A 60948-nucleotide genomic window follows, 5' to 3' on the forward strand; every position below is an offset into this window, starting at 1 on the left:
TTTAGGGCTCCAAAGCTCTAACAGTGGATGGTAAAGACGAAAAGAATAGGGTGATAATTTCTGAATTGAACGCACCCTCCTTCTCTCTCCGAATCGTCTCTTATCCGTCACTGATGCATGTACAGCATGGCTGCTTGAGTGCTTACTGTATGTCAAGCTATTAGCCATACAGTCTTTGTTAGCTGTGGCTTGAAAAATGTGCATTTTCACCCCTGTGATTGCATTCACTTTTAATAATTCAATGCAACTTTGACAACGATCCCTTATAATCAACACACTGTAGCTATGTTTGTTTGTTATTCTTTCTAATGTTGTCAGGGGAATGTCCTTAAACATTAATCAAAGAAATATCATACCTTCTGCTTTTTTTTTCTTTTTTTTTAAAGAACGTCAAAAGATGAGCTTGCCTTTAACAATTCCCTTGGCCATTTTGAACTGCACAAAAAATGACGAAAACTGATTGGTCGATTGCTGTCATTTGAAGTTCATAGAGAATTTTGATATTTCATTTGCATGATAAGTTTTATATAACAACTACTCGACCCTATTAATCTAATAAGGATGGTAAGAGGGGGCGGGGGCATTGGTGGTTTTACAGAGGTGATGCTTTTTTTTTTTTTCAACAAATCGAGCCCTGTGGATATCTACAGGTCTCTGAGCCCTGCTATCTCCTGATTTTACCAAATCAAGCCTGGAGGTGTCATAAAGATGAACACACTCAACCAGAATTATTCAACCCAGGGGCCTTACCAGTGAATCCTATCTTTGTTCATTGAATTTTTATCTCTATGTGAATTTCTTAAGGGAACATGCATTAGGTTGCAGTTGTAGTGAATCATAATCACATGACACTAACAGTAGTTAAAATCAAGATACTGTATAATTGAAAGTGTCATAGAGCCGTATTTCTAGAGTTCATGTGCAGAAACTCCATAATTGTTAGACTCAACAGTTCAATCATACTATTTTTGCTGTATGCAGAGTGTTTTTTGTAAATTTGTTATATAGTTTCTCTGGTCATTGTGATATGGTGGAGAAGTGTCTGACTCACAGTCACTCCAGACACAAGGCACCCACTGGCATTTGCAAGCACGCAAGAAGTTTGTCAGAGTGTTTTGTTTTGCAATCTACATCTGTAATTTATCACTTTTAATAAAAGCATCTTCCATTTCTATTTCCATTTCACTCCAATTTCCCCAGCAATTTTTTTTTCTCAGGAACACATGGGATGGAAAAGCTGCTTCCCATAGTTTGTTTTTGCAGTATTCTAATATTTGGCATAAATTAAATTAGCATCTTTGATGGAAAGAAGTGTCATACTATGATTTGAAATGTTTATTGTAGCATATTTGGCTCTGCTTCATTTGAAAGAAAAAAAAGGCTGTATACCGTATATACTGCTTCCATTTCAAAACATAGCCAAGTTCTTAGTAAGCCAAAAGCCCACACTTCTTTTCAGTCGGCAATCTTCAGTCTTTTCAGTAACATCAATGTAGCCTATACTGTATATAATTAGCAGCACTTACTGTAACTGAAAGGCAATTACAACAAATATTGCTCCCACACATTGCCTGTAAGAACAGTTCATATTTCATCCATAAATACTCAGAGGTACCCCAGCAAGTGTTTGTGTGTTTGTTAGTGGACAGTGAGTTCTCCTTGTCTCCACACACCACTGAACCGAAACTGTCATTTGGCTGGTTGGAAATAAGCTTTTTTCTACCATGCCCTCAGTCTTTTTTATATGATCTCTAACTAAAAGTTGTTTTTTCTTATTTATAATCCTACACTGGAATTTAGCTGGATATTTTGGTTTCAGTGCAGAAAATATACTTAAAGTGAATTTTGGTTTGCATTGGAGTTCAGTCAGTGATTTTCCATAAATAACAAATTTCAGTTCATGGAAAGTGTTCATTGGTTCATACTGAAGCGGAAGCTACATCGCCTATAGACACTGCCTAAAGAGGTTGTCCTTAGGATTATTTGACACAAACAAAAGGAAGCTACACTTTTAAAAAGATATGTTCTTTACTGGCATAATTGTTTGTTTTTTTGTTTGTTTTGGGGGGTCTTCTATTGCATTGTTTTTGTCATATGACATACTTAAGAAAAATATTTTGTGTTTAGATAAGACAAAGTGGTTGTCATCCCAAATGTAAAGCAATTTGTGTGATGATAAATCTACATCCAGTTTTTATAAACTGTGGGATGTCATAGCTAAATTAACCATGATCTCCGAACAATTGGGGCATCTAATGAAGCATTTAATGGGGTGGTGTGTTGCAGTGGTTAACACTCAAGGCTGGAAACTGGAAGGTTTGAACGATGCCCCCAAGAAGTGAGCCATAAGTCAACACCACTGTGCCTTTGAGCAGGGCACTCAAACCCGGGTTATTCTAGGGGGCCTATCCTTGTAATAAGCTCATGGCGAAACAGCAGAAACAACAGCAGCCCTGGTTGTGTGGAAATGCATTATATTACAAAAGTATACATATAATTTATATTATTCATTTGGGGCAAGTATATAATAATTAGTGGTGGGCATAGATTATTTTTTTTAATCTATATTAATCTCACTGTAATCTTGGAATTAATCTAGATTAATCTAGATTAAAATGGCTCATTTGAATTCTGCCAAAGGCATTCAGAATATGTGTGCTACCCAAGTAATGGTCTTTGAGAACGGGTTTTTCAAGCCAGGCCTGCGTTCAGCCCCGACAAAACGTTGCAAAATGTTTTTTAAACGGAAACGGTGGCGCGTTGAACACCCTGTTGTGATGACGCAAGCGTTGCAACTATGGCAACTGAGAAGGACATTCTTTGTGTTCTTTTTGAAGAATTTTCGGAGCCTGATGAAGTCGGTATAAATAGGTGTTTAATACTGCAACATACGCTCGATGTTACAGTCACTGCCCTTGCCGTTCAGAATAAAAGAGAACATCCCAATCCAGTGAAAGGATTTGTGGAAACTTCTCATTATTGTTATACAACACTTGCCTTGCATTTCAGGATGAAAAGACAAACATTTCAGGTGAAGGATAATCCACTTCTTACCACCTAGACTGTGTTATGATCTATATTATTTTATTGTTTAATAGGCATTAATGCTGATCACTGTTGTTGTGCTTTGATATTGTAATATTTACCATTATATAATCAGAGTATAGAAAAGTTTATATTAAAGTGTAACTGTTACCTTCATAATACAACACCAAAATATATAAGTAAAGTATTTTTATGTTACATTAATACCCAGTGTGCGAGAGCTCTTTAATACCGCGTGGTTTATATACATCTTGGCGCTGATTGGGCTGACATTTCTAACACGCCCACCAAACAAGAGAAAACGCATCTCAAACCCGTTGCACACCGTTACACACCGTTTCCAGGAAACGTGTCGTTCAACCCGGAAAACGTAGCAAAACGTTGCGCACCGGTGTGAGCTTGAACGTGCCCCAGGTGGCACATTAGCCCAGGGGCTCATCTCCTGTTTCCAAAATGCATCACAAACTGTTCTACTATGATAATTGGTGATGAAAATAAATTATGTTCAGTAAGATGCACTTGTGTTTACTAACTGTTTATTCAGTTAAACATGAATTTTGAACTGTAGGCCTACATAAGAGGTCGTGATGAACTGTTTACAGTCAGTAGAGTAACAGCTTTACCTTAGTCTTGTTGAGGTTTCCATTTGGAGGCTTCTTAAAAATAAATTTTCCCTGAAGCAAACCTGGCGGCTTCATAGCTGCATCCATGTTAGCACGTCATGTTCGATGTGGTAATTTCACAGTAGGCATACCAAAGACTATAGAATAACACAAGACGCGTCACTCATATTGTTTTGAATGGGAGAAAGTGTAACGCGCAATATGGCGAAATAAGTCCCGCCTTCTAAAGCCAAGAGCCAATTGCCGACTGGTAAAGTCATCGCGTCACTTCAGCGGCCGTTAGAATTACCGGTTTCTATAAAAACAGTCAGACGCACGCCTCCGAAGAGACACGCATTTAGGTCTGCGCATGCGCATTAGCTTGATCCAGCCTGAAAAAAATAGTTTTTTTGTCATGATTCGAGCATTTAGAAGCTAAATTTATGAGTCAGTTGTTGTTAGATTTCATTGGTGATTTCAAATATTAAATTTAATCGTAAGGTTGACGAACAGTTTTGGAGAATCTGATGTTTCCCCATTCAAAGAGATAGGAGCTGCATGATGCCCAGGATGCCCGAGAGGCGTTTCAAAGATGGCCGCTGAGTGAAATGACTTGTCTTAAAGGGACTTTGGGCATACACACAGGTTCGAAGACTCGTTCTCGCCCCCTACAGTGCAATTGACCCTTCGCCGGGAGTTTGATTGACAAGCGATCTAACCAATCAAGGCCGAATCCGTATTTTGTCGGACAAAGCAGTCAGGAGTTAAGGCCCTTCCCCACAGGACGCGGTATGCGCTGCGCTCGCCGCTGGGTTCAGCTCAGCCCTTCAGATACAAAGCAATTTGCGCTGCGCTGGCCAGAGCACAGTAGGTGGAATTTTCCAAACTTGTATTGGGAGTTCTTTACGTAGTCATCTGATATTGTTGTTCCATGCATTCAGTCAGCCAGCAGCAATGTATATGTCCCGTGCTAAGAAGTGAGCGATAGCAATAGCCCTGCTTGTAAGAAGAAGAAAGAGCAGCTCTTGACAGCTTTTCTCCCGAAGTCTCTACGACCAACAAACTTGTATTGTATAGCTCTGCAAAATTCCAACACAGTAAATAGCTGTTCATCCATTTTGCTTTCCGATTGTGTGGATGCCCTGTTTCTATTGGCTGCACGGGTAATCGTCACAGAGCGCAGCGGCAAAAGTTGAAATATTTTGAACTTTGACCACGCCGCTGCGCCTGCGCTTTGGTCGACGCAGTCCTCGCGTGGCACAAGCCAATGAAACAAATAGGTTTTGTAGTGCAGCGCAGTGCATACCGCGTCCTGTGTGAAAGGGCCATTAGAAGATTAACCTCGGTGGAGGTAAACTTGAAAAATTGTGTATATTGACATCTTTCCGCGTTTGAAACAACATTGATTCTCATGTTCATTCATGTTTATTTGATGCTATAAATGGACTAGTAGCAAGAGATGATCAGTTTAGGAGCCTCTTGAGCTGAGGCGCTGTCACGACCATGGTCCCGACACAATAAAGAGCAACAAAACAGTTTTTATTGTTTGAATTTCTTAAAAAACTACACAGTTTTAAAGCTGGGACTTTGTTTAATATCATAAGTAACCTGCTCTGTCTTGTCTCTCGACGTGTTGACAGTGTCCTCTTTGCTCCGTGATGTATTTTTCACTGTCGGACAAAGCAACAGTAACTAAGGGGGGCGGGTCTTTGCGAATGGTCAATTCGGCTAGGTATACATCCGCGCTAAAATATCAAGGTGAAAGTCATCATAGCTTGCATAGTATAGACCCAGCTCCCAACCTAACTTTGAGAATAGATTAACGGCGATATTTTTTTTATCGCCCGATAAGAGTCTCACGTTAACGCAGCACGTTAACGCCGATAACGGCCCACCACCAATAATAATATTACAAAATATACATTATAACATTACATAAGATTTCTGTTTCAAATATGTTCTTTTGAAGTTTCTGTACTTCAAAGAATCCTGAAAAAAAAAATGTACTATGGTTTCCATAAAAATTGTTAAAGGGGTGATGAACTGATAAATCAAATTTTCCTTGAGCTTTTGACATATAAGAGGTCATCATACAATAAGAATATTCTATAAGTTTTAGAGCTGAAAACTTCCTTGTTAGTCCAATAAAAACTTTTATTGACACCAGACCCAGAAAATGACAGGATTTACAAAGTGGGGATCTATGACGTCAAAGGGCAGCAAGCACCAACCCTGCAGAAGAAGATCAACGCCTACTTCATCACTGACTGTTTAGCCCCGCCCACCGATTCGTGCGTGACATGCAATAGAATAGGTAACATAGGCCTATGTGGTACTAAACCAGATCAAGCTCCCAAGCAATAAATATGCCATTGAGGATTACAAAATATTGTGCAGTGCCTGGACTCGACAGTAATGACTGACAGCGCAAAACTCCCGTTTTATTCAACAAATCTCTTAGTTAAATCACGTTTGCACTGTTGGTGAAAGATGAAAGCATTCGTTAGTGTACAGAAAATGAGTTGCAATGACAAGATCACTGCTTTCATTGGCTCAACAACATGTCTGTGATCGGCTACACAGTGTACACCTCTGCAACCTTTCATGCCACAATCTAAATATGCCATAGATCTAAATGTAATGCAACACTTTTCACGATTAGTTAACCTTGAGAGCTGTAATAGTAAAAATGCGCTAAAAGAGAGAGTAATACTATTTCAAATGGAAAGATGTATCACAGTAGTGGGCGTTTACACTGAAGTCTCACAGCAGACATGCCCCTTAAAACAGAGCGTTCAAACCAGAGGGCTAAAATCAGGGTAGGAAAAATGCCTTTTATTTATAAATTATGACAATTTTGGATGTAAAAAGCATACTAACATTATAAGTGCATCCCAGGAAACATTATAAAACAATAAAACAACACAGTTCATGACCCCTTTAAGCAGGAAAACATCTAGGTTACTATTGTAACCTCCAAAAAACTGACTCTAGGGGTTGCACTTGGGAGCCCCAAACACCTCTGATACTTCAGAAAAGGCAGATGAGAATTGGTGAGTGGAATTTGAATGCGGCACTCCCCCAGACATACGGGTATTAAAGATGCTGGGGTGCATTCACTCATTCCGGTTTGTGCTAAGAGTGTGTCCCAGCCATCCAGTTGGTAGTTCAGCATTGCTCTTCCTTCCAGATTGGAAAAAGAACACTACGGAGACCACATCCTGCCCTTAGGGAGATTCACATGTGGAAATACATCACGTGGACTTACCTCCCTGGAAGTATCACACGTGGGAAGAAGTTCCTGCCGTAGGTCCAACCTAAAAGGGGGGAACTACTACGAACGCAGCGACTGCCGGCAGTTGAGGCTCTGCCTAGGGGAAGACACAGATTTACTAACAGGAAAAACGTATCATGGACAACACATCATATGGGATTACCAACAGGGAATCACTACATACGGAGCACCTAGCCTCAGTATACGGGCTGACCTGAAGGGGCATGCATCACAAGTACTGGACCTGGCGTCAAATTCCTCTGCCGAATTGGACTGCCGCAGAGAGCTAAAAGTCAAGATACATCCAAGGTTTTTCTGTCTAGGGAACTTGAATAGACAAAAAAAAGTGCACGTACAGACTTCCCCTTCTGCTGTTCCCCAAAACAGATAAAGAGCTGCTCTGTGCTCCTGAAACTCTGTGTGCCATCCAGATAAATGACAGGGCTCGTACTGGACATGGCAACAATAAGGCTGGGTCTGCCTCATTTTGAGGCAGAGCTTGCAAGTTCACCAATTGGTCCCTAAAAGGGGTTATTGGGAACGTGGTGCACGTAGCCCAGTTGTTGTCTCTGGGTTTCGTGATAACTTAAGGGAGGTGAGCGCGGTCAGGAGCACCATCTGCAATGAAATGGTATCTAGCTCAGCTGATTCTAGCGGCTCAAAGGGGGCTCTCTGTAGGCTCAGCAAGACCACCAGGAGATCCCATGAGGGAATAAGGTGTGGCCTAGGAGGATTCAACCTCCTGGAGCCTTTCAGGAACCTGATGATCAGGTTGTGCTTCCCTAATGATTTACCATCCACTGCATCGTGATGTACAACTTTGTCAGCTACATACACTTTTAGGGTGGAAGGGGACAGCTGAACCTCCAGCCTCTCCTGCAGGAAGGAAAGTACTGACCAACTGCACATCTCTATGGGTCTTCCACTCAGGAAGCACACTAGTTAATGAACAAACCCCCACTTCTATTGTGATTTAAGAATTCTGGACAGTTGATAATACCTAGAATATCAAAATCAACTGCAGGTGGCAGATCCTTTTACTATTTAGCACCTAAACTTTGGAACAGTCTTCCTATCACTGTTCGGGAAGCAGACACATTCTGTCAGTTTAAATATAGATTAAAAAAACACATCTGTTTAAACTTGCATACACATAACACATTATCTACTTCTATACTTCAAATCATGTAAATTGTTAGTCTGCATAGATTAGGTCAGCCGGAACCGGGAACACTTCCCATAACACCTGATGTTCTCGCTACATCATCAGAAGAATGGCATCTACACTAATATTAGTCTCTCTCTGTTTATCCCGAGGTTTGCCGCAGTCTGTCAGATCCAGGCTGTATCCAGATGAGATGAAGGACCTGCATCTAGACATGATGATAACACAGCCCTGACGTTTCAACTAAACTATCCCCTGCTAAGGCCTCCTTCCTTTTCCTTTCCCTATGTATAGATAAAACAAAAATCAAAATTATTCCAGTTCACATAGATCCGCGGACACAACTAATTTTCTGTATTATGCGGACCAGACAAGTCATTTGGCAATAACACTTTTTAAAAATAGACCAAGCTTCTGCGCACATACACACTCAAACACGCAAACCTATAGACTAAACACGTAAATGAATTTCAAGAATGCATTAAAGGTATTCGGTTTTCAGTAGGAAAGGTGTCATTTAAGCGGCCCCTAAAGTAATAATTAAGCATTTTAACAGGTAACCTTATTTTTACTTTAGCTCGATAATAATTTTTGTTAGAGCTGCTGTAAATCCAAAACAATCTCTGTCAATTAATTTTCCTATTGTCACTGTGAAGCTGCTTTGAAACAATATGTATTGTTAAAAGTGCTATATAAATGAAGGTGACTTGACTGACTTCAAGGTATAAGCCCGCCTCATAGAGTGATATTCCTTTTGGTGATATTCCACTGAAGTCTTCTGCATCCCGTCCAGGGGCCAGACTTGGAGGTCTGTTGGAAGGGAACCTGTGCCCTGCCAAATTGACTACAGATCAGTTAACCACCTGGGGTGGAGTGACAATTGTCGTGACAGCGTGTCCGTTGTGCGGTTGATTTCACCTGGAATGTGAGTGGCTCGCAGTGACTTAAGTCATTGCTGACTCTAGTGGAGGAGAGGGTGGGTAAATTGCATGAGCGTAAACTGCCTTGATGGATTATTTATGTTACAGTCACTGTGTTATCCATCTGGACCAACACATGCTTGCCCTGAATCAATGGCCAAAACCTCTGCAGTGTATGCAGTACTGCTAGCAACTCGAGACATTTGATGTGCCAGTGCAGTTGGGGTTCCATCCAGAAGCCTGAAGCACACCCGTTGCATACAGCATCCAAGCCCAACTTGGAGATATCTGTTGTGACAACAACATGCCTGGACACTTGTTCTAAGGGAATAAATGCAAGGTCTGACCAAAGGCTGAATGTATGGTGACAGATCTGCATGATGACCATGCAATATGTGCCGCAGCACCATGCCAATCTCGGGACTTGAGTATGAAGCCAGTCCTGAAGTGGTCTCATATGCATCAGTCTGAGTGGTGAAACTGCCGCAGAGGATGTCATATGCCCCAGGAGCCTCTTCAGTGGAACCTCTGTTTTCTCCCTTTAATGTCCTCAGGCGATTTAGCATTGACTGGGAGCTTTTGTTCATGAGATGCACTGTCATGTTTACTGAGTCCATTCCGAGAAAAGAAATGCTCTGCATTGGAAAGAGCTTAAGGCCCCGGTATACTTCAAACGAAGTTCTTTTTCGTTCTTCGTTTAGGGGTAAAAAGAAGTTTGAAATGCGTGACCAGCGATATACTGTAAACGAACATCTGATGCTACCCAAACTGCTGAGAGCGACTGTTAGATGAATATGTAAATATGTGCCATGCACTTATATGCACTCAGTAACAAAATAAACACAACAAAAATGAGAAAACAGCAAGCATTTATTATTAAGCATAAGAAAAGCGTCTGATCATAACAGCATGGGTATGTTAACACGAACTCTGCAAAGTAGCACTCCAGTTACGTCACATATTCATATAGCACTTTATTCAATAGATTGCATAAAATCAAGCAGCTTTACAGTATCAAACATGAAAAACAATGTTAGTGCCTCATTTTATTAGGAGCACAACTTCATTTTGTACTATTAAGCGGCTATCCAGTGTGTTCATGTTTTCACCCGTGGAGATCTGACCTTAACAAACTCAAACACACAAAATGAGTCAAAGATGCGTTCCATGCGAGTGAAGGCGGAGCCTCAGTGCACACCTCCTATTACGTTATCATCAAGGACCAATGGTGGCATGAAGGTGTTTTGGAGATGAAAGTTCCTGAAAAGTTTCCTGAAAGTTAGCTTTGGCAAGCCGTTTCGAACTGACGTCACACCAGTTCGTTCTTCGATTTCATTTGAAGTATAACGGGGCCTTTACTCTTTTTCCAGTTAAAATGAAAGCCCAATCGGCTGAGGTGTCTGAGCTCCAGGTCCCTGTGTGAACAAAATAAATCTCAAGAGTGAGATAGAATCTGCCAGTTGTTGAGATAATTGAGAATACGGAGACCCACTTCCCTCAATGGGTCAATGGCAGCCTCTGCAACTTTCGTGAATATGCAAGACATAGGGACAGCCTGAAAGGGAGGACTTTGTACTGATATATCCAGGTACAGAAGCCTGTGCAGGGCACCGTTTAGAACACGCAGGACAGGGGAGTCTTTCTTTACCACCAAGGTAAATTGGATGCCACTGATCTTGGGTGGGCATCTGGTGAACTAAATCACATAGCCGAGTCTAACTGTCTTTTTTAGAGTTATATATTTTTTGGCCTTTTTATGCCTTTATTGGACAGGACAGTACAGTACAGATCAGACAGGAAAGCGTGGGGTGGAGAGAGGGAAACAGGTTCGGGGAAAGGACCTCGAGCTGGGAATCACAGTTGCCCTATATGTCGGCATGCTGCCCACAAGGCTATTGGTGCAGACAGAGTCTGACTGTCGCAATGAACCAGCACGATGGGTTGGGAAAAGTGCCAACCATGCAGCTAGACTCCTGATGAGTGGTACTAATGAGACAACCGTTACTGACATACCTGCGGTAGGGTGGCAAAGCGGAGCGTAAGTGCATGTAGACACCTGCCTCTCTCCTTGTATCCAAACTGGAACTTGATCTGAAACAGGTGAGGAAGCTGTGCGTCCTCGTGACATGTCATACCTGCCGGAGTGGGAATTTGTGTGAGTCACAGAGGCAAGATACTTGCATCCAGTAAGAACTGCTGGGCAAAGTCCTCGACAGTGTCACAGAAGAGGCCATCTTGTGAGATGGGAGCATCAAGAAAGCAAACTTTGTCAGCGTCCCTCATCTCAGCAAGGTTTCCTGGACTACCATGGTGGAAATCGCCTGGCTGAGAGCCCATGCCGTGACTTAGTTGCTACGAAAGCTGTCTTAGCTTACACATGAGACAAAGGTCATGGCTGTCCGAGGTAGATAAGTATCTCCCGCAACCAGAAACACATAAGTGGAAAGGCATCTTTAAAAAGATGCTCTCTGCTAACGTTTTGCTCTTTTAGAGGAAAACTGCTCTTTTGCTGAAGCGCCCAGGAAAAACTCTCACTACACTTATCTGTACGTGGGGTGGAGAGACTGCTGCAATGCACCGAAGATTTCCCGGCAACTGTAGAGGTGATTATACTGTCTGTTGACATCCACTCGGCTCCAAAGAACAAGTGGTTGCGTGCTCCCTCCTTTATACCCATATGTCCGCGGGAGTGGCGTATACAAATACCACCCACCAATTCTCTTTGGCTCTGAAGTATCAGAGGTGTTTGGGGCTCCTAAGTGTGACCTCTAGTGTCATCACATCGAAGACAGGTAGGAAACAACATACTTACATTATGTGAAAATAATTGCTTTTGCTTTTTCAAACTGCATATTTATACATTTTTGAAATAATTCTTAAAAATATTTTGTAAAAAAAAAATATCATGTTACAGTAATTAATTTGGGGTTTAAGTGCTTTTAAAAAATCTATAATTGACAACAAAATTTAAAATGTAGGATTTGTATTTCAGTAAAATTAGATTATTTAAAAGCCTATATTGTATACTCGTATGAACACTCACATGTTGCTTATATTTCAAAACAAGTCTCTGTTGCAACGTTGCCTATGGAAGACATTCGATTCCAGAAGAGCTAATCCAGCAAATTACTTTCTTTTGACAAAAGAGATTTGCTTTGCTTATAACCGCCATCTTCACACTCAATAACATTTAGATCAGGATATAAGTAGGGTTTTGTACTCTGAAAAACTGTTGGCTAAATATAAAGCCCTCAAAGTATATTGGTATAGGAGATGGTGACGCACATCAGGAAGCAGTTTGCTATCATTCTTTGTCAAAACGTTCAGGCTAGATGCCAAAATGTCCATTCGTCTGAAGGAGCATGTCATGTGGAAGTCATTGCACAAAAAAAACCAAAAAAACAACAACAACAAAAAAAAACGAGACAAGCTGCAAAATTTGTCTAGGAAATTAAGCACAACCTAGATGCTTTGCGATGCCTTTTTATCAACAACTTTCTAAAATCATTATTTTAAGTGCATTTTTAAAGCTCAGAGCAAAGCCAAAATGATTAGGCTTTACACAGTAGCAATTAATTTAGAAATATTCATATATATTTTAAATCACTTGAACACACTCTGTATATATTTATATTGCTTTCTCTGTACCATACAATAACACTGAAGACTGGAGCAATGGAATAAATGACATTTAGAAATATTAAAATAAAAAAATGGTTATTTTATATTGTAATAATATTACAGTTTTAACTCTTTAATATATTAAAGAGTTATTTAAATATAAAGAGAATTTAAATATATTCAATATTCAGTGCAACAATTCAAGCTCTTACAATTTTTTTTTTTTTTTTTTTTTTTTTGCACATAAAACAAATAAAGTAGTCAAATTGCATCAGGGAAACTCTAGAAGGCTGTGGAAGTGTCCAGCCCTCCAATGCATCCCAGAAGAACTTTGAGTGGAAAAGCCTTTGATTTCAATAAAACAAGCATAAGATAAAACATTCCCACATGCCCGCTCTTCTGACACTCCAGGTTTTGCTTACCTTCCAGGGAGAGACTGGATTTCCTCAGTTGCACTCATGGAGGCCAAAGGTGATCCAGGGCAAAGCAGCAGCGAGAGGGCAGAAGATGTGTCGGTCCTCAGACTGAGGCAGAAAGAGCGCTAGACTGGAGCTCGGAGAGACTCTGCGCAGAGCAAGCCAGCATCTGACACGCATACAGACACACTGATGGAGAAATGTGTGTCCACACTCACACACACACACACACACACACACACATCCACACAGGAGTAAGGACAGTTCGGACAGACAGTTGCAGAGATGTGATTCAGGCTGCACACACAAACACACACACTGACTCTCAAATGTTTTTCCTGTATGGTATGAAGAGTGGCTCAGTCCAGAACGTTGACAGTCCAAGCATGGCAAGAGAGACACTGAGCCTTGTTGTCTATACCTAACAGCATGTTCTCTCTCACTTTCAATCTTACTCTCTCGCTCACTGTTTTCCCTCCCCCTCTGCATCTTTCATCCTAGATATATCATACATTTCTCTCAGCCGGGTCCACCCCCTTTTTTCTACCATTCTGCTTTCATATGTGTCTCCTTTCGCTCCTGTCTCTCTGATTCACTCTCTTTCTACTGGGTTTAGAGACACTTTCCCTGTACTTAGCACAAATCTTCTTTGCTGCCACACTATGTTTAACATGAGTATAGGATATAAACATGTGAACGTATTCCATATATAAATATATTGTAGATGTGTAAATTACATCATAATAAAAATTATTTTGTGGTTAAATTATTGAATAGAGAATTCCAAAACTGAGATTTTATATTGGTATATAGTAAGTTTTTAAAGGAGGTAGGTTTTTTGGATTGTTGCATTATTGTGTTTATTGAATACTATGGTATGTATTATATGTTACATGTTGCCAAAGACAAATTTCACAGAAATAGGACAAAGTCTATTCTATTCTATTCTATTCTATTCTATTCTATTCTATTCTATTCTATTCTATTCTATTCTATTCTATTCTATTCTATTCTATATGTTGGGGGTTGGTTTGTTTAATGTTTTTAAAATAATTCTCACCAAGGCTGCATTTACTTGATCAAAAATACAGTAAAATATTGTGAAATATTATTACAATAAAAAACTGCTTTCTATTTTAATATATTTTAAACTATAATTTATTCCTGTGATCAAAGCTTAATTTTCAGCATCATTACTCCAGTCTTCAGTGTCACAGGAGCCTTCAGAAGTCATTCTGATTTGCTGTACAAGAAACATTTGTTATTATCATCATTGTTGAAAACAGTTGTGTATATTTATATTTTTGAGGATACATTATTTTTTCAGGATTGTCTGATAAATAGAAATGGCATTTATTTGAAAGAAATGTTCTTTTTTTTTAGTCACTTTTGATTCATTTAATGCAAAAAAATGGTTAAAACAAACTTTTAAAAACCTTTTTAAATGGTAGTATATATAAATAGTTATTTTTTAATCGTTAATTTGGGACATTATTTAATGACAATTATCCCATCACAATCATTTTTACCATTAAAATTAGCACAAATTAAGCAAATACCATCATTAATATTTTACTAATCGATTTATAATTTCAATAATATATAATTGTTTTATTTACATTAAAGTAATGAGAATGAACATTTTTGCATTACTGCAGACTACTATTAATTTATTGTTTCTTTTGATTTTTTTGCATTTTGTAATATATTGTGTACATGTTTTTGACAGTTTTTGTGAGATTCACCAGCCTCTGATGTAATACTAAAATGAGTATGATGCCCTGGTTTCAGGTTCAGTGATGCATCCTAGAATGCTCTTAGATAACGGTCAAAATGTTAGGTTGTTTCATTACTATAAGTTGTTAATCTTAAGATAATATATGCATTAAAACATGCAAAGGTGGACAGAACCATGGCACATGGAACCAATAGCACAATGACACCCTCTATGATATTTTATTCAATATGCATTTCTGTAGGAATGATGCATGAAATAAAACAGCAGACTCTTCATTTTTTCATTTTCCTACATCAAAACATTGTCAGATCTGAGCTGTCCACTTTATGCTACAGCAGTGAGATGTCAACACATTCATAAAAATCACATGTTTTTTTTCTTACAGCTTAAGAATCCTGTATGTTTGTTCATGACCAAGAGAGACCCAGAGTGATTTGATTTGAGTTTGTGCAGAATTTTCTATGGTTTCAGTGCAGAGATGCACAAAAGTACAACAGAGATTGCACAGATTAAATCATTATTATTAAATCTAACAGTTGAGGTATTTGCAGATGTCATTCAGAGATGTGGTGTGTGTTGCTTAGTTTTCTCCATCTGTGCTTGTCATTTTCTGTCCGTGTTGTAGGTGCATGACACTGCTCGATATGAGAGTCATTTAGGGGAGGTTGCTCAAGGGCCCTTATTTTCGATAATCTGTAAACAGAGCACAATGTTTAACTTATTTCATGCCATCAATTATGAACTCATATTGTTACTATTTTGTAAAATGATTTGACCGGATACCCACATACATATGCTTAATTAATTCTCAAACATAGCTAAATTTGGCAGGCAGCGAAATTGGTGGGGATTGTTTGTCTTAAATATTTTGCCTCCATCTAGTGTTTCAAGCATTAAACTGCATGGCACAAACAGTTTTCACAGTACATCACCAGGGTTTTACCTTGCATAAAGAGCTGACTGGTGTAGTTCTGTGAACATTGTGAAGATGGTGCATGTTGTTGAAAACAGAGATCTCTTGAGCACTTCTTCATTTACACAGTTGCATATGATGTTTCTGTCATCTTCAAATCCTTATTCTGAGACAAAAGCATCAGTAAAAAGATGTATGAGCAATATAACACTTGTAGCTATGCGATATGGCTGTTTATCAGCACAGCTGTGATTCGGCCATAGGTAATTACAGCGTGCTGATATACAGTGATATTGCACAGTTACGAGTGTGATTGCGTTTATACAACAGTTCAACGCTTCATTGAAACTCACAGTAATATGTAGAGTATTATGAGAGAGATATCACCTGAGCGAGTGTATTAAGATGCCTGCATCTAGCTGATATTCTTCAGGTTAATCTTATATTCATAATCACAAAATCAGTTTGAATGTCTGCTGAGGAAAGCGATATCTTTGTCTTTTTAACATTTAAAACATTCCCATGAATAAACATAATAAACAAGCAAACAGTTCAGTCAAACGTACAAGAGCAGCGCTCTAGTTAGTACAGGATTTAATTTCAATGTAATGTTAAATATAAAGTTATGAAACTTAATATAGCCCTATAAACCAAATTAGCTCTGGAACAAGTAATAGATTAATTTATAGACTATCATGTTTAAACACTATCTACACAAGAGCCAGTGGCTAATTCCTGAAGGAGTGGCTGAGATGAAGCTGTTCTCTGCGGGTACATGAGCACTGAATGGTCACTGACAGTCTGTAGCTCACATCTCTGAAAGCGTCTTAGATTTTAAATATACAGTGGGTACGGAAAGTATTCAGACCCCTTTAAATTTTTCACTCTTTGTTGTATTGCAGCCATTTGCTAAAATCATTTAAGTTTATTTTTTCCTCATTAATGTACACACAGCACCCCATATTGACAGAAAAACACAGAATTGTTGACATTTTTGCAGATTTATTAAAAAAGAAAAACTGAAATATCACATGGTCCTTAGTATTCAGACCCTTTGCTGTGACACTCATATATTTAACTCAGGTGCTGTCCATTTCTTCTGATCATCCTTGAGATGGTTCTACACCTTCATTTGAGTCCAGCTGTGTTTGATTATACTGATTGGACTTGATTAGGAAAGCCACACACCTGTCTATATAAGACCTTACAGCTCACAGTGCATGTCAGAGCAAATGAGAATCATGAGGTCAAAAGGAACTGCTTGAAGAGCTCAGAGACAGAATTGTGGAAAGGCACAGATCTGGCCAAGGTTAAAAAAAAAATTCTGCTGCACTTAAGGTTCCTAAGAGCACAGTGGCCTCCATAATCCTGAAATGGAAGACGTTTGAGACGACCAGAACTCTTCCTAGAGCGGGCCGTCCGGCCAAACTGAGCTATCGGGGGAGAAGAGCCTCGGTGAGAGAGGTAAAGAAGAACCCAAAGATCACTGTGGCTGAGCTCCACAGATGTAGTCGGGAGATGGGAGAAAGTTGTAGAAAGTCAACCATCACTACTGCCCTCCACCAGTTGGGGCTTTATGGCAGAGTGGCCCGACGGAAGCCTCTCCTCAGTGCAAGACACATGAAAGCCCGCATGGAGTTTGCCAAGATGGTGAGAAATAAGATTTTCTGGTCTGATGAGACCAAGATAGAACTTTTTGGCCTTAATTCTAAGCGGTATGTGTGGAGAAAATCAGGCACTGCTCATCACCTGTCCAATACAGTCCCAACAGTGAAGCATGGTGGTGGCAGCATCATGCTGTGGGGGTGTTTTTCAGCTGCAGGGACAGGACGACTGGTTGCAATCGAGGGAAAGATGAATGCGGCCAAGTACAGGGATATCCTTGACGAAAACCTTCTCCAGAGTGCTCAGGACCTCAGACTGGGCCGAAGGTTTACCTTCCAACAAGACAATGACCCTAAGCACACAGCTAAAATAATGAAGGAGTGGCTTCACAACAACTCCGTGACTGTTCTTGTATGGCCCAGCCAGAGCCCTGACTTAAATCTCTGGAGAGACCTAAAAATGGCTGTCCACCAACGTTTACCATCCAACCTGACAGAACTGGAGAGGATCTGCAAGGAGGAATGGCAGAGAATCCCCAAATCCAGGTGTGAAAAACTTGTTGCATCGTTCCCAAAAAGACTCATGGCTGTATTAGATCAAAAGGGTGCTTCTACTAAATACTGAGCAAAGGGCCTGAATACTTAGGACCATGTGATATATCAGTTTTTCTTTTTTAATAAATCTGCAAAAATGTCAACAATTCTGTTTTTCTGTCAATATGGGGTGCTGTGTGTACATTAATGAGGAAAAATGAACTTAAATGATTTTAGCAAATGGCTACAATATAACAAAGAGTGAAAAATTTGTAAGGGTTCTGAAGGGGTGGAGGAGGGATGCTGATAAACTGTCAGACGAACGGAGGTAAGTCTGCTGTATTTATACCTCTTGTCCTGATTGCATTGATTAACTGAATGCTCTCCACCTGAGCTAGTTAGGTTAATTATCTGCACCTGTTCCTCCCGAACCTTGTTTAATAAAACATCATTTCACAAGTTCACATTTACATATAATTAAGTACGGTAAGGGTTATGCATATTTGGCGTGCTGTCTGGGGGGGGAGGGCTCAGAGCTCGGAAATTTTGGCCCGAACCCAGAGTACTCCCCCAGATGCAAAAGAGCAAAGGACAGCCGCTAGACCAAATAGCCCCCCAAAAGCCTTAAGATTGGAGAGCTGGCGTTTCGAGAAGCCTGGTTGTTGAACCAGGAGGGCCCATGTTGCCTCTGATGGGGGCAGCTTGTAGCGCCAGGCCTTAATGGACATTGTTAATTGACGGACGGAGGGAGGAGTGGTGAGGTTCAACAACCGGCCTAAATGGCCTATAGAGCCTCCAACGGGAGCGGCTTGTGGAATCGGGTGAACAGGCTCTGTCGGCTGCCTCCAGGATGAAAGAGTTTAGAATGCACGGCAATACTTAATACTCACGGCAACGGACAGGAACTGGGAAACTCTACCGGGAGAGCTTTTACGGTGACTGCTGAGATCAATACTCACTGGACGGAGAAAGAAAACTGATGACCAACTGGAAGAGTTATCGCTGCGTCCGCTGGGAGATCAATACTCGCTGGACGGAGGGAGAAAAAGTATATGTTCCACTGGGAGGGTTTTCGCTGCGTCCGCTGGGAGATCAATACTCGCTGGACGGAGAAAGAAAAGCATATTTTCACCTGGGAGGGTTTTCGCTGCGTCCGCTGGGAGATCAATACTCGCTGGACGGAGGGAGAAAAGTATATGTTCCACTGGGAGGGTTTTCGATGCGTCCGCTGGGAGATCAATACTCACTGGACGGAGAAAGAAAAGCATATTTTCACCTGGGAGGGTTAACGTTGCATCCGCTGGGAGATCAATACTCGCTGGATGGATAAAGAAAAGCATATTTACACCTAGGAGGGTTAACTTTGCGTCCACTGGGAGATCAATACTCGCTGGACGGAGGGAGAAAAGTATATGTTCAGCTGGGAGGGTTAATGTTGCATCCGCTGGGAGATCAATACTCGCTGGATGGATAAAGAAAAGCAAATTTTCACCTGGGAGGGTTAACTTTTTTTTTTTTTTTTTAACCAATGAGGGTTTGATGGGCTTTTTTGATGTGCAATTGGTTGGTTCTGATGTAACTTTGGAAGGCGTCTGATGACCATCTTCCAAGAGTTTGGATCTGCTGCTGAGAGAGGCCTTTTTGGGCTGCCGAGGTTGCTGCCCCAATGCGGAAAGAGTGGCTGGAGTTTTTGCTGGGATGCCTGACTGTTGAAGAACGGATTTGAGGTGCTTTTGGAACCAAAAGCGAGTGACAGGTTTGTTGGAGTCGTCTATGAAAAGGAGTTCATAGGGAGATTTAGCCTGAGAGCTTCTTAATTGGAGGTACGCGAAAATGGACTGGTATGGTTGGATTGGTGAGGAAATGTTGAAAATATAGATCAGATGAAGTGTCCTTTTTTAGCTTGATTTGTCTTGCTTTGTTTAATTAAATATGAGATTGTATCGTTATCGAGAACAGACAAGTCTGCAATGGTGGGGTGGATTTTTGGATCGAATTTGGAAGTGATTGTGAGATCCGAGCATCTTAGAAAACCAAAGAAGGCCAGAATAAACATGGCGTCAAGTGTGCGGGCAGTATTGAGAGGCTGGTAGCCTGAGCGGAGGGTATTGATGCATTTTGTGAAAATGTCTAGTGTTATGGGTTGTCTGGGGTCGGGACGGGTGGGCTGGGAACGTTGAATCCCTTTGATTAGGAGAGAGGTTTGTGAATTATTAATCTCAGTGGAGGGAGTGCCAAACATCAATTTGAGAAAAAATTGGATGCCGCTCAAGTAGCCTTTGATAGACCCGACTTGGAACCCTTTGACAATGTTGAGATATGAGATGAAAGAGGTGATTGAGAGGAGAGAGAAATCAGGAAACGGCATGTTATATGACAAGTGGAATGCTTTAAAACATCTCCAAGCTGTCACATAGGATTGCAGTGTCCTCGGGGAGACTGCTTGGAGGATTGTGTCGAGCGACGCGTCAAGGAGGGGTTTTAATGGGTGGGTTACGGGAATATGAGTTCTGAAAAGTGAGGTACTGGAGTTGGAAATTGGTCTGCCTCTGGAGCCAGCATCCTGAATTTCTGAAACAGAAAGCGAGACAGAGAGTCAGCGATTTTGTTTTCTGACCCGGGCACATGTTTAGCAATTATGATAAATTGGTCACATGCTGAGATCCAGATTAGACGTCTTAAAAAAGGCATCAAAGCAAGTGAATTGGAACGGCCTTTATTAATGCACTGGATTGTTGCTTCATTGTCACAATGCACTAAAATACTGTTAGCCGTCCATTCTTTCCCCCACAGGAAGGCTGCTACTATGAGAGGATAGAGCTCAAATAGCGCTGAGGACTGTGGTATGTCCTGAAATTGAGGGGGCCATGGTGACGCGAACCAGCGTCCTTGGTAAAAACCTCCAAAGCCTATTGAGGGGGCTGCATCTGTGAACAGCTGGATATCCACAGGGGAAGAGAGGAGATTATTATAGAAAAAAGATAGGCGATTCCACTGTTTAAGAAATGTTATCCATAACCTGATTTCATCGCGGCACGCCTGTGTTAAGGAAGTCCTCTAGCGCGTGAACCGAGGAGGCGAGTGAGAGGAGATGCACGATGAACGGGCGGCCTTGTGGGATGATGCGCATGGCGAAGTTTAAGTGGCCAAGCAGGGACAGGAGTTCGCGTTTTGAACAATTTGAACTGTCTAGAAGGGTAGAAGAGACGAGGATTATCTTATCGATTTTTTCCTTGGGCAGGGAAGCTTGGTATTTTTTTCCTCAATGTTTATTTTTATTTTAACAAGTGATACTGAAAAACAAAAACATTATACAGAACAGATAAGAACACCCCCATCCCACCCAACCCTATGTAACAGTCAGACAAAAAAAAAAAAAAAGAAAAAAAAAAAAAAAAGGAAAGTTATATACATACACATACATACACACATACATATAAATATATATAATAAATAAAAATATAATAATAATAAGATACAAATATGTACATTCAGAATATTTTTTTAGCAGAAGTGTTCTCCACGAAGGTCAGCAAAGGTTGCCAGGTGATAAGAAATCTCTTATTTGACCCATTCATAGAACATCGCAGCTTTTCCAATTGTATGTTATACATCACATCTTTAATCCAATGTCCATATGTTGGAGGTGAAGAGTCTTTCCATTTGTACAAAATTAGCCTTCTAGCAAGAAGTGTACAAAAAGCAATAACATCAGACTGGGATCTACTTAGATTATTGTCTAGACTAGCAACTCCAAATATTGCTGTCGATATGTCTGGAGGAATAAATTTACCAAACATTTTAGAAAAGGTCTCAAAAATTTGGCCCCAGTATTCTAGCAATTTTGGACATGACCAGAACATATGAAATAAAGTAGCAGGAGCTTGTTTACATCGGTCACAGTTAGGGTCTACATCGCTTTTAAATTTAGCCAATCTGTCCTTGGACCAATGGAGACGGTGTACAATTTTGAACTGGACAATCGTGTGCCTGAGGCTTACAGAGGATGAGTGTATTCTCCGGATTGCTTCCTGCCACACATCGTCTGGTAGCTGATCCTCAATTTCTTTTTCCCATTTTTGTTTTAAAGATTCTAAGGCAGTCAGATTGTGTAGATTAAGTAGTCCATACACTTTACTTATGGACTGTTTTTCTCCACACCTGTATTCGAGAATAGAATCAATGAGAGATGGGGGCGGGGCAATGAGGGAAACAGTTTGAATTTGATGACACAAAGCTTCTAAGTTGTAGATACCTAAAAAAGTGTGTATGAGGAATAGTAAATTTTTGGACTAAATGTTCAAAAGAGGCAAATGTGTCATTGAAATACAAATCATGTAATGACCTAATGCCATTTTTTGACCATATATCAAACGCTGCATCTGTCATAGAAGGAGTAAATATGTGGTTCTGTACAACAGGTGAGGCAAGCGGAAGGTTGTTAAGTGCAAAATGACGTCTAAACTGAAACCAAATTTTTATAGCTTGTAGTACAACTGGGGAGAGTGTAAGGCTAGATACTGAATGTGCCAGTGGCAGCCTAGAGCACAATACTGATAGAGGGTTGTATCGGATGGATGATTTCTCCATCTGTGCCCAGCTGGCTTTCTCATCTTCCCCCAGTAAGTATAGAATTGCTCTGATATTTACCGACCAGTAATAATATAAAAGTTCGGAAGGGCAAGACCACCTAAACTGCGGGGCCTTTGTAAAACTTTATCCATTGCCCTAGGGCGTTTTTTATTCCAAATAAAACTTGTAATTTGAGTATTTAAGTTACAAAAAAAAGATTTTGTGAGAAAAATTGGTAAACATTGGAAAATGTATAAAAACTTGGGCAAAACAGTCATCTTAATTATGTTAATCCTTCCACCTAGGGAAAGGTGCAAAGAGTCCCACCTTTCAAAATCCTGCTTCATACTTGCTAAAAGAGGTTGATAATTGGCTTTATAAAGCTCTTTGAAATTTTTCGTAAACCAAATCCCCAAATATTTAAATTTTGTCGTAGTGATTTTAAAAGGTATTGAAACAGAGAGCACGTCTGGAGTCATGGGGCCAATTGGCATAAGTTCACTCTTTTGATAATTAACTTTATAACCAGACAGCTGACCAAATTCATTAAGTAAATTTAACAAATTTGGAAGACTTGATGATGGGTCAGAAATGTACAGCAACATATCGTCCGCATATAGAGATACTTTGTGTTCAAGATCCCCCCTCCACATCCCCTTGACATTAGTAGAAATCCTCAAGGCTATGGCTAGGGGTTCAATTGCAATTGCAAAGAGGAGTGGCGATAGAGGACAGCCCTGCCTTGTACCGCGTTTTAGCTCAAAAAAAGGTGATATGTTATTATTAGTACGTACCGCAGCCAATGGGGCTGAATATAAAAGTTTAATCCAAGATATAAAGCTAGATCCGAAACCAAACTTTTTAAGAGTAAAGAATAGAAAATCCCATTTCACTCGATCAAACGCCTTTTCAGCGTCAAGCGATATAATAACTTCTGAAGTATTAGTTGGAGAGGGGCCATAAATTATATTAGCAAGACGTCTGGTATTAAAGAAGGAGTGTCGACTTTTAATAAAGCCCGTTTGGTCAGGTGAAATGATCGCTGGAAGAGCATCCTCCAGTCGTCGGGCCAGGACCTTGGCTAAGATCTTAGTATCAGCATTCAAAAGCGAAATCGGGCGGTAAGAGCCACATTCTAAGGGATCTTTCTCCTTTTTAAGAATCAGAGAAATAACTGCTTGACGCATAGTACATGGTAAAGAGTGAGATAACAAGGATTCTTCAAAGACAGATAGCAATAATGGGGAAAGTTGAGTAGAGAATTTTTTTAAGAATTCAGTCGGATATCCATCTGGACCTGGGGTTTTGCCGGTCTGCATACTTCTGATTGCTGCTTCTATTTCTGAGATTGTAATTGGTGAGTCAAGATGCGCAGCTTTTTCCGGGTCTATCAATGGTGTGTCAAGTTTCCTAAAAAAGTCTTCTAAAGTCAACAGGTCAGAGGGTGGGTCTGAGGTATATAACGACTGATAAAATTGATAAAAACAAGAATTAATCTCTGTACTATCCCTGTGCTTCAGGCCTTGAACATCACATATCTCCGAAATGATATGATGAGCTGATTGCTGTCGCAACTGGTGAGCTAGAAGATTCCCAGTCTTTTCCCCGTACTCATAAAAATTACACCTCAATTTAGAGATAAGGTATTCTGCCTGTTTAGTTGCCAGCAAATTGAATTCAGTTTGTAATAACATTCTTTGTTTTAGTCTCGCTGGGGATGGTGAGAGGCTATTCAAAGAGTCGAGTTCTAAGATCTGATCAGTCAATTTCTTTAATTGATCCTTTCTGGTTTTGCTCTGACCTGCACAATACGAGATAATTTGGCCTCTCAAATATGCCTTCAACGTTTCCCATATAGTTGACACAGCCATTCCCGGAGTCATATTTACACTAAGAAAGGAGTCTATTTCAGAGGAGATATAACTCACAAACGTCTCATCTGAGAGGAGAGTGGAATTGAATCTCCAGGGACTGTAATTTGGTTCTTTGGTATCAATACGCACCGTCATAGTCAATGGACCGTGGTCTGAAATAATTATGGCTTCATAATCACATTTTATAACTGACGATACAAGATTTGTGTCTATGATAAAATAATCTATACGAGAATAGGAGTTGTGTACTGGAGAGAAAAAGGAATATGCCCGGGTGATAGGGTTATGAAATCTCCAGACATCAGCCATTCCATATGTTTTAAGAAAGTTCTGTATCGTATGTGCTGATTTAGTTATTGAAATCGTTCTGCATGCACTACGATCCAGAGTGGAGTTAAGAACGCAATTAAAGTCGCCACCGAGGATAAGATGATGCGTTACCATATTTGGCAACTTTGAGAAGAAATTACTAAAAAAAAGGTGATCATCCCAATTCGGGGCGTAAATGTTGGCTAAAATAACAGGGAGCCCATACAAATGTCCCACCACGATTAGAAATCGCCCATTCGGATCAGATTCAACACTTGACGCTACAAAGTGTATATTTTTACTGAGAACTATCGCCACACCTCTAGCCTTAGATTTAAAGCTGGAGTGAAATGTCTGACCCACCCACTTATTTCTAAGCCGGCAATGATCAGAGACGCGTAAATGCGTCTCCTGAAGAAATGCAATATCAGTCTTAAGATCTTTTAAATGAGCAAACACTTTTTTACGTTTTACAGGGTGGTTGAGAGATTTAACATTCCAGCTCACCAGTTTAACTGAACAACCATTTACTTGAGAAGAAATATTAATATTGGTCATGTGGAGCTAAGAACAAAATGTTACAATAGTATATCCTGATGTACATTGACTTCAATATTGGATGATATACCAAGAAACATACAAAAAAGAAAATGGTCTGACATTACCCCTACCTTTGTCATCAACATGAACATGATGAACCAGGAACCCCCCAAAACTGAGTCTACACATTATGTGCTTATCCGGGTAGCTCTTAAAGCAAACTAAGCTAAGCAGAGCTAGAGCTCCTACCCAAATTGTCCTGACCGAGATAACAACATTAATGACAACAGTCATCGCAAAACAAAATCACGAATTTAACTGCATCACAACAGGTAAATCATAAACTTCCCACCCGTTTTATATAACAGAGGGATAAAAAAAAAAAAAAAAAAAAAAGAAAAAAATCTGTTATATTCCGGTGTCATCCCCAGCGACGATATACTTCTTGACGTGGGCCATGGCTTTATCCGGATCCAGGAATTCTCTATCCGCGCCGTTGTGAGTGATCCGTAGCCGAGCAGGAAACAGCAGGCCGTATCGAACACCTCGTTGCTCTCGTAATAGATTCCTGACGTCCGTGAATGCGGCCCGTGCTTTGGCGACACTAGCAGTGTAATCTGGGAATATTGAGATGGAATTTCCGTTCAGCTGGAGCGGAGCCTGATTGCGTGCTCGACGCAGGACCTCGACGCAATCCTGATAGTAATGTAACTTTGCTACTATCACCCGTGGTTTCCCTCCGGGGATCAACGGTCTCAGACCACGATGCGACCGGTCCACCAGAACTTCTTTATCCAGTTTCAGCACCTCAGATAGTAATTTAGAGACCGACTTCGTGGAAGCCGATTCCGGTCCCTCAGCGACCCCCACGATTCGAATATTGCACCTCCGCATCCTCCCCTCCATGTCTTCGGATTTGTCTCGCAGCTCCTTCAATTCCGATTTTAAAGTACCCACCACGGCTTGTAGTTCGTTCACTTCATCCGTCCACGTTGACATACTGCCTTCCATATCTTTAATGGTAGTTTTCATTTGTTCAATGTCAGTGCGCATTAGCGTCGCATTGTTAGCAATTTCCGTTCTGACAGCTTGTAGCTCGCTCTTTAGAAAGTTGAAATCGTCAGCGAGGGAGTTCTTAAGTTCAGTTCTTATCACTACGGAAATATCTGCTTTTAAAGATGTCAGGATCTGTAGCTTCAATTCTTCCATATCGGTCATGTCTGGCGGATTCGGTGTGTGGTCACGGTCAGAAGCTGAACTCTGTGTCGAGGGAGTGTCGGGCCTAGAATCGCAGGATCCTTTGTATTTATATTTCCGGAGCTTAGAGGCCATCACTCTTTCCGAGGTTCGATCATTGCCCACTGCGTGTTCAGGAATATACTATAAATCGCGCTGGGGATAATTGAAGAAGATATGTTGTTTTAAATGCAAACTTAGATAAAAATTAGGCAGGAGCTCAGCTAAACACGTTCTATTCCATCGCCTGCTCGCTAGCGCCCCCGGGAAGCTTGGTATTTGACTGAATCCAAATTAATTCCAAGGAATTCGATGGATGTGGCGGGAACCATCCTTTTTTCCTGGGCGATGGGAATTCCGAGATCAGAAAAAACGTTTTGAACCGTAAGGATATGGGCCGCTGGAATGGCGTTGGGGGGCGAAATGATTAAAAAATCGTCTAGCAAGTGAATGAGGTGAGGAATTGCGTAATTGTTCGACAGAATCCAGCAGACCGCTTCTGATAACATGTCGAAAATTTTGGGGCTGCTTTTGCATCCAAACGTTAAGCGAACAGCGAAATAGAATTTCTTGTGCCAGCGCACCCCGTGTGCCATGAATCAGGATGAATGGGCATCACTTTAAAAGCAGACGTGATGTCGATTTTTGCGAGCCAAGAGCCCCAACCTACGATTTTTATCATTTCGATTGCATGATCTATAACATGGTATTTGAGAGAGAACTCGTCGAGTGGAATCAAGCTATTTATGCTTGGAAACAGGGAATTATGTAGAGCTGAAAGATCGATTATGACGTGTTTCTTACCTGAAAATTTTCTCGTAGCCACTCCAATAGGGCTGATGCGAAAAATGTTGAATGGAGGGTTGTCAAAAGGGCTGATCATGAAACCTGACTCGACTTCTTTTCTAATCAGGTTGTTTACGGTGTCAGGCTCAGCGAGAGCAGATTGGAGATTATTACAGATGATGTTTTGGGAAAGCGTGCTTTCCACACCAGGATTAAAACCATGTTTGAGACCAGATAGCAGATAATCAGTGAATTCGGCGTCCGGGTGGTTCGCAAGTTCAAAAGATAGGCAAGAAATATTCACAGGAGTCGATAAGTAATTTTTTGGTTTTTTATTATCCGCTTTAGACACGGGACATACAGGACGGGCATGAGCGCCGCCACAATAATTGCAGATGTGCAAATACCGACATCTTTGTTTGGTGCATATGCCAATATTAAAGTTATTGCAGGGCTGTCTGTTATCTGAAGATGATGTTCTGCGTCTGAAGTCAGAGTTGTATGGGTTGATGGTTGCTGGTCTTGGAACATAGCTGGTGGATTTGACAGAGGCTATGTCTGGGCAATGTGGAATGGAGGGGTTAATCTGTGGGCATGCAACGGTAGAATGAGCTACTGACCTGCAAACAGCGCATGAAATATTCCTGCAGCTGAGGAAAACTCTGCTGTGCAGGTCAGGGTCAAGTGCACCCCAGTAAGGGCACTGGTTCCACTGGGCGACCCTGACCGCACATTTAGCAGAGAAGAGCTTGTGGTAGGTGTAGAAATGTCCTCCCCCATAGGACAACGCGAGCTCAGCCATGAGCAATAGGTAGTCATTCAGTTTGCGTCGCCTATGGGGGAATGCTGAACAAAAGATTTCTGTGAAACGGCTGAAAGCAATAGTAAATTCGGAAAAAGAAAGTAAACGTGAAGTATGAATGTTTTGGTTTTTTAACGTGACAGAAAAATCCCCACAGTCTATCTGGCGGTTAGAGTCACCTACCGGAAGCTGGGAAAGGAGGTTAGCCAGATCTATGTCCGCACCTGCTAAGATCTGTGCTTGGATGTTGTGGGCCACTGGAGGTGGTTCCGCGGCGACTGCGTTTGATGGGACGGGCATCGGAGTTGCTGTGAACAGAGAATATTGTGGTTTAGAATGTAGAAGAAGATTGTAGGGAAGAGAAGCCGGGGCTGCGACTGTTGGTGGAGGCAGCCTCACGCTTGAGTCTGCCTGCGGGGCTTGAGGAGGAAAATGGAGAGAAGTAAAAGAGGGAAATTGAGGGAAAGACTGAGATGTGTAGGCCTGCGATGCGAGCGGAGGCAACCTCACGCTTGCTTGTGCTGCTGGAGCTGCAGGCCACTGAAAAAAGGAGCGGTTTGCGGCAATTGCAGAAAGGTGATGGGATGTTTGAGACGTTAATGGAGGCAAGCTCATGCTAGCATCAACTACGGGAGCTGAAGGCCACTGCAAAGGAAAGGGGTTAGAAACAGCAGGAGGACAAAACTGCGAGGCTGAGAGAGGGCCTGCGGGCCCGGCTGCGTGTGCTGCGGCGGGAAGAGCCGCGGTGAAAAGCTGATCTGAAGCGGGAGGTGCACAATGCCTTGGTGCTGTGGAATCTGGGGCACGGCCCAGGCTCGCTGAAGGCCCGGCACTACGGCCCGACGCACGCAGAGTGCCGGACCTTGTGCGGGAAGAAGGTGGTGGAGTTGGGTGAGGCGATTTCTGGGCTTCACGGGATTTAGTTTGCCTGTTGGACCCCTTGGAGGCTGGAGTGGACTTAGGTGAGAGGTTGGCTGATTGTGGGGTGACGTACAGCTTGTATAAATCCGCCTTGTTCATTCTGCGTGAAGGCTGTACGTCAGAATTAATCAGCGCTTGCCTCAAACTCAAAACTGTCCACTTCCCAATAGGTGGAATCGTTGGCACGGCCGAACGATAGGAGGATGCCGGAGAGAGAACGGCATTCTCTCCGGTGGAGGCGAGGGTAGGCGTCGGCGTCTAGGTGAGCGGGAGGCTGATTGTGCTGGCCGGTGGCCACGCGAAGAAGCCTGGGGTTCAGATGTGATGTCGGGTAGAGGAGGAGTGGTCCTGGGGCCGGCAGTTGGCGGCGCGGGATCCGGAGAGAAGTCGGACTCGTCAACGGATGGGAAAAGCTGGAGCTGAGACATTGTAGCAAGACGGTCAAACCAAAATGCTGATGAACTGTCAGACGAAAGGAGGTAAGTCTGCTGTATTTATACCTCTTGTCCTGATTGCATTGATTAACTGAATGCTCTCCACCTGAGCTAGTTAGGTTAATTATCTACACCTGTTCCTCCCGAACCTTGTTTAATAAAACATCATAAAAAGAGAAAATATCCAGTGAGAGGCAGTTCTGTGGGTGAAAATGCCTTGTTGATCCAGAGGTCAGAAGAGAATGACCAGACTGGTTCGAGCTGATAGAAAGGCAACAGTAACTCAAATAAGCACTAGCAAGGTGCAGAAGAGCATCTCTGAACAGAAGAGCATCTCTGAACACATGACACATCCAACCTTGAAGCAGATGAGCAACAGCAACAGAAGACACACCGGTGACACTCCTGTCAGATAAGAACAGCAAACTGAGGCTACAGTTCACATGGGATCACCAAACTTGGACAATAGAAGATTGGAAAAACGTTGCCTGGTCTGATGAGTCTCGATTTCTGCTACAATATTCTGATGGTAGGATTACAATTTGGCATAAACATTTTGAAAGCATGGATCTATCCTGCCTTGTATCAGCGGTTCAGGCTGCTGGTGGTTTAATGGTGTTTTTTTTTTTTTTTTTGGCACACTTTGGGCCTCTTAGTACCAACTGAGCATTGTTTAAATGCTACAGCCTACCTGAATATTGTTTCTGACCATGTCCATCCCTTTATGACCACAGTAAACCCATCTTCTGATGGCTACTTCCAGCAGGATAATGTGTCATGTCACAAAGCTAAGATCATCTCAAACTGGTTTCTTGAACATGACAGTGAGTTCACTATACTCAAACTGACTCCGCAGTCACCAGATCTCAATCCAAATGCATTATGTTATCATGTCAATATGGACCAAAATCTCTGAGGAATGTTTCCAGCACCTTGTTGAATCTTTGCCATGAAGAATTAAGGCAGCTCTGAAGGCAAAAGTGGGTCAAACCTAGTACTAGCAAGATGTCCCTAATAAAGTGGCCAGTGAGTTGAAAGATGAGCAGGGGTCAGAGTCAAGCTTTGACCAATAATCTTCAGAAATCAGCAGCAAAAAACATCCCAGAGCTTATGTTTTACACACAATTATAACTGCAGAATACCCAGCAGTCCCCCTGTTCCAGATGGTCCTCTCTAACTGTGTGCTCATCTCATAATCCAAACCCGCTGTTCTCCAAATCACTGAAGCCGTTTTAAACAGATATGATTCAACAGTTCATGCAGGTCTGAATCTGATACGCTGTTAACTAATTTGGTTGGGGACATCTGCAGTTGGACATGTTTAAAAAAGACAGCAAATGTTCCCAACCAAATGAGTTCATGATGTATCAGACCTGCATGAGTTGTTAAATCATCAACACTATCTTGTCAAAATAAAATGCTTTTTTTTTTTTCACAAATTACAGGAGAGAGAATAAAATATAGACTGTTAGGATAAAAAGTGGGCAATTTTAATGGCATAATTTGTGAAATGTTAAAATGGTAAAAGAAAAATGTGACCCACCCTTTTGAAAATCATGAAAATTATAAGAAATAATAAAATTCTATCTTCTAAGTTTGTACACTGTATTGACTGCAAGCTCAACAATTCACCCCTGATATCCAGATACTATAAAAAAAATAAATAAAAATAAAAAACAATTACTGTGTAATTTTAAAAGGAATTAATTCATGTTTTCTTGATCATTTTTGTACCATTTTCGTAGAAGGTGTCTAAAAGGGGCAGGTAGGCCTACTGTATAATATTCTGTTGTTACATCGGGCCCTTATTAGTCTGACATCCAGAAGTAAAATGCTTAACGCGAGTTTCTTGTACTGTAAACAATGTTTTATTTGGTATTTGTTAAGTATTTTGTAAAGTATCATGACGCGCTGTGGCAAACTAAACGCCTCAAAGTTGAGCGAGCATGTTTACTTAGCGCAGTTTGTGTAAGGGGCGTTTACACCACTCACTAAACTCATACAGTTGTCAGTGTACAAGCAGTATAGTACAAGGTCAGCTCATTTTGAAGAGTCACTCTCGTAATGTTTGCTAAATAATAACTCTCTAGAGCAGTCATGGGGTCTGACACGCAAAAGGAGAGACTCCGCGAGCTCTTTCACGCCTGTGATGTGGACCATTCAGGACGCATAGAGAAATGGGAGTTTGTGAGAATTTGTTCCGAGCTGCAGGTCCGACCCACCGAGATAGATGCGATTTTCTCCAGACTTGACACAGACAAAGACGGCACGATCAATCTAGAGGAATTTATGGACGGGTTTCAAGAGTCACACTTGTTGAAAGCCGAGGAGATGAGCAGCGAACACGCCGGGGAAAGTTTCTCTGCCGCCTTGGAGGAGTTTAAATCCCGTCTGGGGGATCAGCTCAAATTCATCCCCAGGTAAAACACCTGGCTGTCAAATTACCTCAGTAAACAGAATCCTGAAAAATGCATTAAGAAAATTTAACAATACTCTTATAAAAATGTTAATAAGTGTACCCTAATGTTTCCTTAAAGTTCCTAATGGGAATTATTTAATAGGACTACAACATAACACAAAACCAAGTTACCAAAACTAATTATTAAATTAAATTATCTCATTAGCAAAATAAGTTTAAAGAACATACTGTATCTAGGGTTTTAAAACCCATTTATATCCCTCTATGATTGACAAGTGTGTTTTTAAAAAAAAAGAAAGAAAAGAATGACGTTTAGTATAAAAGGAATAAATAAGACTAATGAAAAGAAAATTTCTTAAAGGAAGTTCTTTTTTTTTCTAACATGACACAAAACCTTGAAGAACTCACAAAAGTTCATTTGTATAGCACATTTCATATATATATATATATATATATATATATATATATATATATATATATATATAGATAATTAAAAAAAATAGCAATCATAAAATGTTTCATAAGAAATATAAAAATTACAATAAAATTAAGAAGTAAAAAGTAAAACAACAATAAATGAATTAAAATGCTATGCACTGTAAAAAAATGAATGTGATTTTAACGGTAAAATATTGTAAAAACGTTACAGAAAAAAAATTGTAAATAAGTTAACAGTAAGTTCCCATACTATATACAGGGGAAAACTGTAAAAGCTCTTACCAGACATTTTATGTAATTTTCACAGTAAAATGCTGTAAATTGTACAATTTTTAGAAGCAAAAAAGAACAAATCAATGTAAAATTTATAGTCAAAAAATGAAAACTGATATTCCCACAAATATCTGTGTGACACTCCACATTTAAAGCATTTTGTTTAAATAATCATGTTTCTTATTAGTTGTTGTTATCAGGTATGTACATTAGGGTTTTATGTTACATCTTCTGTTGTTTAATGAATGTTTATTGCATTATGTAAGTGTTGTGGGTTACCACGATGGTGTTTTGCGTTTGTGTGAATGGCACATTCTTTATATTAGTATATACTTCAACTTGTGGAAAAACTGATGAACTCATTCTTCATATGGCTTTCTCTTTTACCACCTGCATTATTATGGTGGTTGTCAGTATATGATAAAGATACAAAACAGATTTTAGTAGTAGTATGAATTGTTGAACTTACTAGTTTACATTCAATTTTTTTTTGTTTGTAAATTACAGTTTTATACTGTAAAATTTAGAGTTTGATCTGTAAATGTGTTACAGTTTTTTCTGTATTTTTTACAATATTATTCTGGCAACCACAGCTGCCAAAATTATTTTGTAAAAACTACGGAATATTTTTTACAGTGTGAGATTCTACATTAAAATGAATATGAGGGACATAAAAGGAAAAGAGAATAAAAAAACCATCAATGCCAATAAAGAACCTTTATATTTAAGAGTTTGGATATTAAAGGTTGTTCATGGAACCATATGCTATTAAAAAAAAAAAAAAAAGTGATCAGTGATGCAGCTATATGTTTTTGCCAAATACTCTTTGGTAGACTGCAACTAAACAAATTGAACATATCTTTATTGTAGGCTGAAATGTTAAAATAGAAAAGTATCACATCAAATTGAAAGGGACAATCATATTACAGTAACTATATATATATCTGACCTAGTTTTGGTTATCAGCCTTTGCAAATATCCAAACAGGTACACTGCCACTTATTTACCACAATGTACAGATATCCATATATATGTAGAAATAGGCTATGTGGAATTATTTCTCTAAATGCGGCTGAAAAAATGTTGAAAACATCATTGCAGCTGGTGTTCTAAATCATGAAATCATCCCAAGTCTATTAATTGTTCAACTTTAATTGTTCAAGTCATGAGACTTTTAGCATTTGTTTGGTTGGTGTCGGTCATCGTTGAAATGAAGTTTGCTGTTTCTCATGACAGGACGGTGGAGTTGACTCTAGCCAGAGGCTTGACATGGGACACATCGCTGTCATGCCATGCTAATGTCGACAGGACATTGATTAGTTGTGGACTATCAATACCTCTCTTATTTCACTCATCAGCCATAGAATCTGATGCCACAAGTGTTATTTCATAAAAGAGAACAGCAAAGTCATGAGGCTCAAAAACATGCAGTTTTTAACAACCCGGCACCAATTTATTAGACTCCATTGTATTGAATATTGTCTGAAAAACACATGATTGTCCATAAGTTGATCTCTGGTTAGCCTAACCTCAACAGCTCAACAAGATGCATAGATATTTTCCATAAATGTGCATGCAGTGATATTTTATTATGTCACAAGAGTTTTAATGCTGCTCTCATTGATCCCCAACAAGGAATTTTGCATACATTCTATGAACAATTACTCCAGGTTAATCTTTCTCTTATAATCCAAGTAAGTTTTGTAAGTTTTAATGGCTTGTTGTTGCTTTTATGTGTGTAGGATTGACCAGGTATCAACTCTGTACCAGAACATCAGTTTGACAGAGCCCAGAATGGTCCCTCAGTATGAACGAGTTCTTCTCAGTTTTATCAAAGAGATCCGAATACTGAACACTGAAATGGAACATCTGGCACTTGCTGTAAAGAGGTACACACGCTCATGCACATATTCCTGTGGCCAATTTTCTTCATCTTATTTTTCATAGAAACTGGGCGCAGTTGAAATCTTCTTCAGAAATGATCTTCATATCAAGAACCAGTTTTGGTTGTTTAGGGTTCTTGAGTTGCTAAATGGTGTGATGCTACTTTTATGGTGTGTTCACACTTGATCACTTCTCTTGGTTATTTTGGGGAAAAAAAGAAAATGATACATTTAGTCCTGGTTCGCTTAGTGTTCACACTGTCATTTTTAAGACCAACCCTAAAGACACACAAACACAAAAAAGGCGTATATTTTGCGACAGAACTTAGCAAACATCCGAAACAATGCTGTTTTCTGGGCTAAATGCGCTCGTTTATGTGCATACATATGATGGTATTTTTACCAGCTGAGAACACACAAAGAGTTTAGAAAATGTGTAAAGGAGTCAAAACAGTGCCAAAAACTCCTGTCGCACACAAACGAAGATCTGCTGCAAGAAGACGCCGTTTCCAACACCTGTACCAAACTGTAATGGACAACATAGCTCCTATGATCAGAAAAATAGTTGTGCTTGAGCGTTCTGTCCTTTTTATTTTGACATCACATACTGTTTTTGGTTTGTTTAGATGCCTTTGATCCGTGTTGCATTTATATTTCAGTCAAGCCTCACCAGAGTTTGTTTGGAAGTGGACCGAGACCCATATCTCGGCCCTCTTGTTTGGTGCGCACCAGGGTTCAAATGGCAGCGTTCACACTCATTCAAATGAACTGCCTTAACAGAGCAATCGCACCAGTTTCTTTTGAACTAACCAAACCTGCCAAGTGTGAACGGACTCTTATTCTTAAGATCAGTATGTTGTTTTCTTGGTTCTTTAAAGGAACATTACATAGTGAACAACAATTATAAAAGAACATTATATTTGTCTAGTTCTTAAAAAAATCTGAGTCGAGCAGGCAGGTAGTAGAATTACATGCAGCAAACGTGTAACAGGTTTGTGAATGTTACACTTTGACCTTGTACACAGTGCAGAGTTTTGGGAGTGACTATCTTGTGTAAATGCAGAAGGAACACCCAGAAATTGTCTTAAAATTGTTTTTAAGAACTTAAAAAAGATTAAAACCTTAAATGAATAGTTCACCCAAAAAAGAAAATTTGGTTACACTTTATTTTAATGTGTCCTTGTTACACATTACATGTAGTTACTATTCTATCATCATATGCTCACCCTCAAGTCCATCCAAAACTGTGTAACTGTTTTTCTTCTGTGGAACAATTTACAATGGAGGTCAGTGGTAACCAAACCTTTTTGGTTTTTCAAAAAATCTTCTTTTGTGTTCCACAGAAGAAGAAAGTTTGGGTGAACTATTTCATTAAGAGTATTGCAGATTATTGCATATGTGATGGCTAATGTGTGTTTTGGTGGTGTTTGTTCAGAGCTCAGGATCAGTCGGCTATACAGTTGAGTGAGATGGAGGAAGAGATGGATCACCGCATCCACACTGCAGAGAGAAACACACGTTTACAGGTGAGGAGACACACAAGGCTTGGCCGATGTAACCTCCTCAGCAGAAATATACACTCTTAAAGGAAAAGGTTCTATATAGAACCTTAAAGAGTTCTGTCAGGCTCTTCATATATAGACCATTTTAGGGTTCCCATCATTTTATGGATTTAATCATTTTAATTTTTCAAGAGCAAATGTGATCAATAACAAAAAAGGTCTTTCTGATTAGTATTAAATTTATTACATATTTGGCAAATACGTTAAGTATGTACAAATCACCAAACTGAGAATAAGATTTATTTTGTCATCGTGTAAAAGCAGAATCTAGCTTGGCTGGTAGAAATGTGTGATTGTTACAAATTGGGATCTGGAGCAAAAGTGTTTGGACTTAACCACAGATGCTGACGTAGCTGAGTCAATATTTTGAGAGTAAATAAAACAACTGGATTAGATGTGTATTGTTTCATTTTAATGGGTAAACTAGATGCAACTAAGGCCAGTACGTAAGTTATACACCAGTCAGTGCCTGGTGAATGTATCCAATAGGCTTTTGCACATGAGCCGCCAAATAGTAAAACAAAAAATTAGGAAGAGCCAAACCCCCATCAATCCTGCTTTTCTGAAGAAACTCTTTGCAAATCCTAGTAACTTTCCCATTGCCATATGAAATTAGAAATTTACGTATCTACTGTATGAAAGAAGACCTTGGACAAAAAGACACTGAAATAAGTATAAAAATCTTGAAAGAACTGTCATTTTAAATACAATTCACCCTACCAACTAGAGTCAAATGAAGAGACCTCCATTTTTGAAGGTTGGATTTAAGTTAAAAGTGGAGTGAAATTCTATTCATATAATCCTTTTAAGTTACATGAAATGTTAATGCCTTAATACTTAAACCCAGATTTAAAAAAGGAGGAGAGAGTGGAGTTATATTCTTAGCGGGTGCGTTTACAGGTGTTTATTCACTTTTAGAGATATTAAGCTTATAACCTGAAAAAATGTATGTAACACTGTGATAATGATTTTGATACATGGTAAAGGATCTGAGATGTAGAGGAGTAGGTTATCACTGAAGCAACTGGAAAAATATACAAAAGCTGGATCCAGTCTATAAATCTGTAAGTTACTATAAGTTAGTAAGTTACTATATAGCTTAAATATTATAGTAAAACAAGTAAATGTACCTTGTTTTAATATACATTTTTCTTATTCATTATTAAACAGAATTTATTTATAATATTTTCAGTAAATTAGCAGATATCTATAGAAAAACCTTAATTCAAGAAATATTCTCTCAAAACAATTCACATTATCTTGCACTGTCTTGCTTTTCAAGTAAATTGTTCTTGTTCCCTTTCTAGGGGGCCTCGCGCTGCGTCAAAACGCTGGGGGAATGCCTCTGCTTGATTGTGTCGTGAAGCACATATGAAATCAGTACAATGGCATGACGGAACATCATAGGCGGGTTACGTCATCGACCAGGAAACTATAACCCAAACAGTGTCAGCTTCTGTGCCTTCAGCAAGCACTCTATGTGAAATCATTTGTCTATTTGGTGTTTGTCTGTTTCAGTATATTCAAAGAATTCTGTTAGACAGGAGTTTCGCAAAAACATATATATTATGGTGAGCGAACAGCAATTCAGGAAGTTTGTTCATCCCTGCCCATGCTATATTACGGGTTGAGAGAGACCTGCTGTACCTGCTTTGTAGTGGTGGCTCAAAACCAAGGGGTTTTCCCCGAGGAGAAACCTGCTCCAGGTCATGATCTTGATCAGATTCTCCTGTGGGCCCAATGGGAGCTGCTCTCTCTCTGTGGGCGATATACATCTATCATGTATCTAAATAAGAGGGCAGACATCCTGTCAAGGCCGGGGCCAAGGCCCGGGGAATGGAGACTCCACTCTGAGGTGGTGGAGCTCCTGTGGGAGAAGTTTGGTCGAGCGGAAGTAGATCTGTTCGCATATCTAGAGATGACACATTGTTCACTATGGTTCTCCCTCACTCATCCAGCTCCTCTTGGGCTGTAAACCATGGTACAGACATGGACAAGGTTAAGTCTGTATGCTTTTCCCCAGTTGCTCTGCTCCTGGGAGTTCTGGAGAGAGTTCGCCAGGACCAGGTTTCTCTTTTGCTTATAGCCCCGTTCTGGCCGGCCCGAGTTTGGTTTTCAGACCTCTTGTTTCTCCTCGATGGCTCTCCTCTGGAGATTCCGCCCAGGGGTGACCTTCTTTCTCAGGCAAGGGGGTCGATACTTCACCTCTGTCCAGAGTTGTGGAAACTGTGGGCTTGGCCTCTGATGGGGCCCAGCTCTTAAGTTCAGGTCTCTCAACCAAGGCAGGGCTATCCCCCTCCACTTTAAAGGTGTATGTCGTGTCCTTAGCTGTTTACCACACTCCTTTGGGTGGTGGCACTTTGATGCTTAGGCCTTTAGTCCTCACGAGAGTGCCAGCTTGGGATTTGGCCATTGTATTGGAAGACCTTTCCTTGGCTCCCTTTGAGCCTATTGAGGAGGTTCCTAAGGAGGAGGTTCCATATCTCATTGCTATTTCGTCTCTCAAGAGAATTTGGAGATGTTCAAGCTCTTTCAGTATCTCTCTCATGTTTGGAATTTGCGCCTGGTATGGTGAAGGCTTTTGTTTACCCTAGACCTGGTTATATTCCCAAGGTTCCTACAAATATTGTAAGACCTATTGTACTGCAGACCTTCTGTCCTCTTTCCTTTCTGATGTTTGACCTAGAGAAACTAAATCTGCTCTGCCCTGTTAGGGCCCTAGATGCCTACGTCCACAGAGCTGCCCTGTGGAGAAAGTCTCAACAGTTTATTTGTTTGTTTTGGGTCACCTAGGTAAGGTCTCCTAACATCTAAGCAGAGAATGAACAAGTGGGAGGTTGAAGCTATTCAGTTCAATTCAATTCACATTTATTTGTATAGTGCTTTTCACAATACATATCATTTCAAAGCAGCTTTACAGAGAATGCATGTCAACATTACAATTTAAAGAATGCAGTTAGCAAATAAAGTAATAATTTAGGCAATTAATTTACAATCACTGTTAGCAGTTTAACTGAAGGTAGAAGCAATGAGCTCCTGAAAAATCTCACTTGCTTATGAGTCAGCTGGCTAGCTGTCCAGGCTGTCCAGGCCCACTCCACTAGGAGAATGGCTGCTTCTAAAGCTTTACTGTCAGGAGTTTCCCTCCAGGATGTCTGTGATGCAGCAGGCTGGTCCTCACCTAACACTTTTGTTAGGTTTTACGACCTTGATTTGGGCTCCAATCCAGGGTCGCAGGTGCTCTCGATTTAGTGTGCACATTTAATTTCACACATACAGGCACTTGCTTGTACAGTGGCATGGGTATAGGGGTCCCACAGCGTTTCGGTACAGCATGAGTTCCCTTGAAAGGGAATGTCTCGGTTATGTGTGATTGTCTTGCTGCAGTCTATCAGAAGCTGACACTGTTTGGTTTGGGTATGCTTTATAGTTTCCTGGTCGATGACATCTGCCGCCTATGACGTTCCGTCATGCCATTGGACTGATTTTATTCATGCTTCACAGCCCAATCACGCAGAGGCGTTCCCTTAGTGTTGTGACACAGCATCTCTTTCCCTTTTCAGAGATTCATGGTTACATATGTAACCGAGAAGTTTTAAGGATGTTTCGAATTTTGTGTAATTATTTATTTATTTATTTATTTTTACTTGAGAACAAGACCATTTATATGTTGCAGTATCCCCACCCACGATGAAATCTCATTTCACTTTCAGTTAGGGCAGAAAAGCACCTAAATTACCTGCCCATGACCCATCATTAAGGACAGCAATTTGGAAACAGTTTCCCTTATAAAAGTCTGTAACAGCACTTGATCACTTGATGTTTAAAGGTGCCTTAGAACGTTCTTTCACAAGATGTAATATAAGTCTAAGGTGTCCCCTGAATTTTTAACTGCCTATTTTGGGGCATCATTAACTATGCACCGATTTAGGCTGCAGCCCCTCTAAATCTCGCGCTCCCTGCCCCCGAGCTCTCGACTAAAATACAGTGCATAAACAAAGTTCACACGGCTGATATAACCCTCAAATGGATCTTTACAAAATGTTCGTCATGCATGCTGCATGCATACATCGGATCATGTAAGTATAGTATTTATTTGGATGTTTACATTTGATTCTGAATGAGTTTGAGGCTATGCTCCATAGCTAACGGGCTAATGCTACACTGATGGAGAGATTTATAAAGAATGAAGTTGTGTTTATGAATTATACAGACTGCAAGTGTTTAAAAATGAAAATAGCGACGGCTCTCTTGTCTCCGTGAATACAGTAATAAACGATGGTAACTTTAACCACATTTTACAGTACATTAACAACATGCTAACGAAACATTTAGAAAGAAAATTTACAAATATCACTAAAAATATCATGTTATCATGGATCATGTCAGTTATTATCACTCCATCTGCCATTTTTTGCTGTTGTCTGATGATTCAGCTGTGCACATCCAGACGTCCTGCCCTTGTGTAATGCCTTAAACATGGGCTGGCATATGCAAATATTGGGGGCGTACATATTAATGATCCCGACTGTTACGTAACAGTCTGTGTTATGTTGAGATTTGCCTGTTCTTCGGAGGTCTTTTAAACAAATGAGATTTACATAAGAAGGAGGAAACACTGGTGTTTGAGACTCACTGTACTGAACTCTTGTTATTCAGCTATGCCAAGGTAAATTCAATTTTCCATTCGATGACACCTTTAATATTATTGATTAATTATATTATATTATGTGTAACATCATTGATTATTGGTAACTTAATATTATTATTTTTTGTGATCCAACACACAACACTATAAATTAACCATGTTAACTTTCACTCCCCTTTGTGAGCATAGATCTGAACTTAAATGTTTGTATTTATGAAGGCTTTGAAATACAAACCTAAGTTTTAAAAGACACTTGAAAATGAAATTAATGTTTAAAAAAAGTTATAGAAGTTTAAGTTTACGGTAAAGCAAATGAACTGAACTAAACATTTATTTCATACAAAATATATATTTTACAAAATATTTTGGACTCTAAAATTAGAACCATATGTCTAGCCAAGTTTTGTTCTGAATGTGAAGTTGATATCACAAATATTAAGCCCCCTAAAATTTTAAAGTACCATTTTCATGGCTATGCAATGTTCAATTACAAAACAGTTTTCACAGGATGAATTTGAAGTGTTTAAGCTTTCAGATGACACTTTTCAAATTATAATTTATTTTGATTACTAAAATATGTAATAAAGGCAATAACTGGGACACTGACAGTTATAAACTGACATTTACATAAACATTTCTTAATATTATTCTAACAATTAATTGAGTAATCCAGTTAGATTCAATATGCTGAACCTTTTAAAGAATAATATAATAACAATATATTTTAACAATTATAAATATAATAAGAATAATATCGTCACTGTAATCAAGCATGAAAATTGTAATTGATTATATATTACTTCAGTATTTACTTTTGTATTGTTTCTATGGATACAGTGCTCTGTTTATTGTGAGTTAGGAGTTGACATACACAACCCTAAATGAAATGGCACAGGTGTTTGCTGTGATCTGGGATCCAGCCAAATCATGTGAGTGTTTTGGATCACATTCAAGGCTTAATTTATCCATGACATCACATTTTAGTGCAGACAATTTTCGATAGTCCTGTGTTTGTTCTTGTTCCTTATCTTAGACCCATGTTCCACGACTTCTCATGTTATGTAATGTAAAATCAACTGTTTGTTCAACTGCACCTGTTCAAATTCCTGTAAAAAGTGACAAGCATTTGTACCTATTAATGCATTCTGAAGCATTTTGTTCCCTTAATTGTCTTTATCTAAAGTTTTATTTTATGGAGCTTTTTATGTGTCTTTAAGCTTTTTCAATCCAACACATTTGTAATTGTTTTCATTTTTATAATTTACTGTTTATTTAATCAATTTTTAATCATATATATATATATATATTTAACCCCAGCATATGGATTCTGTTAATCTTTCCCCAGGAATCTAAAAAAGCAGAGGCGACTCTGAGCAGCATGAAACACCAGTACGAGTCTCAGATATGTGAACTTCAGCAGAAGATACAGACTCTGCAGATGGTGAATTTTGCTTACAACTGGCTTATACAGTTTTGCAACATTAACACTGTTATTTTCATGTTAATTACTGTGAAGCTGCTTTGAAACAATCTGTAGATACATTTTTTTGCTTGTTTGTTTAGATGGAAAACCAGAACAGGAGTACCAGCCTCAAAGAAGAAACCTCAGCACTGAAACGACAGAACAATGAACTAACGCTGGTATGGCTCCTATTTGAATAATAACACTAACAAATATTATGTATGATATTATATAATGTGTTTTTGTGTCTTGTTTTCAGCAAAACCAGAAGTTGAAACAGGAGATTTTGGAGTCCCACACGAATGTTGCGTTCTTGCAGAGTGAGCTGGACTCTCTAAAGAGTGATCTAACAGACCAAAGCATCAACTTTGAACGGTACAGAGCATCTGTATGTGTGTGTGTGTGTGTGTGTGTGTGTGTGTGTGTGTGTGTGTGCTTTTGTTTATATTACATTGTGGGGACCAAATGTCCCCATGATGTAATATAAACCTGAGTTCACCTACATCGTGGGGACCAGCCAGCGGTCCCCACAATGTAAATGGGTTTATAAATCATATAGAATGAGTTTTTGTGAAAAAGTAAAAGTTTGCACAGTTTCCTGTGAGGGTTAGGTTTAGGGGTAGGGGCAGGGTAGGGGGATAGAATGTACAGTTTGTTCAGTGTAAAATGCATTGAAGTCTATGGAAAGTCCCCACAATTCACAAAAACAAACATGTGTGTGTGTGTGTGTGTGTGTGTGTGTGTGTGTGTGTGTGTGTGTGTGTGTGTGTGTGTGTGTGTGTGTGTGTGTGTGTGTGTGTGTTTTTGTGTGGTGGCATCTCAGCATTCACAGTTGACTTAGTTATTGATGAATATATAATAAATGCTTTGGATTTGGATCTTCAGACAAGGAATTTTTGAGAACCCTGTCAAATATGTATTCTGAAGTAACCCAGACTATCTCTTTTGATTCTGACACTCCCTTTCGGATACGTCATTGTCAATAATGAAAGAACAAGCAGCTGTAAACAGGTTTTGTGACTGTTTGCAGTGCTGAAATCGTCAGAGCAGGATATCCTGGTGTCATTACACTGCACAGGAATGTCTGAACCTTGTCACCTAGTAACGACAAAACAGAGCGCAGTTTACTTGTGTGTGAGTGTCCCAGCATTAGCACAATAAGTATTACAGTGTAAAAAACGTTGTCAGGTATCCCAAATATTTAATGACTAAATCAACCTGACTACATTAGGTTAAACCAACGAAAGTCATTTTTAACAGCCAGATCTGAATGATAGAAATTATGGAGGCTTGTTTCTGCCACTGAATAAAAAAAGGTAATTGTGACTTTTTATCTCACAATTCTGAATTATTTCTCACAATTGAGAGTTTATATCTTGCAATTCTGACTTTATTACTCAAAATTGCGAGTTTACATCCCGCGATTCTGACTTTATTTCTCACAATTCTGAGAAAAAAGCCGGAATTGTGAGGTAAAAAGTCACAATTAAATTGTTTTATTCCATGGCAGAAACAAGCTTCCATAAGAAATAGCTCTTTAAGATAGTGTAAAATTAAATAGTGGTGTTTGCTAAGGCATTCATTACCATTTCTTTTGCATGTGCTTACTGTGTATATATGAATTTGAACAAACCTCAAACAATAAGTATTTAACTTTGTTGATTTTTGTGCAGAGATGAGGCTCTTATGAAGTGCTTTTCTGAGGAAAGAGATAACCTGGAGAGACAGATCGAGGTGCTTCAGTGAGTTGAACACACACAGCACTACATGAAACTTCATGAAACTCCAGCACAGCTAGAAACTTGTCATGCTAACAGCAGATATGTCCTTTTCTTTTTTAAAGCTGTTTCTAAGCCAGTTTTGGGATTCACTTGCATGTTCTTTTGTGAATATTTGAAAATTCAAAGTGGAGATGTCCAGCTAGTAAAAAAAAAAAAACTTAAAAATTGTTGTAATATTCACAAGTTTTTTTTATTGCTCTTTTTTGTAATTCCAAACATCTTTAAAGTTTGCATGAAACGTAGGTTGCGATAGTCTTTTCTTCCCGTTTGTGATGTCAAATGTATATTTGAGTGAAATGGCTTCTCGAACAAGAAAAAATGTAGGGACTTGATTTTAGTGAAGTTGTGAAACTGTTGCTTTATTGTTTTGATTGTTGTTTTCCATGTCCAGGGCAGCCAACAGAAAGCTCCATGACAGTAATGACAGTCTGCGTGCAGCCTTAGAGAACAGTCAGAGCAAGAGTAAGACTCAGGTAAACCCCTTGTGTCCAGAGCCTTTCTTTAATGTAGATGATGTTGTAAAATGGATTAAGCTATTTGAGAGCAATGCTTGCTGATCAGGGTAATACTTTGATGGCTGTGTGTGTTTTTTAAGAGGCATGGATTAGTGTTCAAGTTAACTGTATTTACATTTCTGCTTATCTACTAGGATAGAACTTTTTTTTTTCTAGCCAGATTTTTTTCTCTTACAGCGTGTTAGTGGACTCTCACCTGGAGTTTACATGACCACGAGAAAGAATGTCTGTTCCTCTCATTTTGATCGGTAAGACATTTGCATAGGTATTTGCAGTTAAAAGATTGGTTCACTTTCAAATAAAAATCATCCCAATATTTACTCACCCTCAAGCCATCTCAGGTGTATTTGACTTTCTTCTTTCTGATGAACGCAATCTGAGTTAAAGTAATAAATATCCTGGCGCATCCGAGCTTTATAATGGCAGTGAAGTGAAGCGATGCATTTGTGGAAGAAAAAAATCCATATTTAATGAAGTAAAATATCTAGCTTCCGCCAGACTTCCCTCCATATTCAGTGGACGAAGACAGTGTAAAACTCTTGAAGTTCAAAAAGCTTACGCTACATCCTACGCCGTCCGTATTCAACTTACGGAAAAAGTTTAACTGATGCGACGCCAGTTTACACTTTCTTCATAACTTGAGTACGGAAGGCGGTCTGACGGAAGCTAGATATTTTACTTCATAACTTGTTAAATATGGATATTTTCTTACACAAACGAGTCGATTTGCTTCAGAAGGCCTTCATTAAAGCCGAAGCCGTGAGGAGTACACGTTTATGATGGATGGATGCACTTTCAGATTACAGCTCATATTCGTTGGTCCCGCTCACTGCCATTATAAAGCTCAGATGCGTCAGGATATTTATAAATATATCTCAGATTGTGTTCATCAGAAAGAAGAAAGTCATATACACCTAGAATGGCTTGAGGGTGAGTAAAGCTTGGGCTCATTTTCATTTGAAAGTGAACTAATCCTTTAACTCTAGAGTTGAGGTCTTTGCTACATGATATTGATCCCACATTATGAACTCTAAACCTTTTAAACCACTGCATTCATTCAGCACAAACATACAGACTACATCCAAAATTTATTTTATGCTATCTGCTTTTTCCTTGGAGAAATGCAAATATAGTTTTTAGTAACTGTGTTGTTGTCACAATGAATACTTCCTTAGCTGCTGTAACACATGCGCAGACGAGGACTATGATCATTTTCGGATGATGGATGGTCGCAGACCGAGCTGTGATTCTCTGGCCCTGGCCCTGTGCGACCCCATGCGAAGACGCAGCTGTGAGGAAGACAGCCTCCCCGACAGCTGTGTGGACAGCGGCATGTCAACCCTGCGCTCAAATAACGGCTACGATTATGAGCATGAGAGATCTTCCTTCCTAAACTTCCAAGCAGAGGACAACACCACCACTGTGTCTGGAGACACATCAGATACAGAGGTACAGTATGATGTGAAAAAGAAGTACACTATGGTACACATTGCTATTAAATTCAGGTGTCAATTCACCTATTAGTGCTTAATCCTGTTCTGTACACACACAGTTCAGTAATTTACGGGAGTGATGCAGGTAGTGACAACCACATTTACAAAATTTCTATGCTGTGTGTACAGAACCGAACTAGTTGTTAATGACGTAGTTTAAAGGGTTAGTGTACCCAAAAATGAAATTTCTGTCATTAATTACTCACCCTTATGTCTTTCCAAACCCTTTAGACCTTCATTCATCTTCAGAACACAAATTAAGATATTTTTGATAAAATCAGATGGCTCAATGAGGCTTGCATTGCCAGCAAGATAATTAACACTTTCAGATGCCCAGAAAGTTACTAAAGACATATTTAAAACAGTTCATGCGACTACAGTGGTTCAACCTTAATGTTATGAAGTGATGAGAATACTTTTTGTGCGCCAAAAAAACAAAATAATGACTTTATTCAACAATATCTGCTGATGAAGCTTCGAAGCTTTACATATCTTTTGTTTCAAATCAGTGGTTCGGAGCGTGAATCAACTGCAAAAGTCAAGTGAACCATTGAAATTTCAAAACACTTATGACGTAACGAAGATTCATTCACTGAAGTCACATGACTTTGGCAGTTTGATACACGCTCCGAACCACTGATTCGAAACAAAAGATTCGTAAAGCTTCATGAAGCAATGTTTTGAAATCACCCATCACTAGATATTGTTGAATTATTTAGGTTTTTTTTGGTGCACAAAAAGTATTCTCGTCACTTCAACATTAAGGTTGAACCACTGTACTCACATGAACTGTTTTAAATATGTCTTTATTTGATAGTGTTAATTATCTTGCTGTCAATGCAGGCCTCACTGAGCCATCAGATTTGATCAAAAATATCTTAATTTGTGTTCTGAAGATGAATGAAGGTCTTATGGCTGTGGAACGACATGAGGGTGAGTAATGACAGAATTTTCATTTTTGGGTGAACTAACCCTTTAACGTTGAGTATGCTGAACCAAAATAATTTAACCCTCTGGTCCTCTTCGTTTAGGGGTCACACTTGGCTCTTTCATGGTAAAAAAATGAACGAAGCCTAGAAATGTAACTTTTTTTTTTTTTTCGAGAAAACCAATGTACTATATTTTTGTTCAATAATATTTTTTGATTATTATTTAAAATTTTGAGGTTTTTTTATGATATTATGCAATATTTATACAATTTTTATTAGCTATTTTTCCCCATTGAAAATAATACTAAATTTTTTCTAATATATTTTTAAATTATTTTTCAATTAAATAAATAGAGACAAGGCACTTATAATCCAATTTTTTGAAGGTAGATTAGTGCCATCTGGTGGGAGTAAAAAAAAAGAAAAACTTATGTTTTTAACTTGTTCTTAACTTGCTGTCTTTTCACGATCAGTCAGACTGGCTCAGATTCCTGTTTTTAAATAAGCTGTGTACGCTCACAGGTTCTGGAAGTGCATGAAGAGGCTGCTTTTGGGTCGGACAGCGAATCCGTTCTGAGCTGGACTCTGTCAAAGCCTGCTCAGAAAGATGACATTAATGCTTCGGGGAAGAAATGCCTCTCTGCCATCTTCAATGAGGTACCGGATTCACCTGCCAGAAGTATCATAAAGACTTAAATTTGACCCACAGCATTCTAAATCCTGAACTCAAACAAATCTCAGTCCTGAAATTCAAAGTGTAAAGCCCAAATGTGTGTGCATCTGTGCAGAGAGAGCAGGATGAGTTGGCAGTGACTCAGCCTCCATCTGAGAAGGCTTACAGGATTGTGCTGGCAGGAGACGCCGCTGTGGGAAAGTCTAGTTTCCTTCTTCGTCTCTGTAAGAACGAGTTCAAAGGCAACACCAGTGCCACACTGGGTAAGACTTGCTAGCACTTAACCACACTAATATATAATCTTTATATAATAATATACATGTAATATATAATATTATATAATATAATCTTTAACTGTCACAAGTATTGTGAAATGATGGTCATTTGCGTCTGTTTCCTGCAGGGGTTGATTTTCAGATGAAAACTTTGGTTGTGGATGGTGTTCCAACAGTGCTGCAGTTATGGGACACAGCTGGACAGGAAAGGTAAGATCCCAGTGCCCAAATTTGAGTTGAAACCCTCAACCAAAACACATCTATACCCCATGGTATAAACTCTAAAGTCAGTGACACACCAAACCAACATCATAGAACTAGAGGCAATGAAAGTTGTCATTTCGCAGCACCTGCGTCTGTGCTAAAATTTGTGCTTGAACACACTGCAAAGTAGAGCTGGGTAAAAAATATTGATTTCTCATTTTTTAATTGATTCTCTGTTTATGAACCAGTATCGATTCTTAAATCGCAAGAATCGATTAGTATAGTCTGTTTTCAGTTGATGAATGAGCAGAATATGTAGTGCCTCCCATCAAATAAATCGCAAAAATCTTTGTGCTTTGTTACTTTTGATATGAAGCAAAGTCTCAGATTTCAAATGACGTCCATCTTATTATGAGATTCCAAAAATAAATAAACCATTTTGCCGCTGTTTAATGTGACGTGACAGATCTCTTTAACTGAGGTGCTAAAGAGAAGCGGCATGTGAACATCCTCTCCTCCGCTTTAATACCAGTTACAGCGCGAAATAAACATGCATGAGCATCTGTTTAATATTAATATTATAAAGGTATGTTAAAAGATACAGTACAACTTACCAAAATCCGTATCATGTCTCATGTAATCGCTCAATCAGTGTTTCAACCTCGGAAAGACATCAATAAAACAGCTTGTAAACAATGTCACGTAACGTCACATTTACCTCAGAAAAACAAATTCAGTGACCATAAACTCATTAGTCAGCTAGAAAAGTGTACTCTAGAAAGAAAAATTCTGATAAATATAGCTATGCACCATTACATATTCATTATAATTTTTAATGTTCTTCAATATTTAATGCATGTTTGAATAAATCCGTTATGACAGCCATGATTTAAATGTTTATATTTCAAATAAACGAATTGGAGTAGAAATATGATTATGTAATTCTAAACTTTATTTATAATAAAACATCAATGAGTGTATTTTAAGTGTTTGTATATAAATAAGTTAATTTAACCTTCAATATTATTATAGTAGTAACAACTGACTCCCATCTGTAGTTTACAACATTAGTTGAGAGATTTTTTTTCCTTTAGAAAATTTGCCATGTACTGCAACTAAAATACTACATCCAAAATAATTGGTATCGAATCGAAATCGTAATCGAATCAAATTGAAAGCATGTGAATATTAATCAAATCGAATCGTGAAAATTGTGTCAATACCCAGCCCTATTGCAAAGACAACAGCCAGCAGTCAACTAGCACACACATTCTTCACCTCTGTGAGAGGTAACAGTCTATACCAGAATGTGGCGACAGTCTATATTTGTGATTTAAAATGGGAAACCAAAACAAGGACTGCAGATATATAAACCGTAAACAAAGAAGCGCTTGCTTACCATTTTGAATATGAATCATGTTGTGCAAGCTGAGCGTACAGAATATGCATGTGCTTGCCTACAGTATATACATACTATGCTGCTGATGAAATTTACGACATGTGCTGTACACATACCCTTGCCTATGTGTAAAAATTAGGGCTGTCAATCGATTTAAAAATTTTAATCTAATTAATTACATACTCTGTGATTAATTAATTTAAATTAATCGCATACATACATTTTGCTGTGAAAGTATTAAATATTTCAATTCAAATGAATCAATGCAGGGTTTTTCCTGGGTCAAAAATGGTCATCCACACAAACAGTAAAAAGTGCCCTACCCACGTGATCTGCGAGCCTGATACTGACAATAAAGTACCTGTCACTCTCACTGTAATTCTTTCTTGCCCTCTTTGCAAAAAAAAAAAAAAAAAAAAGAATTATTCAGGAAAAACATTCTCCGAATGCGCCTCATGAAACATGGATTCGGTCTCACGAACTTTTAGCATTGTGTCAGTTGATTTAGATTAGTATGTGTGAGGTAGAGAGAGTGCAAAGACGGTGCTTACTTTGAAAGAGCTTGCGCGCATGAGAACGACTCCAGGTTCAAAGGTCAATACGGAATGGATTAATCTGCGTTATTTTTTTAACACGTTATTTTTTCTCAGATTAATTAATCGAAATGAACGCGTTATTTTTATCAGCCCTAGTAAAAACCGAAGTACACTTTAGGCTAAAGGTTGATAACTCTTGTGTCCCTTTTACAGATTTCGCAGCATTGCCAAATCTTACTTCAGGAGAGCCGATGGGGTCCTTCTACTGTATGACGTCACTTGTGAGAAGAGCTTTCTGAATGTGCGCGAATGGGTCGACATCATTGAGGTATTTCCTCAGCGCAGTCTTGTTTAGCATACTGCAGTTTTTGTAAACTCATAATGTTATGGTTTCATACAAAACAGTCATAAATGAGTTGACCTTTTTCCAAACTCTCTAGGAATAGAGTGCCCCAGGGATGACGTGTTTTTGTAGGCCAACCCGGAAGTTAGCGGCGCACGGGTTCCCTCGATTGAAAGCCTATGCATTTTTCCCATAGACTGGAAAATCGCAGAAAATAAGCTCTGTGTTTAACAAAGGGTTATGACACTTACACGTTTTGTCTATCAAGATAATCTTTACAAGTTAACACAACATTTATAGATTTTGAAGCCTAAATAAAGTCGTCAGATATAAAGGCTAACAGTAGGCTATAAACGGACTACAGCACACCATGGTCGCGGATCAACGTCGTCACCACCAAACTTCCTCAAACTTTATTTAAAAAACAACTTTATTTATAAACATGCTCACTGATTATGATCTGTGCTGTTATTAATACTTATCCACTTTTTCATGAGAAATGCTGTCCAAATGTCCTGTTTGTCATGATGACGTCTAAAGTCCCCACCAAAGGAAGTAGTCCCTTTTAGCAATTTGTTAGCAACCGCCGATTTGAAGACAAATCACAAGTTGGTTATATCTGGTGTGTTTTATGTCATAGATCAAAACGTGAAAGTATTTAGGGGCTTTGTTAACCACAGACCTTATTTCAGGCGATTTAGCAAAAACCCATTCAAAAAAACCATAGACTTTATGGCGTTGGAACCGGAAGTCCTAAAATGCTAACTTGCTTCCGGGTTTTGCCTACAAAAATGCATCATCCCTGAGGCACTCTATTAAATGCAGTGTTCGTACCTGCTGCTACTGTAACCTTAAAGGGATAGTTCACCCAAAAATTAAAATTGACTCATCATTTACTCACCCTCATGCCATTCCAAACCCATAAGACTTTTATATGATGAACAGATATAAGTCAGGCTTTTATTCACATATAAACAATGATTAGTGAAGCTCAACCGTACTTGCTTGATGCGTGAAAACAAATCTCTTAAGCCCAGGATACACTGCATGATTTTAGCAATCCTATAAGATCATTACAAATCACACCGTGCAACATGGATCTATTAAACTCGGGTACGACATGCATGTAGACTGTACGATGATGACACCTGTTGATTCTTGGGCTACGATGCAAGTTTCTATAGTAGAATAAAACATCATCAGCATGCGCTAGTGGTAAACAAAAGGCCATGTTGAATCACACTTTGGCAGTTGTAGTTTTTATGTGTACTGAAAAAAAAGGAAGTGGCGAAAGAAGAAGGGAAAAGAGCTTGAGGTAAGCAGTTTTAAGTCTTAGCGCCATGTCGTGTTCATTTCATGTCGCATTTTTATTGGCTGGTCAGTAGATGTAGGTCGTAGCAGCAAATTTCTGAATTTCTGACACTGATCGTAGGCTATCTTTGGTCACAAGACCGGGAAAACAGCCGTCTTTGTACCTCTCACTGTACGACGTAGGACCACCGATTAAGAGCCACGATCACAAAAATCGGCACGATTGTTTCACGATGGAAATCTTTCGTCTGGGACAGCCAAAAATCGTGCAGTGTGTCCCGGGCTTTAGAGAGCCATTGGGCCAGATTTCCAGCTGCCCCGCTTATTTTCACGTTAGGTGAACACGCCTTACATAAACCTCGCTCCAGAACAAGACTCTATCAGTTCACTTCAGATATGTGTCTGCATCAGGTCAGTAACTAGTTGGCATGTCTGTTCTTCCTATGTGGAGTAGCGTATCAAATTAATCAGAGCATAAACCCTTTAATTTAAACATGCTCATGTGAATAGCTTTTTTACAGTACAGTGCAATACAGGAGTTCTTTTGTGTTTCAGAAGCAATGAACGCTACATTAAGGCAATTCTAAGATGGCATTTATCGTGTGTACTAAAGTCTGGCAATCATCATTAGAGCGCCACCCTCAGGCTGAATAACACAAGGACATTAGAATTCTGCCAAAAGTGTGTCTGATGTGTTGAGCGATTAGGATATAAAGCTTACAAAATGGTTTTCATAAACTAGCACTAAGACCCAGAATCTTATGTCCAAGAGCCGCTACTGTTTCTGAATGAAGCATTTTTGTAACTTTGTTTCCATAAATGATCTTTGTGAAGAGGAATCTTGTGAACGTGTAAATAGATTTTTCTTGATCTTTTGATGTAAGAGTTAAATGTACCCTGATGTTTTTGATGATTTCACATTTTAAATAAACACCTACAGTTAAAGGGTTAGTTCACCCAAAAATTAAAATTCTGTCATTAATTACAAATTAAGATATTTTTGTTGAAATCCGATGGCTCTGTGAGGCCTTCATAGGGAACAATGACACTTCCTCTCTCAAGATCCATTAATGTACTAAAAGCATATTTAAATCGGTTCATGTGAGCACAGTGGTTCAATATTAATATTATAAAGCCAAGTGAATATTTTGGTGCGCCAAAAATAAAATAACGACTTATTTAGTGATGGCCGATTTCAAAACACTGTTTCAGGAAGCTTTGGAGCACAATGAATCAGTGTATCGAATCTGCTGTTCGGAGCGCCAAAGTCACGTGATTTCAGCCGTTGGCAGTTTGAAACGTGATCTGAATCATGATTCGATACGCTGATTCATTAAAAACTGCATTAAAACGCCAAACTGCTGAAATCACATGTCTTTGGTGCTCCAAAAACACTGATTCATAACACTCCAGTGCTTACTGAAGCAGTGTTTTGAAATCGGCCATCACTAAATAAGTCTTTTTTTTTGGGGGGGGGGCGCACCAAAAATATTCTTGTCGCTTTATAATATTAATATTGAACCACTTTACTTACATGAACTGATTTAAATATGTTTTTAGTACATTTATGGATCTTGAGAGGGGAAGTGTCCATTGCTCCCTATGAAGGCCTCACTGAACCATCGGATTTCAACTAAAATACCTTAATTTGTGTTCCGAAGATTAATGAAGGTCTTACGGGTGTAGAACGGCATGAGGGTGAGTAATAAATGACAGAATTTTCATTTTTGGGTGAACTAACCCTTTAAAAGATACTGATATGTGGGATGTTAGTTTGAATAAGATACTGATTGCGATTCTTTTCTGGTGCAGGATGTGTCCCAGGATGACATACCCATTATGCTTGTGGGGAACAAGACAGACCTGAGGAAAGAAGCTCTTCTGGATGGAGTCACCTGTATTCCCACTAGCTATGGAGAGAAACTGGCCATGGTTCGTGCCTGGCCATTATTCACTGTGATTTACCGCTGCTTTCTGTTTTTTACAGGGAGTGTTGACCCAAAATTATCATCATTTACTCACCTTCATACAAACCGTTTGACTTTGATTTATCCCTGAAAAACACACTGCTGGCTGCTTTTTTCTATGCAGTTTACCATGAAGGGAGACTGAAACTTTCAACCTTTAAAACCTTTAAAAAAGCACCATAACAATACTCTATCATAGACAATAAACTATCATAGGCTTCAGAAGACTGAACTTTTTAAACTTAAAGGGATAGTTCACCCTAAAATAAAAATGAAGCCATAATTTACTCACCCTGGTGTTGTTCTACGGAAGAGGATTAGGGCCAAGCATTAATAAAAAAATAAAACCATCTCGAGATTAAAGTTGTTAAATTTCGAGAAAAAAGTCGAGATAAAATGTTGAGAATAAAGTCATTAAATTACGAGAAAAAAGTTGTTAAATTACGAGAAAAATGTCGTTAAATTATGAGAACAAAATCGTAATTTAACAACTTTATTCTCAACATTTTATCTCGACTTTTTTCTCGAAATTTAACGACATTTTTCTCATAATTTAACGAATTTGTTCTCATAATTTAACAACTTTTTTCTCGAAATTTAACATTTTTCTCATAATTTAACGAATTTGTTCACATAATTTAACGACTTTTTTCTCGAAATTTAATGACATTTTTCTCATAATTTAACGAATTTGTTCACATAATTTAACGACTTTTTTCTCGAAATTTAATGACATTTTTCTCATAATTTAACGAATTTGTTCACATAATTTAATGACTTTTTTCTCGTAATTTAATGACATTTTTCTCATAATTTAACGAATTTGTTCACATAATTTAATGACTTTTTTCTCATAATTTAACACGTTTTTTCTCGAAGTTTAACAACTTTAATCTCGAGATGGTTTCATTTTTTTTTTTTATTATTGCTTGGCCTTCTTTCTTTTATGGACCACAAAAGGAGAATTTTTTTAAAAAATGGTCCCACTCGTGCTCGTCCGTATAATGGCAATGAATATCAACCAGCATCAAAAAGTATATTCGATAGGGTTTGGTAAAAAACAAACTGAAATTTAATGTATAATTTAACAAAAATCCTGCCCTTGGCCATTGGTCTTCTGTGCACAGCTGAGTGTTCGTGAGACTCTATTAGTGCTGCAGTTCACTCCTACTCACCCAGAAAAACACACAGGTTGTGAGAAATCAAGATTAATAAAAACACAACATGAAATTCAATTCATGTACCTTCTTCTCTGAGGATAATATATCTGTTGTGTTCGCCGTAACAAGACGTTATTGCACATCTGTCAACTGTCATTCTGACTGTCATCAGACAAACAGAGTTCCAGTCTAGAGATATTTAACTCAGATTTTTGGATTTCTAGGCGTTGTATTTCATGTTGCATATTTATTAATCTTGGTTTCTTACAACTTTTCTGGGTGAGACAGAGTGAACTGTGTAGAGTCTCATGAATGTGCAGCTGTGCACAGAAGACCAACGGCCAAGGGCAGGATTTTTGTCAAATAATGCATTTTGTACACTATTATATAGCTCTGGAAAACTTGGAATATACTGCACGTGTTGCAAGAAATCATTCTGTGATGAATATGCTGGTCGCTGTTCACTGCCATTATAGGGATGAGCGCGAGTGGGACATTTTTAAAAAATTCTTCTTTTGTGGTCCAAAAATGAACAAAGGACATACGGCATTAACACCAGGGTGAGTAAATGATGACTTCATTTTTATTTTAGGGTGAGCTTTAAGACAAAGATTTTTGTCAAATAGTGGCCTGGACTTTATTCAAAATTTGTATTTGTGTGTGTGAGTAAATAATGACACATTTTTTATTTTTAAGTGAACTGTTCTGTGTAAACTATTTTTTTCTGAATGTTTTGAATTTTTTACACTAAACCTTTTCATTTTGCCCCTGCAAATGAAAACATATCACCTATAACAAACACAGTGTTGGTTAGTGAGGTTTTTAGTACTCTAAGTGTAACTGTGGCTGCTCTCTGCGTTCAGACATACAGTGCCTTATTCTGCGAGACGAGTGCAAAGGATGGATCCAACATCATTGAGGCTGTTCTTCATTTAGCCCGGTAAGCCCTGTTCCTGATTCAAAAGGAAATCACATTCTATAAATATAATACTTCTGTCTGGAATACATTTTAAAGTCAACATCTGACTGTGTTAAATGATACCAAAATGGACCAATTAGACTGAAGGATGCATTTTACAAAAAATTCAAAAGACCAATAAAAAAGATTTTTTTTTTTTTTTTTGCTACTGCAGTTATTTATTTTTTTAAACTATGATTATTTGTTTTCTTATTTTAATGACAGTTATTTAATTTTATTCAGTTGGGAAAATAATATTTTAAAGCAGTATTACAATTCATATAATACAAGCAAATTTGGAGACATATTCTTTATAGGTTTTGACCCATAAAGTGCTTTCAGAGGAACTGATTGCATACAGTATCATTTGTAATATTAACACAAAACACAAGAGGGCAGCAGTTATTGAGTTTAATAATCCGAGCATAATGCTTTGAACTACAAACACATTCTTCTGACAGTCAAGCCTCATTGTGTAATTTTTTGCAGCAAATTTCAGTATTCAGTTCACATCAGAAAATGGGTACATAGGGCTGCCTGACTGTGGTGCAAAAAACAAACATGATTATTTTTCTCAGTATTGAGATGATGATTATTTAACACGAATCACGATTATGCAAGCGTCATACATTTACTGAACAGTGGGTTTCCTGGAACTTTAAAAATAATTTAACTGAAAATTTAAAATGTATGTTTAATATAAACACTATTATTTTGTTTTCATAATCGTTGGAAGCCAAAATCGTATTTGATTAATAGCCCAGCTCTACTGATTCCAAATTCACATCCCAGCATCATACTTACATGCAGTATTAGCCTAATGTTACATTTTAAACTCAACACGAATACAGGTGAAGCTGTTAAATGTTTCCTCTTTCCTGAACTTTAGAGAGGTGACCAAGCATGCTGACGAGTACAAGGAGCCCGTATCAGTGGCCAAACTGTCTGGAAATCATAACAAAAAGATGCCTAACCCAAAATGCTGCATGGGCTGACATGTGTGCACGTCACATGACCCGGTGACAGCCTGTGTGCAGGTACGACGCAAGGTTTCTGCAAAGAGCTGATCAAATATTTAACCATTCAACTATTTATTCAAGTCACATTAGATCGGAATTGCCGGTTTGCGATTGTCCACGTTGTTTGACAACTTCACTGTGCCAAATGTGTTCAAGTATTGTCCTCAGGACTGCCCTGAATTTCACAGATTTTATATTACAGCCGTTTATTGGTGGCTTATGGGGTGAACATACACTCAGTCAGGAGTTTAGTGTACTGCACCTTGCCTTTATTTATTTCATGAAAACTTCCTTTAGCTAAGAGAGAAGAAATATATATCATAATAGTTCTGTAATGTGTTACAGAGAATGTGTGTGTGTGTGTGTGTTGAAATAATGTATGTGAAAGTTGAAATAATTTAAAAAGTACTGTTTGTAGAAGTAGAATTAAGCTTTCTAAGAAGTGTAACTGAAAAGATAGAGCGAAACATCTGAAAAAATGACAAACAAATTGGAAGTTGGTGTATGATCCAAAACATATATATATAGCTTTAAATGCTCAAATTCATTTAATTTTTTCTTTTCTTTTTTAAACTATTTTAAAACAGATTGACAAGCTTTTGTGGATGCTTTATCTTTATACTGTCATCGTTTTATGCATTTGTCAAGCGCACAGCTGGCTTTTAATGTTCACGAAATATATGTAATATTATATTCTGCAATAAACAGTGCACACTTTAATAAAAATTATGCAGGAAAACATTATGTTAAACTATTCACAATTATATGAATGACAATGTGCTAATGTCTTATCTGTAATTCTTCATGCTTATTTCACTGTATTTAACTTGCATTTCAGATCGAGTGAATGTTGGTTTAAATTTGAGCAAAAATAAAGACTGCAATGTTTTCACTCCAGTTTTATTGTGGCAGTACTAACATATAAAACAATTCAATTTTTTTGAACATATAAACAATCAAAAATCACTTTACAAATTTAATAAGGCGATTCCCAGTGAATCTGGGAACTGATTTTTTTTTTTTGATACTCCCAGAGTTGTATTTTGAAATTAAATGACAGACTGTTTTAAACTGAAACATTTATAATGCTGCTAAACATGCAAACAAAACACATTTCACATATGAAATCACCAAACAAAAGATTTCAAACCCCTAAAGAAAAAAATGTACACACATTTTTCAGATGTACAGTTACGTTGCATATTTTCTTGTTTCACTGTATAATTATCAGGGTTTTGTTTTAGTTTTTTATAAAGGGCAATGGGATGTTTTTATGTTTAGCCATGTTATGTAAGAAACATCTGTTTGTTTGTTTTTTTCCACAAAGCACTGATCAAGATCTAGATCTAGAATCTTGAATTGGTGAATGTTTTCTTTTTTTAATCAGTGTATAGAATTAACCAGGCCAGTCAACTCTATACTGTCATCCAAAGGGGTGAATTTCACTTTTCCAGGTCATGTTTCATCCTGAAAAAATGAAAAAGAAAAAAATATATTTTACATATTCTATTTATAGGACTATTAAGATTTTTTGCATTGTGACATTATTCTAATGATAATTAAGGACATTTCCCATCCAAATCCTCATTACGGTAATGTATCCGGATGATTTAATTTGAGTTTGTTTACAATTCTCATTATTCTCAATGATTCTCATTACTGTAATGAGAGAAATGAAAGACAATATCTTTGTTGTTTAATCCCAAACACTGCCATGATGTAGAAATACTATACAATTTCATGTCTCTTTTGACAGTGTTAAATAAGTGTAACTTTCTTAATAATTAACATTTTGCAAAATATTTTCTTTTTTAAATCTTTTGATTTGGGGGTAAATTATGACCCCGATATGATGTTCTTGACAGCCTTTGTAAAAATGATCCGAAACATTACATTTAACAAATCTTCTGCAATTTACCAAAGATGATTAATTAATTAATAAAGCGGAGTATTTGAAAACGTGGGAATTGTGTTGGTTCTGTCAACAAATGCTGCATAAAAAACCTTTTGAATTTCCATTTCTATCAATGCTCAGTGTTGTGGACAGTACTGTAAATAAAATCAAATAAAATCACTTCCATCAAACATATGAGAAAAAAATATGAGAAAAAAAGAAGGGTTCTGTTAAAGTCTTGGTGTCCCATCATGCAACAGAATAGCAAGGCTACAAAAACAATAAACAGCAAATTCCAGTGCATGACATTTCTGAATGCTGTATGAAATAGGTTTACCCTCTGGCCAATTAAAATGAGTTTGGACATCTATATCTTGCCACACTACAATATACGATAAGAGAAGTTCAGGATAACGGGCAAATTCAGTCAAACTGCCATAAAACTAATAAAGTTGCTGATCACTGGCTTTATCTAGCGGTTTGACTGAATGTGGCCATTGGTTCTCTGGTTTCATTGGTCATGATAACACACATTAAAGCACAAAGCATGACTATCTATTATCTACATTTTCCACGTGATGTTTTTATTACAATGAGATCTACAACTTTCACAGCAGCATCAGAGCAAAGCATTAATGTTGTATTTATATTATTGTCTATGAACCCATCAATAAATATGACTCAACCCTGAGCTGAAAGTCCAGAGAAACCTGAACACAAAAAAAAAAAAAAGCCTTTGTTCTTTTCATAGTCCTATGATCATATACAAATAAGACTTAGATGAGCTAGTTGAATACACAAGGTCAGACACTTGAAATGAGAATGTTTTCTTTTTTAACAGTATTTACAGACGTATACATGCAGAAGTGTGAAACTCAAGGACAACTAGTTTTTTTAATGTACACATCTACTTACAGTGTAGGTGGACGTACACACTACCGGTGAAAAGTTTGGACACACCTTTTCTTTACAATTATTCTAAAATGTGAATAATAATAATAACCATTACCACTATGAAATAACACAAATGGAATTATGTACTGACCAAATAACATTGAAAATTAATTTTAAATTTAAGCTGCTTTGTCTAGATTCTGATTTTCCTTTACTATCCGCTCCAACTCAATCTTACAAAAAAAAAATAATTATTAAATTTTTTTTTAAATTAGATTAAACAAATGTAAATGTTTAACGGGGCTATATGTAAGAATTTTCATGTATTAATAGCTTTTTTATTGCCAACGTGCGAACAGCTTGCAAAGGAACTTGAAAAATGAGACCTACACACTGATTTTTGTGTGAAGGACTCCGGACGGTTTTGCCAGGAAATTCAAAAGGGTGTGACTACGGTGGCCCAGTAGTGCACAACAAAACGAAATTAAAAAAAGCAAACATGAGTTCACAACCCAACAAAATCGAGCAACAACGCAACAGAATAAAGCCACAACACAACGGAAATGCTCCCAACCACTAGGGGGCTCTCAGAGCTCGGTAAAGTTAGTTTTCCTTGCCAGTGTTCTATAGAGTTGGCAGTAATATCAATTACGATTAATTTAAAGGAACACTCCACTTTTTTTGAAAATAGGCTCATTTTCCAACTCCCCTAGAGTTAAACAGTTGAGTTTTACCGTTTTCGAATCCATTCAGCCAATCTCTGGTTCTGGCGGTACCACTTTTAGCATAGCTTAGCATAGTTCATTGAATCTGATTAGACCGTTAGCATCGCGCTTAAAAATGACCAAAGAGTTTTGATATTTTTCCTATTTAAAACTTGACTCTTCTGTAGTCTTCTGCGTAATATCATTGCACTGCTGCAGCCATGGAACGGCAGCAAAGTTCCTTGATTATTACGCATGAATGAGAGTATAGTTCCTAGCCATATCAGCCTAGAAAATCGCACCTTTTTATTTTCCATTGGTCTTAGTACACGATTTAACTACAGAAGAGTCAAGTTTTAAATAGGAAAAATATCAAAACTCTTTGGTCATTTTTAAGCGCGATGCTAACGGTCTAATCAGATTCAATGAACTATGCTAAGCTATGCTAAAAGTGGTACCGCCAGAACCGGAGATCGGCTGAATGGATTCGAAAACGTTAAAACTCAACTGTTTAACTCTAGGGGAGTTGGAAAATGAGCCTATTTTCAAAAAAAGTGGAGTGTTCCTTTAAACAGTGTGTAACCACCGTATTTAATTACGTGAAAAATAGCTTCATATTTATACCTGTGATTGTGAATGATTTGACGCGCTACCATGGCGCATGATGAAGGGAACGTCTGCCAATCCCACAAAGTGGTTAAAACATATAATTTGTATTCATTAAAATTACTTTTAACAATTAAAAACAGACATATTCAAATTTCAAAGCTTGTCAGTCTTACCAACAGGAACTAACAACCTTTGGAATTTGAACATGTCTGTTTTTAAATGTTAAAAGTAATTTTAATGAATACAAATTATATGTTTTAACCACGTGGTGGAATTGGTGGATGTTCCCTTCA

At 38.6% G+C, this 60948-nt stretch overlaps 1 protein-coding gene across 1 annotated transcript; it reads left to right on the top strand.

Annotated features, from left to right (window-relative positions):
• The first annotated feature begins 31334 nt into the window (after positions 1 to 31334).
• On the top strand, positions 31335 to 59122 carry rasef (RAS and EF-hand domain containing). Its single transcript, XM_067395403.1, has 17 exons — positions 31335 to 31726; positions 34179 to 34325; positions 35755 to 35845; positions 41875 to 41970; positions 42093 to 42170; positions 42251 to 42366; positions 43665 to 43733; positions 44164 to 44245; positions 44465 to 44535; positions 45463 to 45736; positions 47232 to 47366; positions 47498 to 47645; positions 47786 to 47867; positions 50010 to 50124; positions 53263 to 53382; positions 55441 to 55517; positions 56425 to 59122. The coding sequence occupies exons 1-17, from the start codon at positions 31404 to 31406 to the stop codon at positions 56528 to 56530; spliced, it is 2130 nt and encodes a 709-aa protein (XP_067251504.1). The 5' UTR covers positions 31335 to 31403; the 3' UTR covers positions 56531 to 59122.
• Positions 59123 to 60948: the final 1826 nt, after the last annotated feature.

Source organism: Chanodichthys erythropterus, chromosome 9, assembly GCF_024489055.1.
Source record: "Chanodichthys erythropterus isolate Z2021 chromosome 9, ASM2448905v1, whole genome shotgun sequence".
NCBI classification, from domain to species: domain Eukaryota; kingdom Metazoa; phylum Chordata; class Actinopteri; order Cypriniformes; family Xenocyprididae; genus Chanodichthys; species Chanodichthys erythropterus.

Coding starts and splice junctions, on each gene's coding strand:
- rasef (XM_067395403.1), top strand. CDS start 31,404: ATGGGGTCTGACACGCAAAAGGAGAGACTCCGCGAGCTCTTTCACGCC. Junction 43,734..44,163: donor AGACAGATCGAGGTGCTTCA/GTGAGTTGAACA, acceptor TTCCATGTCCAG/GGCAGCCAACAGAAAGCTCC. Junction 47,646..47,785: donor CAACACCAGTGCCACACTGG/GTAAGACTTGCT, acceptor TGTTTCCTGCAG/GGGTTGATTTTCAGATGAAA.